The 70,855-nt window shown below is 48.8% G+C and overlaps 4 protein-coding genes across 6 annotated transcripts; 1 reads left to right on the top strand and 3 right to left on the bottom strand.

The window, feature by feature from the left end:
* Positions 1-17,416: 17,416 nt before the first annotated feature.
* Positions 17,417-20,583, bottom strand: LOC147972502 (cysteine-rich receptor-like protein kinase 6). The gene is made up of 7 exons (XM_087521488.1): positions 19,570-20,583; positions 19,168-19,293; positions 18,915-19,057; positions 18,593-18,803; positions 18,235-18,472; positions 18,012-18,159; positions 17,417-17,889 (listed from the first exon to the last, which is right to left on the bottom strand). The coding sequence occupies exons 1-7, from the start codon at positions 20,390-20,392 to the stop codon at positions 17,647-17,649; spliced, it is 1,932 nt and encodes a 643-aa protein (XP_087377614.1). The 5' UTR covers positions 20,393-20,583; the 3' UTR covers positions 17,417-17,646.
* A 402-nt stretch (positions 20,584-20,985) lies between these two features.
* On the top strand, positions 20,986-25,193 carry LOC125531600 (cysteine-rich receptor-like protein kinase 6). Of its 2 annotated transcripts, none has more exons than XM_087521486.1 (7): positions 20,986-21,949; positions 22,343-22,471; positions 22,582-22,700; positions 22,784-22,994; positions 23,078-23,315; positions 23,427-23,568; positions 24,748-25,193. In XM_087521486.1, exons 1-7 carry the CDS (start codon positions 21,103-21,105, stop codon positions 25,048-25,050), a joined length of 1,989 nt encoding a protein of 662 aa, XP_087377612.1. In that variant the 5' UTR covers positions 20,986-21,102; the 3' UTR covers positions 25,051-25,193. The 2 variants fall into 2 exon arrangements, with proteins under 2 accessions (XP_087377612.1, XP_087377611.1); XM_087521485.1 differs by having other exon boundaries at positions 22,561-22,700.
* An 18,472-nt stretch (positions 25,194-43,665) lies between these two features.
* LOC147972501 (uncharacterized) lies at positions 43,666-44,178 on the bottom strand. The gene has a single exon (XM_087524361.1). It carries the CDS (start codon positions 44,176-44,178, stop codon positions 43,666-43,668), a length of 513 nt encoding a protein of 170 aa, XP_087380487.1.
* A 7,436-nt stretch (positions 44,179-51,614) lies between these two features.
* LOC147972500 (protein ACCELERATED CELL DEATH 6-like) lies at positions 51,615-54,925 on the bottom strand. Of its 2 annotated transcripts, XM_087521484.1 has the most exons (4): positions 54,518-54,925; positions 54,221-54,234; positions 53,067-53,560; positions 51,615-52,955 (listed from the first exon to the last, which is right to left on the bottom strand). In XM_087521484.1, the coding sequence occupies exons 1-4, from the start codon at positions 54,686-54,688 to the stop codon at positions 51,673-51,675; spliced, it is 1,962 nt and encodes a 653-aa protein (XP_087377610.1). In that variant the 5' UTR covers positions 54,689-54,925; the 3' UTR covers positions 51,615-51,672. The 2 variants fall into 2 exon arrangements, with proteins under 2 accessions (XP_087377610.1, XP_087377609.1); XM_087521483.1 differs by lacking the exon at positions 54,221-54,234 and having other exon boundaries at positions 53,067-53,552; positions 54,523-54,924.
* Positions 54,926-70,855: the final 15,930 nt, after the last annotated feature.

Raw genomic sequence — 70,855 nt, 5'->3', positions numbered from 1 at the left:
TGTCCTGGCAGTAGAACCACGTTTGGTTCCAATCCTTTGGATGACTCGGCAGTTCAATATAAGGGAAAAGGCAGTCTCTCCGTCGCTGAATCGAGATGCCACCAAGTTCTAGACTGGGTCCGTTGGCGCGCTCATTCTGCCGGTTCAAATAGAACAACTCCCTGAACAAAAATAGGCTGGGTTGTTCTCCAAGGTATACCTCACAGAAAACTTGGAAGTTGCAGATATTTGACACGGAATTGGGCCCGATGTCTTGAGGTCTTAAGTCAAAGAAATGCAGAACGTCTCTAAAGAATTTTGAACCGGGAGGAGCAAATCCCCGGCTCATGTGATCGGTAAAAATGATCACCTCCCCTTCTTTGGGTTGAGGTTTCTCTTCAGACGGTTCAAGAGCACGATAAGACATGACATCCTTCTTGGGCAGATGGCCAGACTTTACAAACTCGGATAGTTTGTTCTCTGTAACAATGGATGGGACCCAGTTGCAGGTAACCGGAGGTTTAACAGCTTTGGGTGCCATTGGGTAAATTGAAGCCTATAACAAGATAAAGGAAATTTTTCCGGTTTATTATAACCCGGAGAATAAACATTGTTGGGTTATTTAAGATGGCGGCTTAAGAAGGGGCCTAATGACATGCAGGTAACTATGTGATAATGTTTAACAGCTGCAGGTATTAAAGATGATTAAGGTTTTCTTAAGTCGCCAGAGGCAAGCGGTGCTGACAACCGGTATTATCTTAAACCGGCTACGTGGACTACTATGGCTGAAACAGAGTCAACAGACGCAGTTTTTTGGCTAAGTGTGGAACAAACAAGTTTCACAAGTTGCAATCATTATTTTGGATCAAACGATGCTCTGGAAAGGAAAATATTTCTAGATCTAAAGCAGTACAGAAAAGTTCATATACTCGCGGAAGGCTTCCAAAACAAGGGAAATGAGATATGTTCTCATACAGGATAAGCACAAACATTTTCCGCAACAGTTCTAAGTTGTTTTTATAATCTAAACTAGGCATTGGAGGTGAGAGCTAATGGAGGTTTGCGTCGGGCGGCGATGAACGACGACGAACTCAAGACGGTTACAATGCAGATCTGAGAAGGGGGAAAAGAGGAACTCACATATGCGGAAGAACTGCGGAGGGTCGCCGTCGTTTTCTGGTCAAGATCAGGGTGATGCAGCGGCCTGAGTCGGTGAAGACGAGGGGGTCGACGGCGGCGGCGGCGGCGGCGGCGGAGCTTGAGCAGCAAAGAAGGAGGTGCGAGGAGGAAGACGACTGAAGGAAATGAAAAAGACCTAGGTCGCATCTATTTATAAGGAGGGGCCGACCAAGACGGCGCGAGAAACGAGGAGATAGAATATCATTTTACAACAACCCCGACGCCTCGATTTTCGGGATGGTCAGTAAAGGCAAAGATCCGTTGGAGGATATGACGGAATAAAATATGAGTTTTATTGAAGATGACGTCACGGAGATTTAACCTGGATCCAGATGATGACGTCACGGCGGGTTAAAGTTTCCGCACAAAACAGAAGACTGAAGGCCAGTTCATAAGGTTTTTAAAGATTGACATGAACCGGTTCAAATCAATCTGGGGCCTAATGTTGGGGATATAACTATTTATGTAGGCCGCCCAGGAGGGGCCGGGTTACGCAAAGAGAAGCCCATCTGAAGCTCAAGACCAAGACGTGAAGATGGCGGTTCAGTAAAGGGTCTAAAGGCCCACAGGCGATTTATGGCCCATGGTGATAAACTGCCATGAGGGCGTGACTTGTATTGTAAGGTAGAAGTAACTAGTCACCGAGCCGGACACTGTTTATGAGTCGGCCAGGACTCTATAAGCCGTAGGGCGTCGACCCGTGTATACAAGGGGACGACCCGCTGGCGGCTTAGGTTAAGAAACAACAAATCGAGAACCGGGCATAGCGTATCTCGCTCCTTGGTCATCGAAACCTCAAGCAATTCCAACCCAACTAGACGTAGGCCTTCCTTCACCGTAAGGGGCTGAACTAGTATAAACCTCGCGTGTCCTTTGTCCCGATTAACCCCTTCAAGCTTCCTAGCTGTGATGGCTCCATGATTAAGTCCTTGCAAGAGGACATCTGCCGTGACAATTCCACGACACATGCAAAAGAAAAATCCCACGTCGCCCGGCCCACCAGTAGAATTCACTCGTCTAATCAGCGCCTGGCTACCGTGCATGTCTTGGCTCTTTCCTTCTCTCACAAAAGCACCATGCATGCCATTTGCTTTCACACAGGAGATTACTAGGAAGTGAACCAGTGGGAGATTAGGAGAAGGAGCATGAGATTAGGAGAAGGACCGTGTGTGTCCGCGTAGAGCGAACGGAAAAAACGAGACGGTTTAGATAAACGAGGAGCATTTAATTGAATTACATCTAACACTTTTGGAATTTTAGGATTCTCTTAGGCGCCCTATGCACCTGGACAGAGGGAGTACTAATAAATAACAAAAATAATTGTGAAAATGTTTTAAATGTGATGATATTGATTCTTTTCTGTTAGTAATCTGTATCCGACATCAAGTTGTGAGGATGCCAACCAAATTAAGCCACATTGCTTGATCAGTTGTCGTATGTTTTATGGAGTAGATCCACAGTTGTATGCTTCGTTGCAATTATGTGTATGTCTATGTGTAGTTTGGTATTCTGGTAATGTTCCTATCTGGCCTCCCTGCATGGTTCATTCATGCTTGTATACACAATTGGATCCATCTTTTATAGGAAAACAGAAAAATCAAGATATAAATGACCAACACATCCTCAAGTCTCCGGTTCAAATAATAATGCTCATTTATGTACTCCTATGTAGATTATATGTTCGTGCCAAATCAACCCAATTTCAATCCAATATTGCCATAAGAATTTCTATGTTTTCGATAATGGGAATCGTCTAGAGAGCATCATATTGTAACATGATTATTCATATTGGCTATAATTCTTATAGGGTTTCCATCATGAATCTATAGGCTGCATTATATTAGCATTGGAATATGGGGGTAAGAATTAATATTTTCAAATCATATGTAACATGTATTTGTCGTTTACAGTTCAAATAAATAGTTAACAACAGTGAAAACAAATGTTTCGCATGTGACCTATCTAATTGAAAATATGATGATCTATCGCTTGCAAAAGTTTTTTATGGTATGAAGGGCAACATTTATAATTTTTCAAGTATAGTTACAAAGATCTAATGTGTGTGATTGGTTTGTGTATGGTTATGTAGATCTAACAGGTGCAATTTGATTGTATTTGTGGTTGGCAGTTGATGCACTACGAGAGAAGTTGTAGTACACGGCGATAGAGAAGAGAAGAGATGTGTAGATCGGTACCATGTGCCTCCACTCGGAGAGGAGGACAGCAGGATCGGGATGACTAGCTCCGAGCGCAATGGGGAAGAGTGTCTCGGGAAGGAGGGCGATGCCCACATAGCAGTACGATGATATTGGGGGGGGAGGGTGGAACGTGCAAGGATACAGAAGGATATCAGGGATGGGAGGTCTCAAGGAACGACTTGGGGTGGTGTGACCATGAGGAGATTGGCTAGGCCAGAAAGGTTGACATCAGGCTTGGGGAAGACGTCAATCAAACCCTAGCTGACAGGCGGCAGATTGACCCGCATGATGGTGTTGGGCTCAGGAAAGACAGTCGTTTGGCGACGGTTGTGGGGAAGAGGGCTCGCATGGGGACAACTATCTTCCAAACCCTTGGCGATGACTGGTTCATGGTAGATAGGTGGATGTCACTAGATTTCATGCGGGGCATTCAGGTTTGCCTAGAGATTTGGGTTCGGTAATTCGGGTTATAAAAGTTTTGGGTTTTCAAAGATGACACCCGAAATTTGGCTGAAATTTTTGATACCCAAAACCCGGGTACGGGTAACCCCGAATTTCCCGAAGAGCAACTAGGAGTCACGATAATGTACACACGTAGAGATGCAAGTGTTACTGCCGGCTGACGGGGTAGAAGAAAGGTACCCGGCGCGGTGTTGCACTACTGCTACTTCCTTCACTTTTCACTCGAACTCTCTAGTGGCGGCCAAGGGATAGGAGGGGCTAGGGAAGCGGTCGACCGACATGACATGTCGGTAATGGCGGTAGGATATAAGGGAGGCGGCCGGCCATCTCAGGCAGTGGTGGTCGCGGCCCGGAGATTCTGCAGGTGGAGATGGCATCGCACTGACGAGCAAGGAGCAGAGGAGACTGTGCCGTGCTGCCTGTGTTGGTGCGTGAATGCGTGTTGTGTTGCAGTGGGGTCCCTACGGCCTTGTACAATGCTAGGTACTTAGAGAGGTGCTTAGAAAAATAAACCTCATTTTTTAAAGTACCAGTGCCTATTTATATAGGAAAGACGTCTAATTAAACATCTACCGGCTCAGCCCATTAGTCCCCGTTCAGTGTAGAACCGGGACCAATGTGGGCATTGGTCCCGGTTCGTGAGCCCAGGGGGCCGGCCGGGCCACGTGGGCCATTGGTCCCGGTTCGTCTGGACCTTTTGGTCCCGGTTGGTGGGACGAACCGGGACCAATGGGCCTCGCTCCTGGCCCACCACCATTGGTCCCGGTTGGTGGCTTGAACCGGGACCAAAGGCTCCCCTTTAGTCCCGGTTCATGCCGCCAACCGGGACCAATGAGGTGCCTATATATACCCCCTCGCGCAAGAGCAGAGCACAGTGCTCTGTTTTTTCTGGCCGAGGGGTAGAGGGCTTTGTGGTGCTCTAGCTCACCTCCTATGCACATGAGGTGTTCGATGGAATGCCCGAGCCACACTACTTAAGCTTTCTCCTCTCGAAGCTCGACCTCCAAGCTCCATTTTCCTCGAGATTTGTACACTTCTATTAATTTGGACACTTTATTATATATAATGCACGCAGATGAACCGGCAATGGATGTACGGTGACAGACACACCCGCGAGTACATTAAGGGCGTGCATGAGTTTCTCGATGCGGCTGAGGCAAACAAGAAGAATGGTTTTATGTGTTGTCCATGCACTGAATGTGGGAATACCAGGTCTTACTCTAACCGGAAAATCCTTCACTCCCACCTGCTTTACAAGGGTTTCATGCCACACTATAATGTTTGGACGAGGCACGGAGAAATAGGGGTTATGATGGAAGACGGCGAAGAAGAAGAGTACGATGACAACTATGTGCCCCCTGAATACGGTGATTCTGCAACGGGGGGAGCTGGTGAAGATCAAGAGGAACCAGACGATGTGCCCAATGATGCTGCCACGGGTGAAGCTGCTGAAGATCAAGAGGAACCAGACGATGTGCCCGATGATGATGATCTCCGCCGAGTCATTGTCGATGCAAGGACGCAATGCATTAGTCAAAAGGAGAAGCTGAAGTTCGATCGCATGTTAGAGGATCACAAAAAAGGGTTATACCCCAATTACGAAGATGGCAACACAAAGCTCGGTACCGTACTGGAATTGCTGCAGTGGAAGGCAGAGAATGCTGTGGCTGACAAAGGATTTGAGAAGCTACTGAAAATATTGAAGAAGAAGCTTCCAAAGGATAACGAATTGCCCGACAGTACATACGCAGCAAAGAAGGTCGTATGCCCTCTAGGATTGGAGGTGGAGAAGATACATGCATGCCCTAATGACTGCATCCTCTACCGCGGTGCATACAAGGATCTGAACGTATGCCCGGTATGCGGTGCGTTGCGGTATAAGATCAGACGAGATGACCCTGGTGATGTTGACGGCGAGCCCCTCAGGAAGAGGGTTCCTGCGAAGGTGATGTGGTATGCTCCTATAATACCATGGTTGAAACGTCTGTTCAGAAACGAAGAGCATGCCAAGTTGATGCGATGGCACAGTGAGAACCGAAAGAAAGATGGGAAGTTGAGAGCACCCGCTGACGGGTCGCAGTGGAGAAAAATCGAGAGAAAGTACCGGGATGAGTTTGCAAAGGACCCAAGGAATGTATGGTTTGCTTTAAGCGCGGATGGCATTAATCCTTTCGGGGAGCAGAGCAGCAATCACAGCACCTGGCCCGTGACTCTATGTATGTATAACCTTCCTCCTTGGATGTGCATGAAGCGGAAGTTCATTATGATGCCAGTTCTCATCCAAGGCCCTAAGCAACCCGGCAACGAAATTGATGTGTACCTAAGGCCATTAGTTGAAGAACTTTTACAGCTGTGGAATGGAAACGGTGTACGTATGTGGGATGAGCACAGACAGGAGGAATTTAACCTTAAGGCATTGCTGTTCGTGACCATCAACGATTGGCCCGCTCTCAGTAACCTTTCAGGATAGACAAACAAAGGATACCACGCATGCACGCACTGTTTAGATGACACTGAAAGTATATACCTGGACAAATGCAGGAAGAATGTGTACCTGGGCCATCGTCGATTTCTTCCGACCAACCATCAATGTCGAAAGAAAGGCAAGCATTTCAAAGGCGAGGCAGATCACCGGAAGAAGCCCGCCATGCGCACCGGTGATCACGTGCTTGCTATGGTCAATGATTTACACTACGTAATCTTTGGAAAGGGTCCCGGTGGACTAGCTATTCCGAATGACGCTGAGGGACACGCACCCATGTGGAAGAAGAAATCTATATTTTGGGACCTACCCTACTGGAAAGACCTAGAGGTCCGCTCCTCAATCGACGTGATGCACGTGACGAAGAACCTTTGCGTGAACCTGCTAGGCTTCTTGGGTGTGTATGGGAAGACAAAAGATACACCTGAGGCACGAGAGGACCTGCAACGTTTGCACGAAAAAGACGGCATGCCTCCGAAGCAGTATAAAGGTCCTGCCAGCTATACTCTTACGAAAGAAGAGAAAGAAATCTTCTTTGAATGCCTGCTCAGTATGAAGGTCACGACTGGCTTCTCGTCGAATATAAAGGGAATAATAAATATGCCAGAGAAAAAGTTTCAGAACCTAAAGTCTCATGACTGCCACGTGATTATGACACAACTGCTTCCGGTTGCATTGAGGGGGCTTCTACCGGAAAACGTCTGATTAGCCATTGTGAAGCTATGTGCATTCCTCAATGCAATCTCTCAGAAGGTGATCGATCCAGAAATCGTACCAAGGCTAAGGAGTGATGTGGCGCAATGTCTTGTCAGTTTCGAGCTGGTGTTCCCACCATCCTTCTTCAATATCATGACGCACGTCCTAGTTCATCTAGTCGACGAGATTGTCATCCTGGGGCACGTATTTCTACACAATATGTTCCCCTTTGAGAGGTTCATGGGAGTCCTAAAGAAATATCTCCGTAACCGCGCTAGGCCAGAAGGAAGCATCTCCATGGGCCATCAAACAGAGGATGTTATCGGGTTTTGTGTTGACTTCATTCCTGGCCTTAACAAGATAGGTCTCCCTAAATCGCGGTATGAGGGGAGACTGACTGGAAAAGGCACTCTTGGAAGAGACTCAATAATATGCAGGGACGGATATTCTTGGTCTCAAGCACACTACACAGTTCTACAGAACTCTACCTTGGTGACCCCGTATGTCGATGAACACAAGAACAGTCTGCGCTCCAAACACCCGGAGCAGTGCGACGACTGGATTACATGTGAACACATCAGGACTTTCAGCAGTTGGTTGGAAACACGTCTCGGAGGTGACAACACTGTTTGTGATGAGTTGTACTTGTTGTCTAGGGGACCATCCTTGACTGTATTGACTTACAAAGGATACGAGATAAATGGGAATACATTTTACACGATCGCCCAAGATCAAAAGAGCACCAACCAAAACAGCGGTGTCCGCTTTGATGCAGCAACCGAGAGCGGAAAGGACACATATTATGGTTACATAGTGGACATATGGGAACTTGACTACGGACCTGATTTTAAGGTGCCTTTGTTTAAGTGCAAATGGGTCAATCTGTTAGGCGGCGGGGTACAGGTAGACCCACAGTATGGAATGACAACAGTGGATCTGAAAAATCTTGGGTACACTGACGAACCGTTCGTCCTAGCCAATGATGTGGCACAGGTTATCTATGTGAAGGACATGTCTACCAAACCGAGAAAAAGAAAAGATAAGGAAGCGAATACATCATACGATGAGCCAAAGCGCCACATAGTTCTTTCAGGAAAAAGGGACATCCTGGGAGTGGACGGCAAGACAGACATGTCTGAAGATTATGAAAAGTTTCATGAAATTCCTACCTTCAATGTCAAGGCTGACCCAAGCATCCTGATAAATAATGAAGATTATCCATGGTTACGGCGCAATAAGCAAATGACACAAGCGAAGAAAAAGTGAAGACTTTCTCCCGCAATAAGCAAATGCTATGTGGGTGAAATTATGATACCATCCCAACTTTGATGTCTTATGGTTCGAAACTTTGATACTTCGAAAGTGATTGTCCATTTTGTACACGAAGTGCATCAAGTTTTTGTCGTAACCCTCTCTACTTTTTGGAACATGCTATGTGGGTGAAATGATGATACCATGCCAACTTTCAACCTTTTCAGAGTTCAATTTGAAATGCTTTCCAATTTCAGAGTCATTTAGCTCAAAGAATGAATTAATAGCAAACAGAATGAACTACAAAACTTTTATGAAAATAAAAACAATCAATTAAAATATTATGTTATGATCAACTAAAATAAAACTATAATATTCTTCAATAGCAAAAAGAATATATTTTTTGTGACCTAAAATCAAACTATAAGTATTTAATTGTAAGTATAAATAAAAAATAAATAGCAAAGAAGAAAAAAAATTCTATTTTTATAGTAAATTTATTCATAAACTAGTGATTCACACAAATTTTTAAAAATTCAAATTTAAACTATTCAAAATTTAAAACTAATGGCACTAACAGAAAGTTTATAATTTTGTGACCTAAAAGCAAAAAGAAATCACTAAAAAATTGTAAGTATTTAGTTTTAAGTAGAAATAAAAAAAAATAAAAAACCAAAAAATGTAGAAATAAAAAAGAAAAAACCAAAAAAAATGTTATGTTATGATCAACTAAAATAAAACTATAATATTCTCCAATAGCAAAAAGAATATATTTTTTGTGACCTAAAATCAAACTATAAGTATTTAATTGTAAGTATAAATAAAAAATAAATAGCAAAGAAGAAAAAAAAAATCTATTTTTATAGTAAAGTTATTCATAAACTAGTGATTCACAGGCAGTAGAGGCCCGCAGAGGCCCAATAGGCCCACAGGCAGTAGCAAGTTTAGGCCCGAAAGCCTGCATTAGAGAGGAGCTCGAATGGGGAGGCACAGCAGCGCTTATAAACCAGTGCCAGCGCCCTTCAGCTAGCGATGTGGGACTAAACTTTTGGGCGCTGGCAGCACAAGGGCATTGGTCCCGGTTGGTGGCACCAACCGGGACTAAAGGGGGCATTAGTCACGGTTCGTGGCACCAACCGTGACCATTGCACCCCTTTAGTCCCGGTTGGTGCCACCAACCGGGACCAAAGGCCGCCGCTTCCCGCCGTTTGGGCTGCCGAAAATTGGCCTTTGGTCCCGGTTGGTGGCACCGACCGGGACTAAAGGGGTGCATTAGTCCCGGGTCGTAGCACCAACCGGGACCAATGCTTTTGGTATATAAGCTGGACTTGTGAAAATTTTAAAACTTCACCGTCAGTTCGTGCCCGACGCCCCAGCGCTGCTCCTCGTCGCCGTCGCCATCATCGCCCCTTCCTCCGACGCCGTCGCCGCGCCGCCCCTGCCCCCGACGCCGTCGCCGTGCCGCCCCTACCTCCGACGCCGTCGCCGCGCCGCCCCTGCCTCCGGTGCCGTCGTCGCGCCGCCCCTGCCGCCGACCACGTCATCGCCGCGCCGACCCCTGCCCCGCGCCCTAGCCCCTTCCCGCGGCCCGCCCCCGCCCGCCGACGCCGTCGCCATCATCGCCCCTGCCTCCCCCGCCGTCGCCATCGCCAGAGCCCCCACTGTGAGCCGCCGCGCCCATCCGGCTCAAAGCATGTTTTTTATTAGATTAATTTCTTATTAGATTTATTACATTAATGTTTTTGTTCACAGCATGTTTTTGTTCATATATGTATTTTTTTGTTCATTTGTGTATTAATGTTTTTGTTGCATATATGTAATTTTTTTCAATGTATATATGTATGTGGTAGCTATATATGCATGATGAGGGGGGTGGGGGTCGATATACCCCCTCCCCGATAATTTCAACATGAGCGGAGAGGTCGATATAGCCCCTCCCCGACAACATGAGAGAGGGACGAGGGGTCGAGAGAACTAAATAAGATGATGATGTTTATGATGTTTTTTCCTGTTGATGATATGATGATGTTTTTTTCTGTTGATGATATGATGATGTTTTTTTCTGTTGATGATATATATGATGATGTTTTTTTTCATATATGCATTTTTTCATATATATGATGATGTTAGTGGAGAGGAAAAAGTAAAATAAGGAAAAGGAAAATAAGTAGAGAAAGAAGGAGAAGAAGAAGGAGAAGACGAGGAGAGGAAGAAAAGGAAGAGGAGAAGAAGAAAGGAATAGAGGAGAAGAAGAGAAAATTAGAATATATATTCTATTTTCTCTTTTCTCCTCTATTCCTTTCTTCTTCTCTTCTTTTTTTTCTTCTTTTTTTCTTCGACACATGGGGGGGGGTCGAGAACGTCGGACATTCATGAGAGAGGCGAGGAAGAAGGGGAAGAAGAGGGAGAAGAAGAGGAGAGGAAGAAGAGGAAGTCTTCTCCTCTATTCTTTCTTTTCTTCTTTCTTCTTCTTCTTCTTCCTCTTTTTTTATCGGGAACGAGGGTCGTCGAGAGGTCGAGGAGCGGTAGAGGAGAAACCCTAAATAGAAAGTATCGTCGGTGTGAGATACATGTACCGTCGGTGTCGGACACTACACCCACATCCCACAAGTGGCGCGGGCTTCGACGCCCACGTCACTTGTGGGGCGTGGATGTAGTGTCCGACACCGAAGGCCACATGTATCTCACACCCACGATACTTGCTAGCTATTTAGGGTTTCCTCTACCGAAAAGAAGAGGAGAAATAAATAAGAAGAAGAAAAAAGAAGAAAAAGAAGAGGAGAAGAAGAAAGGAATAGTGGAGAAGAAGAGAAAATAGAATATATTCTATTTTCTCTTTTCTCCACTATTCCTTTCTTCTTCTCCTCTTTTTTCTTCTTCTTTTCTTCTTCTTCTTCTTCTTCTTCTTATTAGCCGGAAGTAGAGAGAGGTTTCCTAGTGTCAAAGTATTGAAGAATTCCATGCCTTCATCATTAGCCGGAAGTAACCAGGGCATGTTGGTACGAAGTTCTGCAAAGTTATTCTGGAATGGAGTCCCGGATAGAATAATCTGCCTTTTGGTACGAATTCAGCAAAGGCCTTCCAAATAGCGATTTTCGGAAGGCTCTTGCTGAACTTTGTACCAAAAAGCGAATTATCCTATCTGGGACTCCGTTCCAGAACAACTTTGAAGAGCTTCGTACCATCATGCACATGTTACTTTCGCCTAATGATGAAGACATGGTTTTGTTGAATCCCTTGACACTAGGCAACCTCCCGACCCCTCGGCGATCCTATCGAACATGAGAGGAAGAAGAGGATAAAAAAAGAAGAGGAAGAAGAAAAAAAAAGAGGAGAAGAAAGAATAGAGGAGATCTTCTCCTCTATTCTTTCTTCTCCTCTTATTTTTCTTCTTATTCCTCTTTTTTTTATCGGGAACGAGGGTCGTCGAGGGACATAGATGTAGTGTCGTCATTGTCGATATATACCCCCTCCCGATAGCTTACTATGATTAGGTAGCTAGTTCTACGTTTGGCACTAATATATCCTAATATATCCATCTGTCATGTTTGAATAATAATTGCCATGTTGTAAATATTTGTAGAAACTATGGACACCGCCCTAGACGAAGCAACAAAAGAAGCGTTGTTGAGGGACATAATCGCAGAAGGAAGTGATGCCATCTCGTTGTTTCTTAACGAAACCGATGGTCTGGAAGGAGAGGGTGAACAAGCTGGCTACGGTGACCTAATGCCGGTGCAAGAAGAAGAACATGAGGACGGCTCCGGTGACCCAATGCCGGTGCAAGAAGGAGACCGTGATGACGGCTCCGGTGACCGAACCAAGTCCGGCCAGGTATATATATTAGTTAAGCCTATGCTGACTAGCTGATTGATGCATTCATTGTTTTGGTATGTACACATATTAATTAAGTCTTTGTTCTTTTTTCTAGCCCTCCGAATTGAGCACAACTTCGGTAAAGAGACGAGGCCCGGAGAAAAAGTTGAGCTCGGATGAAAAGTTTGAGATCATAGCAATCGCGCCCGACGGCCAACCTATTGAACCCCTCCGGACAAAGAGCGCATTTGTTGCTCAGTGCGGGGTTCTGGTTAGGGACAAGATCCCGATAAGCATCCAGCAATGGTTTAAGCCGGCTACAGAAGACCCTGAGGTGTCTTATGTCAATGATATGCAGAAAAATGATCTTTGGACTGAGCTGAAGTCAAATTTCACCCTACCGCCTGAGGATAATCCAGAGAACCCAGTTAAAGAGAAATTAATCAAGTCTTTTGCTCTGAAGAGGATGGCAGAACTATTCAGGAGGTGGAAGAAAGAGCTGAATAAGTTTGTCGAAAATAATGAGACACCAGAATTCAAGGGTAGATATGAGAAGATCAGAGATCACTGGCCCGCATTTGTGGCCCACAAGACATCAGAAAAGAGTAAGAAGATGTCGGCGACAAACAAGCAAAATGCTGCGAAGAAGAAGCTTCACCATCGCACGGGGTCAGGTGGCTACCTCGTAGCCCGGCCTAAGTGGTCCAAGACTGAGAATGATCTGGTTCATAAAGGGATCGAACCAGAGACAATTAACTGGCAGACCGTTGCCGGACTTGGTTCTTCGGGGCTGGCGGAACACTGGACCCTGTAACAAGGAAGTGCATTTGGACGAACGATCAAATGGACATACCAGTCAGTAAGCTTAAGCAGTATATCGAAGCAGCGCAGGAAGGGATGTTCTTTCCAGACAGAGAGAACGGCGAGCTCACAATGGCCCTCGGGAATCCTGAGCACCCTGGACGGACACGAGGCACGCCAGGCTCCATTCCGTGGAAGGTTGGGTTTCCGGACGCAGGCGGTTACAAATCCCACGAGAGGAGGAAAAAAGTGCAGCAGACCCAAATACAGGCGCTGCAAGCAAGGGTAGACGCGATAGAGGAACGAGAAGCAAATCGTAGCAAACGTACTGCCGAAGCCTCCCCCGAAGCTACCCCGCCATCTCAGCGCAGAAGCAGCGTGGCTTCCACCGAGCTGCTTCAGCTGAAGCATGCCTTGATGGCTCCTGCCAGCTATCCCGTGGATGCTATAACGGAGTCTCAAAACTGCCACCTTATGACGCAATGGATGAATTTGAAGGTCAAGGCGGCTGTTGGCTCTGTTTATCCTACTGAACCCAGCGCAACTTTTCACTGCCGGCCGATTCCAGAAGGATATGCTAGGGTGATGGTGGATGAGATAACGGAGGGATTTGAGGACCTCCAGCTTGACCACCCTACCGGTGAAGGGGAGACTCGGCTGGGGTCTGCTCTGAAGACTCCATGCCTATGGCGGAAGGAGCTCATCAACCTTCCGAACTGGACACCACCGCCTCCTCCTCCTCCTTCGGCGAGTCAGGGCACTCCGCCTCCACCGCCTCCTCCTCCGGCGAGTGACGATCAGGGCCCTCGGCCGGCTCCTTCTCCGGCGCGTGGCGGCACTCCGCCTCCTTCTCCGCCTGCGCCGACGCGCCCGAGCAGCCAGCCTCCTCCTTCTCCGCCTCGTCAGCAAGGGCGGAAGAGACCTGCTGCCGCTCCAGCTGCTCCGGCGCGTCGTAGTCCTTCTCCTCCGCCGCTTAAGCAAGTAAAGAAGACAACCGCTCCGTCTGCTCGGTCGGCGTCTAGCAGTACAACCAGAGGCGGGAGGACATACAGATTCGGTCCTTCTCTGAAGACTCCAGAGAAGTTACCATATGAGAGGACCCTGGAGGAGAACGCCGAGATCGCGCGAGAAGAAGTGAGGAACTTCTTTGAAGGGGTGAAAGCAAAGAAACATCCACCTCCGGAGGAGAAGGTAGATCGGGTGAAAGTGAAGCGCACTCTGGCTGCCCTGACAAAACCACCGAAGTCTGATCCGCCGAAAGGAAACTATGACCGCATTATTGGAAAGGAATTTGCCGAAGCGGAGTGGTCGGGAAGTACTGTCAATGATCAAAGGCTGAAAGAACGACGAGCTAGGAAACAAATTGCCCAGCTCGGCGAACAAGCGAAGCAATCGTGCCCCCCGCTCAAGGTGCCTAGCCACAACGTCGATAATGATCCGAGGATGGTGCCCGGTTATAGCAATCTTGCAGATTACCTGCCCGACGAAGTACATTATGAACCCATGGAGGTGCAGATACAAAGATACGAGTACGGGAAGTCTCTCGTCAAAGATGAAAGATCTCTATCAACGATGATGCGAAGATTGCATGATTGGTACTTGAAAATCTGCAGAGACTCTGGGGGGAGGAGTACTTTGTATGCGAGAGTTAAACCGGAGCATGACCTCGTTGGAATTGATCTGTTGCCTGTTCCATTTGAGGAGTTCTATCAGTTTTTCAATCAATTGGCCCTCGATAAAACAACGGTCGCCTGCTACTGTCTGTAAGTAGTACTACTTCTGTCATTAAGTTTCTCTATATAGCTTAGCTCTTTCATTGCATGTATTTATAATCATCCTCACTATATTATGCAGATTGAAGATCGCCGAATTGAAGAAAAGACAAGTCTGTGATATTGGGTTCATTAACACATATCTCATAGATGCAACTAAGGTTAAACTTCATGCCGCAGCTACCGAGGCCAACTTGCTACGATCGTTCGTAATAAATCAAAACAAAGATATAATACTCTTTCCTTACAACTTCAGGTGAGTGTTACTGTCTTGTGCGTATTCGGTTTCCCTTATATATTAGTCAAGGTTATAGTAATGTAATTGATGAGTTATGCATGTGTGTGCAGTTACCACTATATTCTCCTAGAGATTAAGCTTGAGCAGGGAGTAGTAACCGTCTTGGACTCTAAACGAAAAGATCCCAAGGAGTATGCGGACATGACTGAAATCCTCAAGAAGTAAGTTAAATCGATCATTATCCACCATATCAACAACTTTGTTCATTTCCTGATATCAAGTAATTGTTTTCTTTGTCCGGCAGGGTTTGGAGAAAATTCACCAAAACAATTCCGGGACTGCCGAAGGAGCTGGAATTTAGACACCCGAAAGTAAGTACTACAGTAGCATGTTCCGCGCATCTCCTAGTGATTCAAGCGCTAGTTTCATCAATACCATTTAGCATTCTTGCTTATCAGTTTGATTGACCTCTATTTCTTGTAAAGTGGTTGTGGCAGGAACAAGGGAATGATTTCTGTGGATACTACATCTGCGAGTCCATCCGCCACACGACCTGTGAGTGGGGCGGGTACTCTAACGAACAATATGAAGTACGTAAATAATAACATTCACAATTTTATTTTATTACCATCATTTGTGTTGAGTTTCATTCATTTATATATATATATATATATATATATATATATATGTATTGACCCCCTTCTTCAAATTAGATGTTTCGGAAGCGGGATGAACTCCTAGCACCAGCTCGCATGCGAGCAATTCAAGAGGAATTGGCGGCATTCTTTCTTGACCACGTGATCCCTGAAGACGGAGAATTCTATGTGGACCCTGAGTCCGTATGATTATATTTGTAAGAGATAATTATTGTATATATGTAGCCGGTAGTGTCAGATAGATATACGAGAACTTGTTGTTCGACCAATCTTTCGGAGAAGGAGAGGTGGTCGATATCACTTCTCTCTGTATATATGCATATATGTTCATGATGATCTTCTGTTTCCTTCGTTTGCTTACTAGCTAGCTAGCGTGTCTAGTCCTCTCTATATACGTATGTATAGTACGTAGCGTCGACCAAGCACGGACATAAAAGAGGACACTTCTCTTTATTAATTATAACTAGCTAACACAATATATGAAACACCTAAATTAACCCCGCAAAACCCCCACCCCCCCCTTTTAAAAAAAAAACAAAAACCCCAGCCACAGAAGTGCTGACGCGTGGATGCCTATTGGTCCCGGTTGGTGCCACCAAACGGGACCAAAGGGCCTCCTGACTAGGCTCTGTGCACTGCCCACGTGGAGGGCCTTTAGTCCCGGTTCTGGATTGAACCGGGACTAAAGGGGGGAGGTATTAGTACCGACACTTTAGTCCCGGTTCCGGAACCGGGACTAAAGACCCTTACGAACCGGGACTATAGACCCTTTTTCTACCAGTCTACAATTAAACATTGATGCTTAGAGAAAGACTGATTTATATATCTAAGCACCTTTCCTAAGCGTCTTGTATTGGACAAGAGGATGGCGATGGCCGATGGGAATGCAGTCTGTAGGCAGTCAAACAGGTACTAGGTCACAAGGGAATACTAGGTTGGGCTGAAGAAGCTACGAATTTTACTGGGCCTTCTCCTAATTTCGGATTATTTGGGTACCGGGACTATAAACCCAATTTTTAGAATAAGTTTTTGGTTTCTAGAGATGCTACCCGAAAATTGTTTGGGTTATTCGGGTTTAGGCTTTGGGTATCTAGTTTTATGCCCAGCGGGAGCTGGACTTAGTGAAAATTTCACCAAAATAATTTCACATACTTGGCAAAGTGATCAGCCGTGGCACTCTACCCAGGGTTGCAAATGCCATACAACTTGGTGAGAATGCTTGATGGGTGACACAAGTGAGATAGAACCTGTTTTTACCACAAGGCAATGACTTCGGCAAGGCGAGCACATCGGGATAAGGCCATGGCATTCCCAGCCCACCAGGGTTCAAGTCCTGGTGCTCCCATTATTTCTGGATTTATTTCAGGATTTTCGGCAACGCGTTTTCAGTCGGAAGAGACGTTCTCGTCGACGACGAGGTACCTACAATGACTTCGTAAATCTCAGGATAAAGCCATGGCATCGGTGGCAAACTTCTTGCACGCTCGAAAGAGGGTGCATGTTGGATTTGGCTTCCGTTAAAAAGAGGAACTCCATGACAGTGGCCCCTGCTAGCGTTGTACCTCTTTTATAAAATGAGCAATTCTAGTAGGGGGCCATCAATCCATACCGAGTAAAGAGATGTATATGTAGCTGTAGGAGCAATAACGGAGACATTATTCACTAGTCATTTTTATATGTAATCACATTAACATTAAAATGTCTATTAAATCACAATTATGACGTAAAAAATATTTGTGCTCTCATTGCAATGTACTCCCTTCGTTTTTATTTAGTCCGCATATTAGCTTTGGTCAAAGTCAAGCTTTGTAAGTTTTGACTAAGTTTATAAACAAAAATATTAATATATATAATAAAAAACCAATACCACTAGATTCATTATTGAATGCACTTTCACATCATATAGATTTGTTATGGTAAATGTTTATATATTTTTCTATAAACTTGGTCAAACTTTACAAAGTTTGACTTCGGTCAAACCTAATATGCAGACTAAATAAAAACAAAGAGAGTAGTTTTTAAAATCATCATGGGTTGGGTCCATGCACGGAATGAATGACGTTGATCCCTTTACATATACTCTATACTAAAACTGAGATGATTGATGAGGATTAATCTAGTCGGCACACGCGTCGTTCCTCCTCGAGCAGAACGGCGGCTTGGAGGGCGCATGGAGAGTAAATGTCTCACTGCCGAGCATTGTGACCACGGTGGACATTGTTGGCCGGTCCATCGGGTTCTCCTGGACGCAAAGGAGCCCTATGTGAACGCACTTGAGAACATCTTTCTCCATGAACCTACCGTTCATGGACGGGTCTACCACCTCGAACACTGTCCCGGTCGTCGAGTGCTCCCACACCTGCATATATTTGTGTACAATTTAATTCAAGACCCCTTCTGATATTTATATACACAGCCAATGCAGAGACCGAGAGCATTGCTCTCCTGTTGGAAAATAAAATAAAATGAGATAATGCATACCGTGGTAAGGAGATCTTCAAACTGCCCGGAGCTGTCGCCATTGTTCCTCCTCCCAGTCACGATCTCAAGGACCATAACCCCGAAGCTGAAAGCGTCCGACTTCACCGAGTAGTTCCCTCGCATCATGTACTCTGGCGCCATATATCCACTGAAACACCATCGCCAATTAGTCATGCTCATGATTCAATAGCTGCTAGGTATAAAAACTTCGAGTTGCACTGACTATGTTCCAACGACACGGCTGGTGACACCTTGCGTCTGGTCTCGCCCGAAGATCTTAGCGAGGCCAAAGTCCGATATCTTAGGGATGTTGTTCATATCGAGTAGGATGTTGCTGGCTTTGAGATCACGGTGAACTACTTTGAGCTGAGAATCTTCATGGAGGTACTGTAGGCCCCGAGCGATTCCATCTATGATCTTGTACCTCTTCGCCCAATCAAGTTGCTCGCACTTTGCACTATCTTTTGTTGTTTCAACATACAAAATAAAAAAGAGAGAAATGGGGAGATCATTAGATCAGATATACCTTGCACAGAAATTGAATGAAAAATAGAAACTACAACTATGAGTATATGTTGTACCGAAAATAATGAGGTCGAGGCTTCGGTTAGGAACGAACTCGTAGACTAGCAGCCTCTCCTGTTGCTCCAGGCAAACACCAATGAGCCAGACAAGGTTCTTGTGCTTGAGCTTTGCAACCAAAGCCAGTTCATTCTTCAGCTCATCCACTCCTTGGGTTGAGCTCTTCGACATCCTCTTCACTGCTATTTGCTCGCCGTCAGGGAGCGTGCCCTGCGAATCGAACGAGAACCTATATAAGCTCCAAATTTCAAAACTATAAAGGCAAATCTGCTTAGTCGCCTAGCAATTTTCCCAAAGAACCTATGTTTGCTCGATTGGTACCTTGTACACCGCACCGAATCCTCCTTCCCCGAGCTTGTTGCTCTCCGCAAAATCGCCAGTCGCAACTTGTAGTGTTAAAATGTCAATCATCATCGAGTTTGCACTCTCAATGTCGTCTTCAGCTTCAGCGGAATAACTGGGATCTGTGTGAATACCAATATGTTAGTTTGACAATAAGCGGATACCTAATCAATACTAGGGATTACTTTTGCAAGTTTTTCACGCTGTGAAGTGCAGAATTTGCAGGACATACATGGCTGCTTTTCTTCGGTCAGTGGCCCCAGCCTCCTCCGTAATAAGAAGCAGGCGATGAGGCTGATGGCTGATAGGATGGGCAACAGAATTATAGGAACCATGATAGGAACACTGTACCTTCTTCCTGTGAATTAATTAGCCAATGCAGAAATGAAAACATAATGTCAGGTCAGAATGCCAGATTAGCGCACAAGCTTGAACCGAATAAATTAGACGATTCAATTCTTTTCTTTTCTCTTTTTCTATTTACAACCAACAGCTTTCCATATTAGTAGGTCTCTCTTATAGTATACGGTTATTAGCTGAAACTGTTCACCTTCATTTTCAATTGTTAGTGACTAAAAAGTATAATTTGTAGTAGGATGTAAGTGTTGAGATGTGAACATACGGTCCGACTCACCTTTTCCAACTGCCGCGACATTAGGCGCCGGGGCCGGCGCCGGCGCTCTGGCTGATGTTGCCGACAGCCGCACGGTGACGGTGCCATTGAAGAAGGGCTGGGTTTCGTACCTGATGCTGCACCTGATCCCGAGAACCCTGGCTCCGATGCCGTCCGTGAAGAACGTCGGCAACTCCCTCATGAGCCGGACGAGGCACCCCCAGCAGCGGTCCGGCGACATGTCCGGCGTGCACTGCGCCCAGCTGTACACCTGCGGCAGCTCCTTGTCAAAGTCGGCCTGCCCGGACGCGTACAGGCGCGTGGAGGAGCTGAAGGCGGCGCTGCTGGCGGTGGCGTTCACGAGCGCCGCCACGAGGCGCTGGAACCCCGCCGGATCCGCCGTGGCGTTGGCAAGGTTGCGGATCGGGTATACCGGGCTGTACTTGGTGTCGTCGGCGGCGCGGAAGTGGATGTTGGAGTAGGTGAGCACGCAGGAGTCGAAGTAGATGGTGGCGTCCTTGTAGTCGCACGAGCTGATGAGGTCCTGGAAGGCCTGGTCGAGGCAGCTGAAGCAGTAGGAGGCGCCGGCGTCCCCGCGGCAGAGCGCGAGGGCCCACGCCTTCTCCGGGGCGGCGCCGGCCTGCGCGGTGGCGAAGAGGCCCGGCGACATGGAGGCGTTTCTGGGCATGGTGGCGGCGAGGAGGCCGAGGCTCGCCTTGTAATCGCTGCCCGCCGGGAAGCCGCCGGCTTGGCCGCAAAGCGGCCACGGGTATCCCGCCGCGCCGGGCGGCGCGAGAAGCGTCACCGCGACGACGGCCACGGACAGGAGGAGACGGCGAGCCATGGCGTACGTGGATGCGGAAGGTTGGAGAGATAGCTCTATGCATCCTGCATCCCTACTCCTTAATTAGATATGGCATTGAAATCGATCAAAAATGTATAATAAGTCGTCGTTGGTCGTTGCCGCTTGATCGTGGATTTTGTTTGTAAAGTTCTTGTGAAGTAGTGTCCCTGAATAAACTATTTCCTTCGTATAAGAGATTAGTCTTTTATATTTCTTTAGGGATGGAGTACTTGTAACGTAGTAGTACTGCTGTATGTGGTTAGAGATAAGAGTTTAGTTGCTCTCGATGATCAGCTCAGGCAGCTGTAGATAAGACTTAAAATGCAAGTTGTAGTTAGTTTTAATCTGTGCCAAACTTTTCTATATATATGTACACTGCACCTGCACTTATAGAAGTATGCAACTGGTACAGTACAATGGCCCCTTGGACGATAAGATAAGATCGATCACATGCTCAGTCTCTAGTCAGCCATATTAATTGCGGTCGTAGGCGGCCCAGATGATAAGCCGACAGTAATCTTTCCGTATGTTAAACGCCAGCCCTCTCGTGGAAATTAAAACTGACAAACGACTCTAAACTAACCCATAAAAGCCTGTAACCCATAATTGCCGTCCACTTTCCTGTGACAAACGAAATGAGTTAGTCGTACGTACATTTGCAAACTGCAGTATCAGACGGCTCAAACACGCGCGCGGACACAGATTGGTCGATGGGCATGGCTCGGCTTGCCGTCCTGCTCGTGGCCATCGCCGCCGTGCTCCTCGCGCGCCGAGCCGCCGCCGAGTACCCATGGCCAGTCTGCGGCAGCACCGGCAGCTTCGCGGCCAACGACACCACGTACCTGGCGAGCATCAGCGCCATGGCCGCCACCCTCCCCAGGAACGCCTCGGCGTCCCCGGGCGGCCTCTACGCCACGGCGCGGGCCGGCCAGGTCCGGGCCCTCGCGCTCTGCCGCGGCGACGCCAACGCCACCGCCTGCTCCGACTGCCTCTACCAGGGGTTCCAGGACCTGCCCAGCGCCTGCGCCTACACCAAGGAGGCCACCATGTACTACGACCCCTGCTTCCTCCACTACTCCGACGCCGACCTGCGCGCCTCCGACGACACCGCGTCGGGCTCGGCGTTCAGCACCGCCTACAGCGCTAACGCCACGGCGGAACCGGCCCGCTTCGACCGCGTCGTGGCCGCGCTCCTCAACGCCACCGCGGACTATGCCGCCTACAACTCCTCCAGGATGAGGTTGTATGCGTCCGGGGTGGTCCCCTTCGACCGGGAGATCCCGGAGGTGTACAGCTGGGCGCAGTGCACGCCGGACCTCACGCCGGCGCGCTGCCGGGATTGCCTCGCCAACATGATCCAGGAGTTGGGGACGCCGCTGTACAGCGTCGGGGCGAGGGCTCTTGGGATCAGGTGCAGCGTCCGGTACGAGAACAGGCCCTTCCTTGATGGCCCGGTCGTGCTGCGCCTACCAGCAACTGGAGCTCCAGCGCCGTCGCCGGCGCCGGCGCTGGATATGGTGCCCAATGTTGTGACGCCGTTGGCTGCGGTCGGAGGAGGTGAGTCGTCAGCGTCTGTTAAATCTTTATCTTTCTATATATAAAAATAAATGAGCTCCCAGCGAAAAGAAAGGGAGTACTATCCATTATAGCCTCCTTGGCCACTTCAAGGAAGGTGTACCTAGATAATTTGCCGAAAGGTGTACCTAGATAATTTGAAAATTGGACAAAGAAATTCAGAAAGACATGTTATCAATCGTGACGACAAGCCATGCGAATGGAGCAAACTAACAGAATAAACTCTATGTTGTCTCAACATATGTTTTGTTCTCTTACTACTCTAAATCCTGTTGCCCTCTGGTTTAGTTAAATACCCTGTACCATCTTGTTCAAGTTAATTGTATCCATCTGATCTGACGTTTGTTTTGTTACATGCATTGATTACAACCACAGGGAGAAAGTACAGTGTTCCTGGCATGGTTCTTATAGTTGTGCTGCCTACTCTAGCAGCCGCAAACCTTCTCGCCGGCTTATTTATCTGGAGGAGGAGGCGGCGATCACCAGCACGAGCCAAGCAACCATGTATGTTGAACATTCAAACTCTCCGAAACTCTCCAATTTGCACTTGAACATTCAAACTGATGATGGAGTTGTTCTTAATTATTCAACAGATTCCAGTTACTCCACTGCAGGTAAGGACACTGAGAGTGTAGATTCAATGCTGATGGACATTTCAACTCTGCGAGCTGCCACCGGGGACTTCGCCGAGAGCAACAAGCTCGGCGAAGGAGGCTTTGGCGCGGTGTACAAGGTGCCGATCTCTACAAAATTGCTAGATGGACTTTTTTTTTTGCAGTTGAGCGGGACTTATCTTTGGCTCAATTTGGTGCGCAGGGTACTCTACCAGATGGCGAAGAGATAGCTGTGAAGAGATTATCCAAGAGCTCGACGCAAGGAGTGGAGGAGCTCAAGAACGAGCTCGCCCTGGTGGTGAAGCTCAAGCACAAGAATCTCGTCAGGCTTGTCGGCGTGTGCCTGGAGCAGCAGGAGCGGCTGCTCGTCTACGAGTTCATCCCCAACCGGAGCCTCGACCAGATCCTATTTGGTAATGTTTTGGTTTGCTACCTATGATCAGAAACTCTAAGTTGCAACTAAGTTGCACTTTCTGAACTTGCAAACGCACGGCAGACACTGAGAAAGGGGAGCAGCTTGACTGGGGAAAGAGGCAGAGGATCATACGTGGGATCGCTCGAGGCCTGCAGTACCTCCATGAAGACTCCCAGCTCAAGGTCGTCCATCGTGATCTCAAAGCCAGCAACGTGCTTCTCGACGCCGACATGAACCCCAAGATCTCCGACTTTGGCCTCGCGAGGCTCTTCGGGCGAGGCCAGACGCAGGGCGTCACCGACCGTGTCATCGGCACATAGTAAGTATTAGTACTAGTACCATTGTAGTCCATGTTTGTTTCTCTTTTGTAGCTAAAATAAGGGCAACGTTCGTTAACCATGTTGGAACATGCTGTGTTGTGCTATTTCAGTGGATACATGGCGCCAGAGTACTTGATGCGCGGGAACTACTCCGTGAAATCGGATGTGTTCAGCTTCGGGGTAATGGCTCTGGAGATCGTTACGGGAAGGAAGAACAGTGACACCTTGCAATCTGAAGATCTCTTGACCATGGTATGCATCATATTGTTGCGCTGAGTAAATTACAACAAACCACTACTTTAAAGGCTGTTTGCAGAAAACACTCCTATACATTTTTTTTCGCAGAAAACACCACGTCTAGCATAATCTTTTTGCAAATAACACTGATCGACGGATTGGAGCGCTTTAAGTATGTTTATGACAGGTGGGTTCAGATTTTGCCGACGTGGCATAACGGCTTGGCCGAGACGGCGTTAGATGATGTCTTTATCTAGATTTACAAACAAGTCCCTGTAATTTGAAGGAACACCCTTAGATGAAAACCCAAAAAGCAATCAGCTCCCTGAGCCTATCCAAGCACGCGAGCAGAACATCAACACAAGGATGGCTCTCGTCAATGGCGAGGGGGCGCGCCATCAAGGTCTGGGAGGCGGCGGCGGCGGCGGCGGTCGTCCGGGTCTGGGAGGCGCCGGCCGCGGTCGTCCGGGTCTGGGAGGCGGCGGCGGCTTCCGAGTCTGGGAGGCGACGGCGGGCGGTCGTCGGGGTGCCAGACCATAGGTGGCCACGCCGGCAAGGCGGGGGCGCGCCATAGGGCACTAGGAGGCGGTGGAGAGCGATTGGCGCGACGTCCTTGGCGCTCGTCGATGGCGGCGGCATCCACGACGCGACGTCCTTGGCGCTCGTCGATGGCGATAGCCGCGCTCATCCACGGCGCGACGTACATGGTCGATCCAGGCGGCCTGTAGGAGTAGAGGAAGGGTTGGGCTCGTCGCCGACACCCTCGCGCGCCCGACCTTCTCCAGCAACTGCGACCACGCCGGAGCAGCAGCAGGACAGGGGCGGATCTCACCGGATCAGGTGTCGGGTGGGGGCAGGTGAGGTAGGTTGTTTTTTTGAGGTGTTTTTGGCAAAAAGAACCCCTCTAACGCCATCTCTGGAAGATGTTATGCCACGTCAGCAAAATACGGGACCCACATGTCATAAACGCGTTCAACCGACCCTAATCTGCCGACTAGTGTTATTTGCAAAAAAATTACGCTAGACATGTTGTTTTCTGCCAAAAAAATGTATAGTAGTGTTTTCTGCTAACCTAGCCTTTAAAGTGGTGATTTCTTTCTTGCAATTTACTCTGTTGCGCTCCATCGCTACTATATCTAGACAGTTGCCACAAATGACTAACTTGTTGCAAAAAATAAAAAATTGTCCGTGCAGATCTGGCAGCATTGGACGTCTGGAACGGTGCTGGAGATGATGGACCCGTGTATGAACAACAGCTTCTCGGAGAGCGACGCGAGGAGGTGCATCCAGGTCGGGCTAATGTGCGTCCAGGAGAACCCGGTGGACAGGCCGGTGATGTCTGCGGTAGGCATGATGCTTGGAAGCGACATGGTGTCCCTCGGTGCCCCGTCAAAGCCAGCGTCAACGTTTTACACTAGGAACGCTGGTGCCGACTCCGGAAATGGGTTCAGTATCTCGACTATTTCACTGAATGATGATCCCAAGGATCATTTCTAGTATGACTTAAATATAGGATTGTGCATCTTTCTTTAGGAGTTTGATCTTTTGGATTAGCTAGTTGGTTCTACATCTAAAATTCAACATATACTATCTTTTGATTGTGAAGCACAAGCACAAGATACCTCAAGTTCAACGCCTAAGGGTGTCTCTAATCCGTAGACAAAGCCTAGATCCGGAAAAGCTAGCCAAAAACTTAAATCCCAATGAATTCTTTGTATTGAAAGGCTAGTCATCGGCAGATAGTAAGTAGTAGTACTATCAGTGTAGTCCATATTTCTCGTTTCGAGCTAAATTAAGGGTGACGTATTAAGAGGCTAGAGACGAGCATCAATCGAGTTGCTCGTGTGTTTGTGAGCTACTCTCTCTGTTCCGATTTACTCATCATGGTTTTAGTTCAAAATTGAACTAAAACCACGATGAGTAAATCAAAACGGAGGGAGTAGCTTTTCACTTATATGCGCTGCATTTGAGGGAATCCATCTAGCATTCTAAACCAATACTCCACCACGGGCTCGCCCAACGTACGGAAGCTCTCGTCAGCTGCGCCTTGGCTGCCCCTGCCTTGATCAATTTCACCAGCCGGAACCATTGATCAGCTTGTGCAGATTGAGGTCACAGCTCGCCGTCTACTTGAGATCCGCCATGCGGACGCGGACAACCCTGCACAGCGCAGTCCACCGCAGCATATGCTGGTGTGGCGTGCCGGTAAGGAAGGCCTACATCGGTTGGTGCTCCAGAGCGACGAGGCCATCTACCTCCTGTCCCGCTTGGTGTTCCCGTGTGCGAGGGATTGTACCCGGGTGAAGCTAAAGACAGTGAACTTGACTTGACTTAGGTGCTTCTAAGTGGCAAGGGTAAACTTGTCATTTCATGTGTCATTTAACACCATTAGATCAAAAAATGGACACGAGTGTTATATTAGGAACAAAATTTTATGTTGGTGTTAGATAGGGAAAAAATATTTTTTCAGTGTCAAATAGAGAAACCAAATATAAAACAGTGTTAAATAAGGAATTCTTTCTTAAATATATTATTGCGCCTCTTTCTTTAGCGGTTCGATTTTTTTAGAACACACAAGAGAACTATGTGCGTATATGGACCGTGATATTTGACACACGTGTGTCACATAAACAAAACTACCACACTACTCCTTCCTTTCATCTAATTAAGTGCATGCATGCATTAGTATGACTCGCTCTCATTCCACGCATTTTTTTCTCTAATTACATGCATGCACTAAAGGACAAAAAAGCTGATCTCATCCTAAGTTCTTCCTAATCCAAAAATTCAAAATGTCTTGTATCTCAAACCGTCGGTCGAATGGAAAAACGGTTTTCACATAAAAGGTTCGTCGCGACGAGATCTTCGAAACTAGATCTCATGTTGATATGTTTTGATGAATTTTTTTCGAGTCAAAAGTTACCATGCCTGGGTCACATAATTTACCACGCCTATAGTATGCAATTATCATGGTATTCTCACATAATTTACTGGGTCATAAAAATAGTTCTCCCACCCACATGCATGTATTCACCAGAGGACACAAATTTGATGTCATCGTATATTCCCCCTATTCTGAAAATTGAAAATGTTATGTAGCTCAAACCATCGGTCAGATGCGAAAACGGTTTTCACATAAAATATCTGCAATGAGATCTTTGAAACTATATCCCATATTGGTATGTTCTGACAATACTTGATTATATAAGTTATCACGTCTATAGTATGCAAGTTATCGTGGTATTTCCACATAAGTTACCAGGGCATAAAAATGGTTCTCCTACCCACATGCATGTATGCACTAAAGGAGAAAAAGTTGATGTCATCTTAGATTCTCCCTATTCTGAAAATTCAAAATATTATGTAGCTTAAACCGTAGGTCGAATGCGAAAATGATTTTCACGTAGAAGATTTGTCGCGACGAGATCTTCAAAACTATGCCATGTTGGCATATACTAACAACTTTTTTTCGAGTCAAAAGTTACCACGCCTTGGTCACATAAATTATCACGTCTATAGTATGCAAGTTATCGTGGTATTTCCACATAAGTTATCGGGATATAAAAATGGTTCTCCCATCCACATGCATGTATGCAATAGAGGATAAAAATCTCACTCATCCTAGACTATCCATATTCTAAAAATTTAAAATATTTTGTAGATCAAACCGTTGGTCGAATGCAAAATCATTTTCACATAAATGATTCGTCGCGTTGTAATCTTTAAAACTAGATCTCATCTTGATATGTTCTGATGACTTTTTGGGCTCAAAAGTCACAACATATTGACTAAGTAAGTTACCACGCATGTTGTACGTAAGTTATCTTGGTATTTTCATATAAGTTGCCGTGGGTATGTTTTTCGACAACTATTTTCTCCTTGCTCGATATTAAATAAGTGTTTGTATCCAAGTTATCAGGTCTATGATTGGTATGTTACCATCCTATTTACACTTAAGTTATTGAAGTTATGTTTTTCAACAACTTTTCCCCCTTGATCAGTGTTACCATGGTGTTTGTATGTAATTTATCAGGTATGCGGATCATATATTATCATGTTATTTTCACATAATTTATCAGGGGTATATTTTTTAACAACTCCCCCACCCCTTGGTCTATGTTACTACAGTGGTTGCACGTAAGTTATCAGGTATGCAGGCGTATATTACCATACCATTTACACATAAGTTGACGAGGGTATATTTTTCAACAATTTTCCTCTCGGTAAAAGTTAGCATGATGTTTGTACGTAAGTTATCGGTTATGCGATGCTTATATTATCGTATTATTTACATAGAAAATATCGGTGATGTTTGAACAACTTTTTTCGCGGGTCAAAAAATTACCATGATGCTTGTAGGTCTACGGTGCTTAAAATATTATGCTATTTAAACAAAAGTTATCGGGGCTTGTTTGAAAAACTTTTACTTAGGAGTAAAAAAGTTATTGTAGGATCGAAAGTATGTCTGGGGGGGGGGGGTGATTAGACTACTTGACCAAATGAAAATATATCCTTTTCCCAATTTTAGTTCTTGGCGAATTTTAGCAACTTTGCACAAGTCAAGTAATCAACCTACACATGCAATTATAAGAGTATAGCAGCAGAAAGTAAAACAATTGCATATGAACGTAAAGGGAGAAGTTTGAGAGAGCAAACGCAATATAGACACGGAGATTTTTGGCGTGGTTCCGATAGGTGGTGCTATCGTACATCCACGTTGATGGAGACTTCAACCCACGAAGGGTAACGGTTGCGCGAGTCCACGGAGGGCTCCACCCATGAAGGGTCCACGAAGAAGCAACCTTGTCTATCCCACCATGACCGTCGCCCACGAAGGACTTGCCTCACTCGGGTAGATCTTCACGAAGTAGGCGATTTCCTTGCCCTTACAAACTCCTTGGTTCAACTCCACAATCTTGACGGAGGCTTCCAAGTAACACCTAACCAATCTAGGAGACACCACTCTCCAAGAGGTAATAAATGGTGTGTTGATGATGAACTCCTTGCTCTTGTGCTTCAAATGATAGTCTCCCCAACAATCAACTCTCTCTCATAGGATTGGATTTGGTGGAAAGAAGATTTGAGTGGAAAGCAAATTGGGGAAGGCTAGAGATCAAGATTTATGTGGTAGGAATGGAATATCTTGACCTCAACACAAGTGTAGGTAGTTCTTTCTCAGAAAACGTATGTTGGAAGTGTAGGCATGTTCTGATGGCTCTCTCCATGAATGAAGAGTGGGTGGAGGGGTATATATAGCCTTCACACAAAATCTAACCATTACACACAATTTTCCAAACTCGGTGGGACCGAATCATGAAACTTGGTCGGACCGATTTAGTTCAAAATATGAACGTTAGGATTTTCGGTGGGACTGACACGTCAACTCGGTGGGACCGATTTTGTTAGGGTTAGGGCATAACGTAATCTCGTTGATATCGATTACACAAACTCGGTGAGACCGATTTTGGTAATAGACTAACCAGAGAGTTGGTCAGGCAATCTCGGTCAGGCTGATTCGCTCTTTCGGTAGGACCGAAACGTTACGAAAGAGAAACAGAGAGTTTGCATTGCAATCTCGGTGGGACCGATCGCTCATCTCGGTTTGACCGAAACGTTACGAAGGGAAATAGAGAGATTACAATCCCATCTCGGTGAGATCGAGATCCTTATCGGTGAGACCGAAAAGACTAGGGTTTCTGGCAGTGGCTATGTCAAGAGAACTCGATGGCGCCAGATAGATAATTTCGGTGGGGCTGAGTTTAACTTTTGGTTTGGGACATATGTGGATATGAGAAAGTAGTTGAAGGCATTGGAGCATATCACTAAGCATTTTGAGCAAGAAACTCATTAAGCAACACCTCACCCCCTCTTGATAGTATTGGCTTTTCCTATGGACTCAATGTGAATTTGGATCATTAAAATGAGAAATGTAGAGTCTTGTGCTTTGAGCTTAAGCCAATCCTTTTGTCCTTAGCATTGTTAGGGGTCAACTTTCTAATCCATGCCATGCCAATCATTGAGCTTTCCTGAAATATTTATCTTGAAATAGCATTAGCTCAATGAGCTATATGTTGTTAGGAATTACCAAAATCACATAGGGATAGTTGCACTTTCAGTTATCATGGTGTTGTAGACGTAAGTTATCAGATCTATGGTGTGTGTCTTCATATGCTATTTACACAAAAATTATAAGAGGTATATTTCAATAAAAATATTCTCAGGTCCAGATTATCATCATGTTTTCACCTAAGTTATCAAGTATGTGGTGCTTATATTACTATTCTATTTGCTAAGAACTAACCGAAGTTCCTTTTTCAACAATTTTTTCCCCATGGTCAAAGTTATCACGATGTTTGTACATAAATTATCAGGTATGTGGTGCATATATTATCATAATATTTACATAAAAGTTATTGGGAAAATCTTTTCAATAATTTTCTTCCCCATGGTCAAACTTACCATGGTGCTTTCATCAAAGTAACCGGGTCTATGGTGCATATATTACCATGCTACTTACACAGAATTTACGATGATTATGTTTTCAACAATTTTTTCTCTTAGGTCCAAAATACCGCATTGTTTGCATCTAAGTTATCAGGTCTGTGATGCATATATTACCGTGTTATTTACACAGTAGCCATCAGTGGTATGTTTTTAACATTTTTTTATCAGACCCAAAGTTACCGTCGTATTTATATGCAAGTTATCCAGTTTATGACGTGTATATCACCAATGCTATTTAGTAGTGAAATTATATGTCAAGCGCGGGCAAGAAAAAGGAACCAAATAAAACAAGGAATGCAGTAGTAGTTTCAATGACGATAGCATCAAGCATTAGTCACTTCGGTTCCATACAAGGTGTATTTCAAAGCAGCAATGACGAGCCTTGCGGTCGCTTCTTAACAAATTAAGCTAGTTATTTCACTTTACAGGCTAAGAATACACAGAAAACCTAGTATTGAATTATAGGAGTCATCTTCTCCGGACAAACGGAAATTTCATCAGCGCTCTTGATAGACACCAAGCTTGTTAGTGACCAATTTGTTCAGTTCAGCCCAGAATACAGTTTGTTTCACCAAATAATTCTTCGACCCATTTTATTCTCTCCTCTCTTCACATATAGCAGAAAAAACTGAACTAGAATACTACTCCCTCCGTTCCATATTAGTTGTCGCTGAAATGAATGTATCTAGATGTATTTTAGTGCTAGATACATTCGTTTGAGCAATAATTAATATGAAACAGATGGAGTAGCAGCACACCTAACCGGGCTGAACCGAATTCACCTGACACTTGCAAGAGCTAGCTAGCTTTGCACAAACCTCTCCGCTCTCTGTTCTTGTTTCTGCCTGCTTTGATGGTCGATGGCAGGAGGCTCTCCGAGCTGCTCCAGTGCAGCAGGAGCGGAAAGGAGCCGTTCCTCCTCCTCTCCCAGAGCTCCTCTCCCAAAGGTTGTTAGTGTTGCTCATAGATTTTTTTGGAAATGGAGGTGTGCTCCCGGCCTCTGCATCATAATGATGCATGCAATTATTTTATTAAAAGTTCATAAAATATCACAAAGTTATCAAAGTATTACAGCTCGCAAGAGGAGCGAAAATAAAAAACAAAGCTCATGCCGACAATCACAACCAGAATGGCAATATATAAGAAGGATAAGCTCTCTAGACTTCTATCCTGTTATGCGACCGACATCTGAACCGGTTGAATAGAGCCCATGCTACCATCTCCCACTGGTTGCACCCAGTAACCAAAGGCTCTCTGGATTCCATAGGAGTGAGTAAGGACCACGTACGGATCCAAGCAGTAGCTCTGAAGATGACCTGCAAGAAAGTTAAATTGTTTTGCCTGTTAAAAATCAAATCACTCCTGCAATTCCATATAGCCCACAAAAGCGCACATATTCCAATCCGAATACGAGACGCCGTAGTATGTTCAACCCCAGTTAACCACGTTCCAAACAACGACGTAATATCAACTGGAGGAGTAATGTTAAAGGCTATATGAATCGTTCTCCAAAGTAATTTGGCGAGTTGGCATTCAAGAAATAAATATTGTATTGTTTCATCATGATCACAAAAGCAACATCGTGGACTACCTACCCATCTCCTCTTGATTAAGTTTTCCTTTGTAAGAATTACTTGTTTGTGGACAAACCACATAAAGATTTTAATGCGTAAAGGAACCTTAATCTTCCAAATATGCAGTGATCTCGAGAGTGGGCCAGAATTAACCAGACCCATATAAAAATATTTTACCGTAAAAACCCCATTCTTAGCTAGTTTCCATTACGTTGAATCCGGTTGGTCGGAGAGTTGAACATCTATCAATCTCCGAACCAAGTGCATACATGCAGTCCAACGCTCACCGACTAACGCCCGTCTGAACTGGACATTCAAAGGGCTCGTATGTAGAACTGTCCCTACGTAAACCTCCTTACGTTGCACTATGTTATACAGGGTGGGATACTGGACGGCCAGGGGCATTTCTCCTAACCATGTATCCTCCCAAAACCTTGTAGACATCCCATTGCCAACTAAGAATTTGACCCTACGAAAAAACAAATCCTTCACCCTCATAATCCCTTTCCAGAATGGCGAGTTGGTTGATCTCATCGTAACCTGGGCAAGTGTTTTGGACTGTAGATACTTATTACGCAAAATATGTGCCCATATGCCTTCCGGCTCTGTCTCTAACCGGTAGAGCCATTTTCTCATAAGGCATTTGTTCTTGATTTCTAAGTTCTCAATACCGAGCCCACCCTGGTCTTTTGGGCGACAAAGAATGTTCCATCGCGCGAAACAGTATTTCCTCTTGGCCTCATCTGACTGCCAGAAGAATCGAGATCTGAAGAAATCAAGTCGTTTCCGTACCCCTTTTGGACTTTCGAAGAACGATAAAAGGAACATCAACGTGCTAGTCTGTACTGAGTTAATCAGCATTAGCCGGCCTCCAAAGACATAAGCTTACCCTTCCAGCAGCTCAACTTTTTTTCTATGCGATCTTCGATACATTTCCATTCTCTATTAGATAACTTACGGTGATGGATTGGTATGCCCAAATAATTAAATGGTAAAGAACCCAATTCACTTCCAAACAATTGTCTATATGTATCTTGTTCGTCTTTGGCCCTCCCAAAGCAGAACAACTCACTTTTGTGAAAGTTTATCTTTAAACCAGACAATTGTTCGAAAAGGCATAATATAAGTTTCATATTACGCGCATTAGCAATGTCGTGCTCCATAAATAAGATAGTGTCGTCAGCATACTGTAGAACGGATACTTCACCATCCACCAGATGTGGGACTAACCCCTCCACTTGCCCATGCTGTTTGGCCCTGCCAATGAGAATGGCTAACATATCGGCCACTATATTAAATAAGAGAGGAGACATGGAATTGCCTTGTCTCAAACCCTTGTGTGTCTGAAAATAATGACCGATATCATCGTTAACCTTAATGCCGACACTACTCTTCTGGACTTGAGAACCCACTTGGTTCCGCCAGACCTCGCTAAAACCTTTCATGCGCATTGCCTGCTGTAGGAATGGCCACTTTACTTTATCATACGCCTTCTCGAAATCCACTTTGAAGATAACCCCATCAAGATTCTTCGAATGGATTTCATGTAACGTTTTATGAAACACGACCACCCCTTCAAGGATATGTCGCCCTGGCATGAACGTTGTTTGGCTCGGTTGTACCACTGAATGCGCGATCTGTGTCAATCTATTGGTCCCCACCTTTGTGAAGATTTTGAAACTTACGTTAAGAAGGCAAATTGGTCTGAACTGTTCAATCCGAATTGCCTCCTCTTTCTTTGGCAATAGCGTAATCATACCAAAGTTAAGATGAAACAACTCTAAATGACCGTTAAAGAAATCATGAAACATAAGCATAAGATCATCTTTAATAATATGCCAACATTTCTTATAAAATTCAGCTGGAAACCCATCTGGTCCCGGTGCCTTATTCGATTTCATTTGTGAGATTGCATCCAAAATCTCCTTCTAAATGAATGGTGCAGCTAAAATATTGTTCTCTTCTACCTGGAGCTGAGGAATATCTCCAATTACAGTCTCGTCTAGGGTCATCGTACTTGCTTCCAGATGGCCAAACAGTTGTTTATAGTAGTTAGAGATATACGCTTTCAGATTCGCATGCCCCAAAATTGTCCCCTCGTCTTGTTCCAGCTGAATGATTTTCTTCTTTCTATGTTTGCCATTCGCAATCATATGGAAAAAATGTGTATTGTCATCCCCTTGGACAACCTTAAGCAATTTGGCACACAGTGCCCATTTGAGCTCTTCTTCTCTAAGAAGAGCTCGTACACCTTGCTCAGCTTTGGACTTGGAACTTTGCTCATTCACCGTAAGCAGGTGAGTTTCAGCTTTGAAATCTAAAGCTTCGATCAAACGAGTAAGTCGTTCTTTTTCTTGTTTGTAAAGGCCACTCTCATTTCTGGCCCAACCTCGCAAAAATTGTCTCAAATGTTGGATCTTATTTTGCCATCTCTCAAGACTAGTGCTGCCACTAACAGGGATTTCCCATTCGCGTGCGATGGTCTCCAAGAAGTTTTCTTTCTCGAACCAACCAAGTTCGAAAGAGAAAGCATTCTTGTTCGCAATATGCGTAGCCTCTCCCGAGTCTACAAGCAAAGGTGTATGGTCCGAGATCGCTCTTTGCATCGCATGAACCGACATCAAAGGATATTTTTATTCCCACTCCACACTAGCAAGAACCCTATCCAACTTCTCATAAGTTGGAGTGGGAAACGAGTTGGCCCAAGTAAACTGTCTACCGGCGAGTCCGATTTCTCTCAAATTAAGACTCTCGATATAATCATATTAAACATCATAGCCCACCGACCATCAAAATTTTCATTGTTCTTTTCATCTCTCCTCCGAATTATATTGAAGTCACCACCGACTAGGATAGGTAGAGTCTCATCTCCACAAATCCGCACCAAGTCAGCTAGGAAATCTGGTTTAAGTTCAGGTTGTGCTGCTCCATACACAGCCACGCGAGACCATCGAAAACCATCCAATTTTGATCTCATCCAAAACTTAACCGTAAAATCTCCCCGAACCACGTTAAGGACCTTAAGTGTTTCACACCGAACCCCTAGTAAGATCCCACCAGATCTTCCTCTAGGAGGTAAGACGTGCCAATCGAAATCAACTCCTCCAGATAAAGTTCCAAGAAATTGTGATGTAAAATTATCCCGTCATGTTTCCAAAAGCGCAATGAAATCTAATTGTTGCTCTACCGTTGTTTCCACCAAGAACCTTCGTTTAGCCAAGTCAGCTAGACCTCTGCTATTCCAAAAGATTCCTTTCATAAGTCATCATGGAATTTTTTCTTCAACTTAACCCTAGCGCTTCTACGGACCACCGAAGTAGGATAGATTTTTCGTTTCCAGGATCGCTTAGGCTTCTCCCCAGCACCCTTTGGAACCGTATGGTCAACAGGACACGATATAGTTCCCTCCGTCACTAGAGGCTCTACATTGTCCACAATCTCGGATGCCTCCTCATCCTCGGCATCCTCACTAGGTAAAAGATTATTGCAAATGTTCTCAAGTGCTACAATTCCTAAGTTGTTCATGTCATCCTCATTCATAGGTTTAAGTGATGCGAGGTTTCAAATTATTTCAGAGCCCCGTTCTGCTTCTAAATCCAAAAGATCATTAACAGATTTCGCTACCTCTTTTTCATTTGAACCCAAGGTTATTCCTAAGTTGTTTACCTTATCAATAATTTCACGCTCAGAGAAATGCATAATTGAATAACTTGTATCAAAAGACATACCTGTAGTTGCCTCGACATCTCGAAGCATGGTCGCCCTCTTGGCGCGCGCTAACTGCAGGTCATCAGCATCAGGTTGTTCCTGGATCCGGTTGCTAACACGCCCGCCAGACGCGACCGGATCCGGGATCCCACCAAAGGTAATAAGCTCCTCCGTAGTCCTCTCTCGAGGTGAGTGCTCCCCACACTGACGCCCTTCCCTAGTTGCCGGTGAAGAAGGGATAGGCGCGGTCGAGCGAGGCACTCCATCCGCAATGGTAGGGGAGACTGACCGTGAAGCCACCTGCTCAATAGTCCTGCTCCCCCCAAACCGCTAACAGAGCGTGGAGACGACGTCGGCGATGAAACATTGCGGGCCTCCTGCCCGCGCACCGAACCAAGCTGCCCAAAGCTGGCCCGCGGTGAGAGAGTGGGGCGGATCTCCAGCCCGCGCCCCTCCCCTAGCTGGCCTGGTACCGTCGCAATTGGGCTAGGAATGGGAGCCTCCTGCCCACCACCCCCCCACTGGCGACCGGGAGATCACAACCCTGTGAGTCCTGAACCTCAGAATCAACCCTGTGTAATACAATCATATTAGGCGAACCATCAGTATGAGGCAACACCGGTGGTAGCTCGAGCTCCTATGGATCATCCGCCTCAACTCGATTACTCCATAACCGACTGGGTGCAGACCGAGCTCCAAAAGACCCAAACCGAAGCATGTTAACCGGTGTCGTGGAAGATGCCGCCTCCTTGGCAGGTGCCGCCTTGTCCGACTACGACTCTGGCCCCTTGGTCAAGTCCCGCGGATCACTATCAGGCCCCTTGTCCTGATTCCCGAGGGCTCCTCCATCTCCCTCAGTCGTATTCATATCCTGAAGGTCATCTCCCTCTTGTGGTACTGGTGTATCCTCAATCTCAACCTCAAGCACATATGTAACCCTGACATGTGTCCACTTGACCACATCCGACACATGCTGCAAGCTAACCACGCTGACAAGTAATCTCGCAGCTCCGTGAGCACGAGTAAAGGGCATGTCAACCTGCTCCGTCTTGCCAATAAGAGACCCCAAGCTCCAAGCAACCAAAAAATGATTAATATATTTGCGTGGTGCCCCAAAGAAACGTACCCATACCTTCTCTAACGCTATACCCTCGGACTCCTTCTCTTTCCACTCATCGAAAGCAATGACAATATTCGAACTCTGAACTCTGCAAAGGCCATACTTAAGAACATGCAACTGGTCCTCCTTAGTGGGAAAGTCAACCTTGTAAGTATGGTTCTCCAGCTTGACAAGGTCCCACTGATAATCACCGGGTACCAGGTCCCGCAACTGTCGCACAATCTGGGCCTCTGTCAAAACCCCATTAGTAACCTTGACAACTACGGGAAAGGAACTCTCCATCACATGTGCCATAGGCGCCACTTCTGGTGACTCAAAAAACATTAACTCTTGACAGCAGACCCCATAAATGTTGACCACCGGTTTGGGCCTGAAAGAAGCGGGCAGTCAGTGGACATATGCTGCGATCTACTGCAATAGTCACACAGCTCAGTGGTGCACTCTGCCACAAAATGTCCTGGTTCATCACATCTGTAACACGGTAACTTCTTCTTCTTAAGTGCCCACTTGGATAGTTTTTCCCGTCCCGTTTGTCCGTGCCCTTACGTTCACCGGCGGCCTTGTCAGAACTCTTATCAGAAGCCAAATCCCGCTGCTTAGCTGCCGTCTGCTTAGCCACTAGCACCTGTACCGTCGCCAATGTTGTAACCGCCTCCATGGCAGCCGCCGGTAGCGCCAGTTTAGTCACCGCCTCCGCAAGTACTGTCTTCGGTGCCTTCTGCACCTCTGTTGTCTGGGCCGGAGGTGGCGGAGGTCTAGGCGGGGGCGGTCGTCTGCCACCTCCCCTCCCTCCCCGGTTGTAGCGATAGTTGCCACGTGGGCGATAGTTTGGACCAGATGGCCCCTCCACGAAACCTCCCGGAGGGCCATAGAAATCGCGGCCGCCACCGCCGTTGTTCTGCCATGCATAGCCCTGGCCTCCTCCCGTTGAAGAAGATCCGCGGTGCTGCCCGTCCCCATAGGCATCATAGCCGTCATCTCCCCACTGCCAACGAGATTGGGCGCGATCATCGTGTCCCGCACCCGCGTATTGGCCCCAGCCAGCACCATTAGGGTTCGCCGCGAACCTCGCATCGCGGACCGGCGGCTTGGGCGGAGGATCACCTTGCGGCAATGGGGGATCGCTTCTTGGCGGCGGTCCGGCCCCCCGACCTGCCATGTTCCCTATGCCGGGCGGTGGTTGCACGGCGGAGTTCGCTGCCGGCGGCGCCACGCGAGTCGCGCGCCCAAGGCCTAGCTTAGGGAAGCCATGCATAGCGATCCCGGGGTAGCACTGTACGTGAGCCAGATCCTCTCGTGATCCCAATTCACGTAGCGCTCGTGCCGATCGACCAGCGTCGGTGGTCTCTTGGGTCGCTTCCTGGGCCACTTGCCCAGTTACAGTTGCGCCCAAGCCCACCTCCTCCACATTCGGCCCAGCTTGGCCCAGCAAAGAGTTCAAACGAGCTGCTCTGGCCACCCGGATCTCACCGAGATCCGAGACCGGCGCCGGCGCTGCCAGTGCCCGGTTCTTCTTCCGGCGATGTTTGACAACCTTCCAAGATCCCAAGAAATCTCCAAGAGTAAGAGATGGGAGACATACCTTAGGTATAGGCCTCTTCCAAGGACGAATCACCGATGGAGCGGTCCGACAATGCACAACCCGCCGGAGAACTTCGATCGTGTCTGCCTTCCCCAGTCCATCCTATGCTCGATCAGTCACCGGAACGCCCCCCTCGATGAGTCCGGCCGCCTCCTCCTTGGAGTAGCTGATCCACAGCGCCTCGCAAATGTGATCACTAGGCGTTGGAGAATAATCCCCCGCCCTGGAGCTATCGCCGTCTTGGACCTCTTCCTCGTCAGAGTCAGAGTCCGAGCCGGCGAAGGCCCAGAACCGGGAGCCACAACATAGAGAGGGCGAGGTTGTCCGGGTCGCCGCCACAGCCCGCCTCCCGCGGTTGTCCCCGCGGCCACCTCCGCGATCGCCTTTGCGGTCGCCCATGGCCTGTCTCTCAGCTACTTCCCCCCTCTGAATACCTAAGGAAGGGGCCTATACCTAAGGTATGTCTCCAAAAGTGTCGTTCCCCGGGTGAGGCCATGTCAACGCCATGATGCCTGAAAACCGCCCAGCCTTCTCGACACGTCCGACGCCGCAGTCACCTTCCTTGTCACCGAGGAGTGGCTCGGCGTGCTCCGCTCCTTCACGCCGCCGTCTGGCGTCCGCCCGCGCGCCGCTGGGATTGAGGAGATCGCGATGCTGCGACAACTAGTGGAGGAACACAGCCTGGGCGGCGGCGAGGTGGTGGCTGGGCGGTGGAAGATTGCGGGAGAAGTGCGGCCATGGTGTTGTCACCGTTTTCCTTCAGGGAAGAAGAGAGTCGAGATGGAGGAAGACCGAGAGGAGAAGGGAGAGAGGTGGTCAGGCGTGGGCGGCAGCGCGATGGGTGGATAGGTGTGCGCAGATTGAGCGGTTACCAGAATCGCCAGCAGCCGTGCGATCAAATATCGAACGGCATCCAGTTCATGTAGCAATTTTGCAAAAATAATTATGGTTGCCACATACATATTTCGTATAACTCTCGGCCACTTTTAGGCAGACCTCAGGCATGTCTCGTTGGTATGGCTAAAATCTGGACGTTTTCTGGCCGAGTGCCACGACCGACAGCCTAAGTAGTCGTTGAATACTTGTAGCTTTCTTAAAAGAAAATCAAAATTTAAGAGTTTACTCTTGAAAAATCCAGATGAATACATGTACTTCATTGCTTTTTAATTGTTTACCGAGTGTTGTATGAAAAACACTCCACAAAGCCCCTACTTGGCCTAGTGTTGTTCCCGATACATTTCGGCAAACTAAAAGGCTTGTTTACCGAGTGACGGACAAAATACACCCGCCAAATAGCCCAACACTCGGCACTACGATCTTTTTCCCGTAGGTCACCCAGCTCTTGAGACTTTGCCAAGGCTTAAGACCATGCTGAGGCCCACAGACAGTACAACATAATTTGCAACCCAGAAGAGAAGCAGGTTGCGCACGAAAGCACTGACGACTGGATATTGCTGCTTGATACGCCTACGGATAGCACCGTGACGTCCTTTGAATCCGCATTGCCGCCACAGGTACTTCCACATTGTGCGGAACGACACGCGAGGGCTGACCAAATGCAGGACCATGCCTAGCATCAGGTAAAGGGCGCTGTATATGATGTACTCGTGCTCGTGACGGCTTCCAGAGCCGCGTAGAATGCCAGGACCATGCTGATCAGCGACACCCACAGGCAGTGCAGCGCCACCGTGAAGGTTTTCCACGACCCGGCGGAGCGTGACGCCTGCCGTAGACGAGCAGGACCACGGCGAGCACGGAGGTTAGGCTGTCCAGGATAAGGAAGCATTTGAAGATTGGAAATTTACTTTGGTACATGGGAGCATATGCTTCTGCCATTGAAAAATATATTTCAATTGCACAATTTTGAAATAATATATTTCACAATTATGAAAAAAATCGTTACAATTTTCTAAATAGTCAGCTTCATAGGTTGACATTTCAGCATCATAATTGTTTTCGCTTCCAGAACATGGATTTCACATTCCACTCGCTTGTTTCATAAAAATCAAATCTATTTGAAATGCACACTTTTGAAATAACATATTTCACTCTTTTAAAATAAACTGTTACACATTTTTAAATAATCAATTTCACAGGTAGACATTTCAGTTTCATATTTTTCACTTCGAAACTTAAATTTCAGTTTCCATTCGCTTGTTTCACAAAAAATCAATTTTTTTTTCAATTGCACAATTTGAAATAAACTGTTACACTGTTACAAATAATTAGTTTTATAGGTTGATATTTCAGTTTCATATTGGTTTTCACTGTCACAACCTACATTTCACGCTCCATTGAGTTGTTTCACAAAAATCACTTCTATTTCAATTGCATGGTTTTGAAATGACATATTTCACTATTTTGAAATAAACTATTATACATTTTCAAATAATCAGTTTCAGAGATTGACATTTCAATTTCATAATGGTTTTCACTTTCCACTGGCTTGTTCACAAAAATCACATATATTCCAATTACACAATTTTGAAATAACATATTTCACTATTTTGAAATAAGTTGTTACACATTATCAGTTTCACACGTTGATATTTCAGTTTTTTATTTAGGTTATTAAATAGGTTTATAGTGAAATAGGTTGGTTTTACGTATTTCTTTTGAAATAGGTTTGTTCCACATATGAAATGTGAAACGTTAGAATTTAAACATTTTTGAAATGTATTCAAGATTGGTTTAGTTCTAAAATGCATTGGTGCCAGGAGTTCAAATATATAAACTATTTCAAAAACGAACTTGACATATATGAACAATTTAATTAGCAAAGTTGTAGTAAAAGGTTCGATTTATTGTATGAGATAACAGAGCGTGGGCTATCAATTTTCTGCCATGCATGCCATGTGAAGGACAATAGTGGGGCCCGATAGATGTATTTCCTCACTTATAATTTTTGTATAGAAGAAAAGTGTGAATAAATAGCTAGTAACCGCAAGCATTTTGATGCCAGGACGGTGTTAACGTCTAAAATGACTTCACACTGACATTACGCCATATCTGACTGACGTAGTGACACTCTTAATATTGGGGTCCTTATTTTTTGAGGTAATATCATTAGGAGTCATGAAACTAGTGTTCGATGTTCTGTTTGATGCTAAACCTTTGAAAATATGAATTTCTGATCACATAACTTGTCCCGACGTGCAAATAAGGTGCTTCCTCTCGTATATAGTTGTGTGGCCTGGCCACGTGGCGCACCAGCCTGGCGGAGGCCCACATGTCACTGGTTGGGAGTGCACAAAGCATTGGGTGACCATAGCATGCCAGTTCTTTTGTAGAAAACACCCTCGCAATTTATTTAGTTATGCAAAAGCCATCAAATATAATGAAAAAAAAAGCTGCAAAAGATGGGGGTTCGAACCTGTGACCTGTTATAATAAAATAGCCCAACGTATGTCCATTTCATTAGTGCCCGTTGACAATGAACATGTAAAAGCTGGAAAAGATGGGGTTTGAACCTGTGACCTGTTAAAACAAATTTTAGTACGACCTCGGATATAGCAAAAATAATACTAAATGGTGAAAGGGTGACAGTGAACGGACAGGAGCAATCCGTGCTTTATTAGTAAATAAGGTAGAGATAAAGATTCATTTAGAAATTTCGGGCGAAAAAAAACTGGAATTGCCGAGATATCTTGGAAGCCAGATTTCCTGGTGCCTTTCGGAAAAAATGCAATAAAAAATTTTGCTCATGAAAAAGTCTATTCGGGATTAAAATTATACATTTTGATGTGGTTTTTAAATTTGAAATTTTTGACGAGAAAAGCCGAGATGATGAACAATGCACCTAAAGCAGTCCTGATCCAGAACAACATCAAAGCTGGCCACATGATGGCCACCAAGGGCACCTGGCACGCATGGAGCACCCAGGCAATGACACACAGGGCAGACCATTTCCTACAACAATCAGAATGATTTTTTTGATATATTAGTAACAAACAGTATAAAATCATACTACAACTGCTTTCAAGAATACTCATAAAATAATTGGATTCAACAACTTCTTAAACTAATCAGACACACAAACAAAGATATAAGCATTTTGGGATAAAAAAGATCAAATCTTATAACTCAACTAAAACTTACCCTACTTCATATAACTACCAATGATTGTACACACACTGTAAACAGAAAAATTAAAGGAATCATCTTTTCATAAAAAAATCCCTTAAAACACATATGCAACAACAATATATAACTAAAAAGGCACTCCAAATCCTAAAAACTGCAGTATCAGTAAAGTTACTAAGCTCTCACGAATTGGAGCACTTAGAGAGATTGCATGTTCAGTTTTGCTTCTTTTCTCCGGTGGTGTGTATTTCTTTTGCGCGCACAACTCGATTTGGCTGGCTATAGTTCGTCAGAGCTGGTCAAAGCTGGGGCGGCCTGGTCCAAGTCCAAGCAGCTACAGTTAGTGGGTAGCTGCCTTTGAAAGAAACCTTGCGGCCGTGCTGCCTCGCAACGCACCGTTTCCTTTTCCTCCGCCGCTGCCTCGCTGCGCTGAGAGAAACAACTAGGATTTCCTCCACTCGGCACGGACGGGCTCGCCGTCGGCTGGAGTGGACGCCGCCGACTCCATCATGCCTCCTTCCTTTCTCCCTCGGTCCCCGTCTCGCATCCCCTCCTCACACCTGCCCCCATCACGGAACTCTGACATCTCCTGTTGTCAGCTGTACGCGTCGACCGTCGGCCTCCCTCCAACATCTCTCTTCTTCAGCTAGGGTTCCGTCCGCCTACCACTCGCCGCCCACCCAGCTCTGGCCACCACCGCGCATCTCCTCCTTGGCTACACCATCTTGCCCGCGGGAGGCCGCCAAGGCCCCCACCGTGCGTCGTGTTGCCGACAAGACGCGCTGTGATGGCGTTGGACAAGGACGACCGCCGTTTGCAGGCTCGGATGCCTTCCTCAAGCCCACCATGGTCCGCATCCCCTCCCCCCACCCCACCTACTCGGACCTCTCTTTTCCCAATCTCTGTCTGATTCGATTGCTTTCTGGCAGGTTAATTTCAGAAAAGTATATCTTAATTCCGAGCAAAATCCTGGGCTATTTGGAGGCCTATACTTATTTGGTTCATTCAAGCTATGGATTGTGTGGCGAGCTCATGGTATCTCTAGATGCTGTTGAAGGAGTTAATCTTCATATATTTTTGTGTCCTCTGGAAGAAGAGGTACTAGATTTCATTTGTATTTATCTTGTCATAGGATTTTCATTCTAAAGAGCATGTGTGGCATGGGGTTCTTCTCGGCTGCCTCGGAGGCTCTGTAACGAACTGGAGAGGAGGGGATCGGAGTAGGTGAGGGAGAGCGAGAGAGAGACTTGGAGAGGAAGAAGGGAGATTGCTTCCAGAGGAAGGATTAGGAAGAGTTGTCAGTCTGTTACATCGCGTGCCCTGCCACAGGCGGCTGGCTGCCCCTTTATCACTCCCTCGCTCTCACTCACGCACTCTTACAGCTGGGCCCGATCCTTGACACGTCACACTGGACAAGTGGCAGCCAGGTGTGACATTCTCCCCCCCCCCCCTTGAGAGCAAGCTCCATCTTCAGTGTTGTCGTCTTCGTCTTCCTAGAGGAGAGCCGTTGGAAAGCGTTGCCGTAGGGTCTAATAGCCCTCTCATGTCGTAGCTGAAGTAGCGCTGGTCCCCCATTGTACCCTGATCTGGATGACCGGGGCATTGCCCTTCTTCATCCTGCGCCGCTCCAGGATGCGCGTGGGTGCCGTGGTCGCCACGGACAGATCAGGCACCCGTGGAAGTTCTGCGTACACCGGCGTGTAATCCGGCGTGAATGGCTTCAACTGCGAGACGTGGAAGACCGGATGCACGCGGCTGGATTCCGGCAGGTCGAGCTTGTAGGCCATGAGCCCGATCCGCTCGACGACGGTGTAGGGCCCGAAGAACTTGTATGCGAGTTTGGCGCAGGGCCGGCTGACGACGGATTGCTGGACGTAGGGTTGCAGTTTCAGGAGTACCTGCTCGCCCACCTGGAACTGGCGGTCGGTGCGACTGCGATCAGCTTGTTTCTTGCAGCGCTTCTGGGCACGCTGCAGCTGGGCGCGTATGTGCGCTGTGTGCGCCGCCCAGTACAGGTCGTCACTGGTGGACGCGTCGCCTGGCCAGGCTGCCATGGCTCCCAGGTTGGCCTCCTTAACGTACAGCGCCTTGAACGGTGTGCAGTTGAGCGACGAATGGAAGGTCGAGTTGTACTAGAACTCCGCCATGGGCAGCCAGCGACGCCACTTGCCCGGGGTGTCGTGCACCGTGCACCGGAGATACATCTCCATGCACTGGTTCACTCGTTCGCTTTGGCCATCGGTCTGTGGGTGGTAGTCGGTGGAGTACAACAGCTTCGTGCCGGCGCCAGCGAGCAGCTCCCGCCAGAGATTGCTGGTGAAAACCTTGTCGCGGTCGGAGACGATCGAGGCGGGCACCCCGTGCAGCTTGACCACGTTGTCCCAAAATGCGCGCGCCACCTGTGCGGCGTGGAAGGGGTGACGGAGTGGAATGAAATGGGCGAACTTGGTGAAGCGGTCCACCACGACCATGATCGTGTCGAAGCCTTCCGATGGCGGCAGCCCCTCCACAAAATCCATGGTGAGGTCTTCCCAGGGCGTTGATGGGATAGGCAGCGGCGCCAAGAGTCCGGCAGGCTTGGTGTGTTCATGCTTGGCCTGCTGGCAAGTCACGCACTGCTGCACGAACTCCTCGGTGTCGCGCTTGAGCCCCCTCCATTCAAAGTGCTTGCGCACGCGCTGGTAGGTTGCTGTGACGCCGGAGTGGCCGCCGACCGCGCTGTTGTGGAGCGCGGCGATGAGCTTGGTGCGAAGCGCAGTGTTGGCGCCAATCCACAGGCGGCCACCGCGACGGATGACGCCGTGGTGCAGTTCGTAGCCGTCGTTGTCGGGGCTGGTGATGGCGAGTTTTTGCAGTCGATCTTGAGCGTCCGGGTCGGTGGAGTAGGAGTTGAGCACCTCCTGAATCCAAGCCGGCTGGCACGCTGAGAGCGCGGCCAGGTCGAGTTGTTTGCCCACCCGAGACAAGGCGTCGGCCGCACCATTGTCGAGTCCGCGCTTGTACTGAAAGCGGAACTGCAGCCCGACAAGTTTCGCCATAGCCTTGCGCTGCAGCTCGGTCTCGAGGTGTTGCTCCCCCAGGTTGCAGAGCGACTTGTGGTCAGTGAGGATGTCGAAGGGGCCGTGCTGCAAGTAGGGACGCCACTTGTCGATCGCCATCATCACTGCCAAGAACTCCTTCTCGTACGTTGAGAGCTTCTGGTTGCGCACGCCGAGCGCCTTGCTGAAGAACGCGACCGGGTGACCTTCCTGCACCAGCACAACCCCGATGCCCGTGTCGCACGCATCGGTCTCGATGGAGAACGACTTGTCAAAGTTGGGCAGGGCGAGCATTGGCGTCGTCGTCATTGCAATCTTGAGCCGTTCGAACGCCGCTTGTGCCTGCTCGCTCCAGGCGAAGCCTTTCTTCGTGAGGAGCTGCGTGAGGGGCTTTGCAATGATGCTGTAGTGCGGCACGAACTTCCTGTAGTAGCCGGTGAGCCCCAGGAATCCACGCAGCTCGGTGGCATTCGTCGGCGTTGGCCACTGTTCCATGGCCAGCGTCTTGTCCTTGTCAGTGGCCACGCCCTCCTTAGAGATGATGTGCCCCAGGTAGTCGATGTGGTCGCAGGCAAAACTGCACTTGCTCTCCTTGACGAACAGTTGGTGCACCCTCAACAGCTCGAAGACAATCCGGAGGTGCTCGATGTGTTCTTCCATTGTTTCACTGAAGACAAGGATGTCATCAAGGAAAATGATCACGAATTTGCACACATACTTACTGAATATGGCGTTCATGAGGCATTGGAAAGTCGTCGGGGCGTTCGTCAGGCCGAACGGCATGACCCTGAACTGAAAATGCCCGTGATGCGTCTTGAACGCGGTCTTGGCCTCGTCCTCCTCGCGCATACGAATTTGGTGATACCCCGCGCGGAGATCCAGCTTGGAGAAGACTGCTGCGCCCGCCAGTTCGTCAAGGAGCTCGTCGACGATCGGGAGCGGGAACTTGTTTTTGATCGTGGCATCATTCAGACGACGGTAGTCGACACAAAACCTCCACGTTCCGTCCTTCTTCTTGACCAACAGGAACGGCGCCGCGCACGGGCTGACGCTGTGTGTGATGATGTCGGCGTCGAGCATTTCCTTGACCTGGCGCTCGATTTCGTCCTTCTGCAGCGGCGAGTAGCGGTACGGGCAAGTGTTTTCGGGGACTGGGCCTTCCACTACTGTGACGGCGTGGTCATACTGGCGATGGGGCGGCAGGCCCTGGGGGGCGGCGAAGACGTCGGCGAATTCCTCCAGGAGATCGGCGAGGGGCGCCTGGCTGGCGCATTTGCGCCGTGGTGGCGGTGCGCGCCCGCACGTGTCCACCATGGCCATGGCCCAGACGTCGTTGCCCACGATCATCTTGCACAGCTCGTCGGGTTTGATCGCCTTAAGGGTGGTGGACGCCTTGGTGGGCGCGCCCCGGAGCGTCACCTCTTCGCCGTCGTGGGTGAACTTGACCCACTTGTCTTGCCAGTGGCATGTCATGGGGCTGTGCTGGGCAAGCCAGTGCATGCCCAAAATGCCATCGTACGCGCCAATGTCCAGCTCGCGCATCAGTGTGGCGAACGTGTGCCCTTGCATCCACCACCTGAGCTCGGGGACGATGCGGTTGCGAGACAGCACGAGAGACGGTCACCGTTGGCGACGCGCACGTCCACCCGCGGTATTTCTTCTGTCGTTAGCCCGAGATGATCGACGAAGGATTTGTTGACGAAGCTATGCGAGCTGCCCGAATCAAGAAGAAGTAGCATGACTTGATTTCCCACCAGTGCGCGCAGGCGGATCGTCGTCGCCGAGTCTGTGCCGTCCAGAGCGTGCGACGAGAGGAGGCAGCACTCGGGAGCATCCCCAGCAGGAGCTGGCGGCTGCGCGACCGGTCTGGGGTCGTCGAGGAGTTGCAGCGCGTGGATGGCGTCGTTGGAGAGCACCTCGCCGTGATCGCCGACACTGATGGTGAGCAGCTGGGCGGGCTGCGCACACCTGTGCTCCCGCGAGTATCGGTCGCCGCACTTGAAACACAAATTATTGGCGCGGCGATAGTCGCGGAGTTGCCGCTCGCGCGCATAGTCGTCCGTGGGGGCGCGGTTGGGCGCGGCCGCCCGGGGTTGTGGTGGAGCCGCCGCCGGTGGGGGTCGCCCCGCTGGAGTGATGCGTGGGCGCACGCGCGTCGTGCCCAGTTCCTCCTCTAGAATACACGCCAACACTGACGCCCTGGTGATGCTTGAGGGCGCCTGCAGACGAACCGGGGCGCGTAGCTCGTCCTTCAGGCCCAGGATGAACTGGGTGACGAAGAACTTGGTGTTGATGGACGGATCGAGCACGAGCAGGTGGTGCATTTGCTCGTCGAACGCCGCACGGTACTCGGCGACCGTGGCGGTCTGCCGGAGTTGAAGTAGCTTGTGCATGACCACCTCGAACTCATCGGCACCGAACTCCTCGAGCACGGCGAACGTGAAGACCTCCCAGGTGATGCCGCGATGTGTTTGACGAAATGCTTGTAGCCAGTGGGCTGCTTGGCCTTCGATATACAGCGCCGCGGTGGCCACCCAGTTGTGTGGTGAGACCTTGTAGAGCTCGAAGTACGCCAGGCAGCGATCTAGCCACAGATATGGAGTGGAGTCGTCGAATCGGGGGAAGTCGTGCTTCGGTGGCTTGTGGTAGTCGTTGCCGTAGTGGCCCGCTGTTGCGGAGGGAGCGGCGGCCGGGGCCGCGAATCCGCCCTGTGGAGGCACGGGAATGAGCGGGGGTCGATGGTCCCCGAGACGCACGTGGGCGGTCGCCGGGCGGCCCTGTTCGGTGACCACGCGCGGCGAGTGTGGAGGCGGCGGGGGCGGTGGTGGGGGTTGTTGCGGAGCGGTGGGTTGGTGCAGCATGGTGGTGACCGACCCCGACGGCGATGCTGAGCCTTCCACCGTCTTGCGAGTTGCGTCGACGTCGGCCTGCGTCAGATCGGTCTGCCTGGAGAGGTCGCGCACGTCCTGCGAGATCTGCGCGTTGAAGGCGGCCTGAATCTCGATTTGCTTGTCGTGGACCACCTTCTGCTCGTCCATCTTGGCGAGGAGGGACGCGAGCATCTTGGTGATGTTGTTGTTTCCCTCGTCCATGGCGGCCACTACCTGACGCGTCGCCGCTGAAGCTTTGGAGGGCGCCGTCGCCGTGCTTGGAAGAGATTGAACCCCGCGACGGATTTCGTGTGAGCTTGCCGAAGCAGCACACACCGGCGCGGTGGATGTTACCGATCTGCAACCAATGCGGGGAGAAAAAAAAATTCGAGGCGATTTTGCTTTGATTACCAACTGTAACGAACCGGAGAGGAGGGGATCGGAGTAGGTGAGGGAGAGCGAGAGAGAGACTTGGAGAGGAAGAAGAGAAATTGCTTTCAGAGGAAGGATTAGGAAGAGTTGTCAGTCTGTTACATTGCATGCCCTGCCACAGGCGGCTGGCTGCCCCTTTATCACTCCTTCGCTCTCACTCACGCACTCTTACAGCTGGGCCCGATCCTTGACACGTCACACTGGACAAGTGACAGCCAGATGTGACAAGCTCGAACTCAACACTTGAGCTCCTGCACCTACGGCGCCATGTACCGATGCATGACCTCAGTGCCACTGGCGGTGGCATCGCAGAGTCTCAGTAATGACTCCTTGACCATCTTCGCCTCCTGCTCTTTGAGTTGTATACTGCATATTGTTTACTGCAGTTCTTCGAGTTGTACTGTACATTGTTTACTGCTACTCTTCAAGTTGTACTGTATATTGTTTACTGCTGCTCTTCGAGTAGTATTGTAGTGGCAAGAAGCCATGAACTGGAAAAATAATGACATCTGTGTATAGAGAAGGGATTAATAATAGTATCCTTTTGTACTAATTTTTTGCAATACTTCTTTGGAGCATTGTGTTCAAAGGTTGCGGCTGTCACATTATGAAAGCCAAGTACTGGAAATTTATGTTCTTTATGTGACACGATAGTTTGTTGTTACATTTTTAACCATTTCTCTTTCAGATATGTATAATTGCAATCCTCAATGTATAGCTATCGGTTAGATCTGGAGTTAGGTGGTAGGACATAGGAGCAGTAAGCAACAATAGGCAACCAACTTGATCTCTTGTATGAAGATGCGCAGGTTTTCTTTAGGTACTGCAGATTACGGAATCAGGTAATCGAGATATTTAATTTCGTGCAGGAAGATCATAAGCATGCGTGACATCATAAGCTTCCTCTACCGTCATTCCCACCACCTGATTTGGAGAGAGGTCTGCATCCAGCTTTAATTTCTTGGAGATTTATTAATGAAGATCCAAACATATTAACATATCTTGATGAGATGTCAGTATGAAATAAATACTAAGGCATAAGATCAAATTTTCTTCATGTTATATATATATATATATATATATATATATATATATATATATATATATTCTGATATATATTCCCAGAGAGTAGATATTTGTTTTACATTTTTCGGTACCAGTTTTGAGAACAACTGTGAAATTGAAACGATGCTTGTTTTAGTCATTGCAACTATAGTACTGAATTCTAGAAAAAATGTGTTACAGAAATATTAGCTCAAGGTTGAGGAGATGAAATTTTATTTTGTCCAATGTTACACTTGAACTTCTTAAGTTTTGACTAGATGGTAGCATTGCTTGCTACTGAGGATTGGTGAAAAGTTCTAGAGTCGTTGTGCAAATATGCTATTTATAGTGAATAATACAGTCCAACTTGCTGCTTCAGTAGGTAACTTGTGGTATTATTACTAAAAATGTTTTGTGTAGGTTTTGGCCTTCGGTATTTATGATGCTGCACTTTAGTTGTAGGACAAGATGTTCCTATTGTGATCTATGGGATTACATGTAGTTCGCTCAATAAATATATATTATATTACTCTAAACTCTGCATTACCTTCTTCACTTTCAAGAACACTTAATTGTACATTTCAAAGTATTTGGGTTCATGGCAAACTAAAGTTCATGGTGTAGCAAGACTCCTACTCACCACCTCAGTATTGCAATTTAATTGAATTCATAGTGGCTTCGCTTATTTGTTATTTTTTGGATGTTTCAGGAAGACACAAATTTGCAAATAGAACATGAAGAAGAACTCCACTGTAATCCACTAATATGACTAAGGCAACGGACAAGGATGGCGTTTCAAGGATTGAAATTAGTTAGGATAGCTTAGATAAACCGATCGGACTCTATTTTTCTTTGCACTGTCAATTTGAATTTGGTATTGGCTTTGATAATGCAACCTTTTATTTATGTCCAGTTCAAAAAATTTTGTCCGAATGTTAGCGTCATTACTGTGTAATGGTTAGAGAAAATGGCGCGGCAAGGCGCGCGTATGCTTCTAGTAGGACCTATAAGTGCATGAATATATATCACAATACCCTCCACATAACATGGGCGGATTGGAACATGAAAGGAAAGGAAGTTCATAAAACCCTAACAATGTAAGGATAACAAAAAGCTACCACCAACACTACACATGCAATCTAAGAAACCCAAGCACAACGCCTCAAAAAATAATTTGGCTATCATTCAGACAAAAGCTCAAAGAAAATAGATCAGACTAACATCCCACAAAGCATTTTATATGAGAACCCAAGTTGGATGGCTATAAATGCTTATTAACATTTTATTCTCATTCTCTACTCCAAGTCGCTTTCCAACTCCGATCCCTTCTCGTCTCTCCTCTCCGACACTCGGTCCACTGCTGGCAGTCGCTGACTGGTGGTCCACGTGGACTCGTGTCCTTGCCTACCCGCCGCTAAAGCCGAAGCACGGGACGCGTCCGGCCAAGCTATAGCTGCTTCTGGAAAAACTGCTGCCTCACATCCGCATGGCGCCCGGCGGCACGATGCCCCCGTGCGCGCCCCACCTCATGTTCCATCGCCCGGACCTCGCCCCGCCTCCTGCCGCCGCTGGTATGTACAAGGAGGGGGAGGAGCGTCGCCTAAAGCTGTCCGACCTGGAGTGGGTGGCCGACCTAGGCGAGGGCGCGAGCGGCGTCGTGACCAAGGTGCACCTCCGTGGCACCGCCGGCCCCGTGTTCGCGCTCAAGGTGGCCCACTACCCTGACGACGCCGACGTAGTGAGGGAGCAAGACGAGGTGCTTATCCAACTTTGGTTCTTATGCTTATCAACATCCCTGAAGGGTTTTAATTTTATAAATGCTTATCAACATTTTATTCTCATTTTTCCGGTCAATGACTATGGGCCATAGGCCATAGCCACGATGGCAATGCCACACAAGCAAGGATATGTCTGAATACGAACGATGTGACCATATTTATATGAGAACCCAAGTTGGATTGCTATAAATCTGCATTTTTAAAGTTTTAGCACCAAACTGAATATTGAGCGCAATTTCTATAACTCTCGGTGATATTACCTCTCATTTTTTTTAGATCTCGACTATTGGACTATGTACGGTTTCGTTTCGTTTCGTTTCAATGAAAATGGGGCCAGGGCCGGGCGACGCCCTGTTGATTGAAAAGATAATATTTAAAATATATACTTACATCAATTGCTTCATCTCTCTTGCCGCACGGTCACCGAGTTTCCAGACTATGACAAAACCAGCAGGCACTAGAACATAATATGCAGCCCTGAACAGAAGTAGGTTGCGCACGAAAGCACCGACGACTGGATACTGCTGTCTGATACGCCTACGGATGACACCTTGACGTCCTTTCAAGCCACATTGGTGCCAAAGGTACTTCCACAGCGTGTGGTAGGACACGCGAGGGCTGACCAAATGCAGGACCATGCCTAGCATCAGGCAAAGGGCGCCGTATATGATGAAGTAGCTGATGTCGTGGACCGCCCTGGTGCTCGTGACGGCTGCCAGAGCCGCATAGAATGCCAGGACCATGCTGATCAGGGACAACCACAGGCAGTGCAGCGCCGCCGTGAAGGTTTTCCACGACCCGGCGGAGCGTGAGGCCTTGCCGTAGACGAGCAGGACGACGGCGAGCACGGAGGTCACCAGGGCCAAGCTGTCCAGGATAATGAAGCATTTGAAGATGGGCTTCTTCTGGAGGACCGCCATCCCTATTTTATTCCCCTCCTGCTCGTACGAGCCGGGTATGTTGTTGGCGGCGGTGAAGGCGACGCCAGCGACGAGAACGGCGATCACCGCGAGGCTGTCCGACGTCTTCTCTATCGCCTTTGTTATGTCGTGGTTGTTCCATTGCTGGACATGGTCCCGCCTTTGAGGACGGGACTGCGCGCCGAATGCGGCCAGTGTCGCCACCAGACTTACCATGGAGAAGAAACTGGTCGATTTCGCGGCGAGATCCAACGGCGTCTGCCCCTCGTTGTTCATGACGTCCGCTCGCACTTTCCCCTTCCACATCAGGGCCTCCGCCACGGCCGGCGCGCGTGCGGCCACCGCCAGGTGGAGAGCCGTGTTGCCGTCTCTGTCCTGCGTGTTCAGGATGCCGTGCAGCGTGGGTCTCTTGATGGCGAGCCGCACGACCTTGGAGTGGCCTCCACTGGCCGCGGCGTGCACGAAGGTTCCGCCGCGGTCGTCCCTCAGCTCGGCGGCGTCGGGGCAGGCTTTCATCAGCGCCTCGGCGACGCGGACGTGGCCCATCCCTGCCGCGACGTGGAGAGCAGAGAGGCCGCCTGAGTCCCGCGCGTGCACCGCGGATGGCGGCACGGCGCTCAGGATGGCACGTACGATAGAGAGGTCACCGTCGGACGAAGCGAAATGCAGCGGAGTACTGCCGGCGCCGTCGGCTTGGCTAGCCAGGGATGGGCCACATGGCTTCCACTCCAGTAGCAGCCTCACCATTTCTGAAAATGTTCACATCGATGGTTGGTAATACATATCAGCCGAGGATTGACAATTATGCATGTGCTTTTAGAATCCACACGGATCAAGGAGGAGCTAGCTGCCAAGCTGACCTGAGCCCTGGAAGACGGCGGCGTGCAGAGCGTTTTGCGAGCTCGGGCCAGCAGCCGACGCATCGCCGCACCTGGTCGTTATAGCTTTGACGGCTCGCACCGACCTGCTCATCACCGCCAAGTACAGCGGCGACACGGACGCGTCGTTAACCTCAGAGGCCAGGTCGGGCACCACGGAGACCATAGCCTCAACTGCCGCGCCATGGCCGAGTCTGGCCGCCAGATGAAGGGCCGTGTCCCCAGCCTCCTTCTTGCACCGTAAGACACCCTCATCCCCGCAGTCCCGCGCGAGCTGGACGAGGAGGGATACGGCCTTGTCATGCCCCGCCCTCGCCGCGAGGTGCAGAGGCGTGTCGAGAGCTGAGTTCTGGCAAGACAGCAAGCTCTTGTCCCCGAAGATGGCGAGCTCTTGGATTAGCTCGACGTGGCCATGCTCTGCGGCTAAATGAAGAACGTTGTTCCTCTCCGCGCTGACTTGGTGTATGCCTGAAACAATTCAAATATATACGTGGGTTTCCCCCCACAATAAAAACATGTGTTCCCATTAAGTTTGAATAAAATTTCAAAAGAAAATAGGAAATCCCAGTTAATTCACTATGCACCAAAATACTTGCTCTGTCCCAAAATATTAATCGTATCAACCAGTAGCGGGCGGAGACGAAAGTAGGTCATGACCCGCCCAACCCAACAACAAAACAATGAAATTGGGTCTTCAAATTGTTTGTAGCAGCCAAAATATATTGGTGACACCTTTTTTTTGCAAACTATCGGTGACTAATGAATTCGAGCTAAACTTAGGTAGAACTTGAAATTTATAATTTTTCTCAAACATTGGTACAATTTCAGCCAAACTCTAGCGAGTTTCAATACTTTAGTTTAGTTGTACAAAAGAGTGAACTTTCATAAATTTTGGTACACGGAGTGGCTAGGTGTAAGTTGACTGAAAAATTAAACTGGGTTAGTTGATTCTTTCCAGCTGTCGAATGCAAAACGGACAGCCGGATCCTTTCTTCAACCTCTCGAACATCTTAAACCTCCCCACGGCTTCCTCCCCAAGTGCCCCCACGGACCACCGGCTGGACCGCCAGTCACCACCGCCCGTGGGCGGCGGCACTCCCGCGCTAGCCTCGCCGCCCCACCCTCTCCTCAACCATCGCTCACCGGCATGCTACTGCTGCCCCGGGTCATCCCTCTAGCCCCGGTGAAGGGCAGTTTTTTTTGGTGAATTTGCACTATCTCCCACACCTTAAGATAGATGATGGAGTCGCCTGCCATCCTAAGACAGACCCAGACACTTCTCCAACGAGCTCCTTCCTTCTCTCTGGCTGTTGGTTCCATCACTCAAAATTCGATTCATCCAAATTATAAATTCAAACAACTTACATCTAGCTATTGTGCACCGATAAGTATGTGTACGTACAGATGACGGGAAATCCAACAGTTTGGTAAACATTACCACTGGGGTGTTGCCGAAGCAGCGCCATGGTTTTCTCCTTCTTCCCCCCGGACACAGCAAGGTACAGTTCGGAGCTCATCGTGCCACCATCGCCGCCGGGCCGCGTTGCGGCAGCCGCCGAGCCAGGACTCGCGCTGAGCTGGATGGCGTGGTGCCGGAGGTCCATGGCCTATTCCGATCGGATCACAGGCGTCGCCTGAACTAGCGAAAGTATGGGGCCCGTGCGTCGCCGATATATATATAGCGACTAGCGGATGACTGTAAAAATCCGGCAGCCTGTTCAGAGAGCGCCATGGATGCATGCCTGGCGAGTCGCCCAAGTTACCTCGTTCGATTTTTCCACAGTCTGAACCTGTACGTAGGTTCCAGCCTTCCAGGAAGCGCGCGTCTGTGGCAGCTAGCGGCTCTGGTCTGGTGTGCGCAGCGCACGACCTGGCAGGTCATTCCTGTGCGTCCGAGGTCAGGAATAAAACTTGAACCTCGGCCGGGAGAATATTGGCCGTGTTGTTTCCTCACTATAGGTTCATACCGCACACACACGGCACTACTATTCGTTTGCACCATACATTTGTCCAACCACAGTAAATGTGGGGCAAGTTTAGACGGGACACGTACAAATTTGACTATTAAACGAACGACTGTTATATCCGATCGAGTCGTCAGCTGGTATGTCGTCATGTCCCATGTGCACAAAAGAAAGGTATGACATCATCTCAACAATTTTTCTTTACTACCTAGCTAAAGACTAAGAGCACGTATATTCAATTTGGCTCTACGGAGCACATGATCCTGCGTGCTAAAAAATGAATTTTACAAATGCCAAAAAAATTGAATTTTTGTTTAGATGTCTTCATTGTCACACTCAAATGGTACATGCAAATTTGCAGGTGAAAAACATAAGCATTTTTGACATGTGCAGAAAAAATCGACCTGCAAATGTTACACTTAAATTTGTTTTTTCACGGATGAAGCACCACTATCCCATATGGCATGAAAATTGTCAAGCACACTTGCCACACTAATATGAACATCTATAAAAAAAAATCAGAATTTTTAAAATTTATGTACTATGTATTTTGATTTTACTAGTTACTATTAGGGAGCATATGCTCCCCAAAGCCAAAAATATGCGCCCCTAAGAGCAATTCTAGATCACATACCCTAGAAATCCAAACATATCTTCTATCCCATTTTTTTATATTTTGTAAGGGATAAATTTTTATTCATTTAGCAGATCGTGAATACTATTGTACCTCTGTTTCAAACTAATTGAAGTCATGTGTTTGTTCAAAGTCTACCTTGTTTAAGTTTGATCACACTACCGGAATCGCCCCCTACGCCGACGGCCAGGGCCGTCGGCATAGGCCTGAGTCCCGTCGGGATAGACCTATGCCGACGGCCCCCGTCGGCATAGGGCCGTCGGCAACATATGCGTCGGCACAGCCAGGGAGGCCGTCGGCATAGAAAAGCCGTCGGCATATATGATACGCCGACGGGGGCCGTACATCTATGCCGACGGCCCCGGTCGTCGGCAACTATCACACCTAACGGCGGCCGCCGTCAAGTCTGCCCAACGACTGGTCGCCACGTGGCACCCCTATGCCGACGGCCTAGCCGTCGGCTTAGTCAAAAACTATGCCGACGGCTCGACCGTCGACATAGGTGTGCCACATGGCCACCAGCCGCTGCTCGTGGACCAGGGCTATGCCGACGGCTGGGCCGTCGGCATAGTTTGAAACTAAGCCGACGGCCAGGCCGTCGGCATAGTCCTTCATACAGAGCTCCCAGTAGGTGACACGTGGGCGCCTATGCCGACGGCCTAGCCGTCGGCACAGTTTTTAAACTAAGCCGACGGCTAGGCCGTCGGCATAGGTGTCACGTGTCAGCTACTGGGAGCTCACGCTAGCCCTATGCCGACGGCCTAGCCGTCAGCATAGTTTGCTTTTGCTTTTTTTTTCTGTTTGTTTTCAAATCAATTCAATTCAAATAACATCACATATCAGCAGATATATATGATGGGATAGACATATAAAACACAACGGGATATCATCCGGCACCATCATAACAATATATGCATAAGCATCATGACACACAAGTCTCTAAATGAACATCATCACAACCAACATAAGCATAAGCATATAGAGAAGCACACAAGTCATCTAAATGATCATCACCACACACAAGTCATCTCAAGCATCATCACCACACACAAGGATCATCGAGCACCGCGGAGGTCGTCACCGCCAAGATGGCCGAAGCCCAGGTCGTCACTGCTAGCGGCAGCGCTACCACCAAGACCGCCTCCGCCTCCACCTCCGCCTCTTCCTCCGTGGATCGGAGTGGTCGGGCTCTGTGTCTCCGGAGTGCTGCGAAGACCACCGCCAACAGTAGATCCACCTGTTCCCTGGATGTTGAAAAGACATATGCACGGGATATATGACTGTGTTGAAAGGCATGACATGCTTTGGGTGAATAGATTGGGGATGAACTAACCGGCGAGGGGCCAGCGTTCTGTGCCACAAACTCCTCAAAGCTCATCAGCACTGGTTGTGCTGGAGGGCATTGTGCTGGAGGGAACTGAGGACACCTGCCGGCCGCCATATCCTGAAAAGCCTGCTGCATCTGGCTATCCCTCTGCACTTGGTGTTCATAAAGCCTCTGATGCCACGCCATGGTCTCCTGGCGTGTGTACTCCAGGTAGGCCTACGGTATGACATGATGGAACTCATAAAACTACTATATGCGGAAAATAAAGTGAGCAATGAAGATAAGAGGGAAAATACTTACAGATTGTTGCTCCTGAAAGAGGGACTGTGTACTGGTCACTGGCTGGCTCGTGCGCTGGCTCAGGCTCGGGTCGATCCGACGAAGCTGTGTGTAGGAGATACTAGGAGTGATCACAGCATCGAGAACCGCCTCCCGACCGTGCTCCTTGGGCCCCATCCTCACCACCACCATGTCGTCCAGAGGCGCCGCAATGGGGTCATGTGTGTTAGGATGTAACTTCAGATACGCTTCAGAGTAGGCCTTCTTCCTCCCTGCGGTCTTCTTGCCGTAGTACTTGGGCTCGCCAGGCTTGGGGTCCTTCCGCGTATGGGCGATCTCCCACGCCTGCATGTGTGAGAGCGGCCGCTTCAGTTTCTCCTCCTGCACCACCAAACAGAGGTTAGTCATACATAAGAAAGTGATGGTAAATAGAAGAAGAAGAATGTTTAATGGGGTTAGTCATACATTAACTGCCTTGTGGAGATAGTGGTTTCGGTTTCCCTGAGCATGTACTCCCTCCATCCCTCGGTTAGCCTTATTTTTGGTTCTCATACCCGCCCAGGCTCCAGCCTCATCACACCAAAGATCCACCAATGCTGCTCAGGACTCGTCTTTTCCATAACACCAATTTGGACACACCTACATAATAAAAGCATAATGGCATGTAGGTGTGTCCAAATTGGTGTTATGGAAGCATAAAGCATAAAGCATAATGTACCACAAGGTAATGAAAGCATAATGAAAGCATAATATATGAAAGCATAATGAAAAATCTTTTATACTTACCGCCAAGAACTCGGGCCTCTCCAAGGTAATGCCCATCCTCCGCGCTTCTTCCTTGGTCATCTTCACACCAAGATAGTCGTGGTAGTATGTGGAGATGGCCACATAGCGCACCTCGTACTGCATCTGGCGGGCCTTCTTCTTGCATTGGCGCAGCACGATCTGGTCCGCTCTAGCCCTGTGCTCCGGAAGAACTCGATAGAATTTCTACAATCATGCATAAAACAAGAATGGAAGAAGCCATGAGTTAAATCATTTTCATGAAACTAGAATGGACTTGTTCTTCTGAAGAGAACTCACCCAGAAAGTAGTGATCACGGCCTTGGCATGGGTATCATGGTCCGCGTGGCGGGCCGCTTCCCAGTGGTCCCAGCTCGTGGCCAAAACCCGACGAGTCGGCTGCCTGACTGGATCCGGACAGTACAACCCCGACCAGTATAACTTCAGCAAGACGGTGATGAGGCCGTTGGGAATACGGACCCCTATACAATATATCCAGTTGCTGCAAAAGAATGAAATATTAGCATGTGACAAGCAAAATAAATAACAACCGGAATAAGCATGTGACAAGCAAAATAATGAACCACTTACTCTTTTTCCGTGGGCTCAATGAGCCACTTCTGCTCCTCAGTAGCCGGAACCTGCTTTGGTAGCTTTGCGTTACCACGCAGCCACCCCTTCTTGTCAACCCCCTTCCCATCAACACCATCATCCCCGCCACCACCCTCCTCGCCTGCCTCCCCCTCCCCAACTTCCTCCCCAACCTCCTCCTCCTCCTCCTCCTCGCCTGCCTCCTCCTCCACCACCACCACCTCCTCCTCCTCCTCCTCCTCCTCCCTAGAGTGTACCTCACTAGAGGAGGGTACCTCACTAGAGGAGGGCCTCGAAGACAACACCCCTAAGTCGGTGAGGGTGCGCTCTTTCTGGCCGCGACCCCCTGTAATGGCTCTCCTCCCAGCACCTCGTCCTCTAGAGGCTCTCCCCCCGCCCCCTCCTCCTCTAGGGGCACCTCTCCCTCGACCTCCCTGTGAGGAGTCATCGTCAAGTAGCCGAGGGGGAGGATTACATGCTCGACCACTCGTTCTCCATCACCAAAAATTATGAAAAAATACCATCGTTCCTATAGCACATGTGCCCACGTCGTGCAAAAAAACTCTTGATTTTATCGCGCTCCGAGTATTTAGTAATATTGACGCCACATCGTTACCGCAGAACGTCTACTACCGTGTCATCGCCGTCCGTGAGGGGGGGGCACGCACCGGAGACGCGTCCCGCCTCTTCGGACATGCCACCACACCACCCCGCATGTATGATGGCCCGGTGCAACGCTCCGGTGGCATTGCTACCACCCCCCAGTGCCCCCGTCCCGCCTAACCCTGTAGCGTTTGACCACGGGATCTAGCCCTTTGACTTTGCACGGACGGGCTTTGACCAGTGGACCTCCCCACCCGGTTGTGTTAGGTCAGCCCATAGGAACACTTTGGAGCAACATCCGGGCCAGACCCACAGCAAGATCCCCTCCGTGTAGACTCCACGCGTCCGTTTCCCCCCTCAAGGTGCCGGCGGCAGCGCCGTCCGTGAGGGGGGGCACACCCCGGACACGCGTGCCGGGCGTTTGCAACGGCCACAACACTTCCAGACTTGTGAGAGGCCGCCTACGCAAGATTTGGCGGCATGCTAGCCCCCGGAGGCCGCCGGCCACAGCCGTAGACGCGCGAAGGGCAATCCGCGTAGAGGGAATTTTTCGGATACTTCTCCATCACCAAAAATTATGTAAAAATACCATCATTCCTATAGCACATGTGCCCACGTCGTGCAAAAAAACTCTTGATTTTATCGCGCTCCGAGTATTTAGTAATATTGACGCCGCATCGTTACCGCAGAACGTCTACTACCGTGTCATCGCCGTCCGTGAGGGGGGGCCACGCACCAGAGACGCGTCCCGCCTCTTCGGACATGCCACCACACCACCCCGCATGTATGAGGGCCCGGTGCGACGCTCCGGTGGCATTGCTACCCCCCCCCCCCCAGTGCCCCCGTCCCGCCTAACCCTGTACCGTTTGACCACGGGATCTAGCCCTTTGAATTTGCACGGACGGGCTTTGACCAGTGGACCTCCCCACACGGTTGTGTTAGGTCAGCCCATAGGAACACTTTGGAGCAACATCCGAGCCAGACCCACAGCAAGATCCCCTCCGTGTAGACCCCGCGTGTCCGTTTCCCCCCTCCAGGTGCCGGCGGCAGCGCCGTCCGTGAGCGGGGGCACACCCCGGACACGCGTGCCGGGCGTTTGCAACCGCCACAACACTTCCAGACTTGTGAGAGGCCGCCTACGCAAGAATTGGCGGCATGCTAGCCCCCGGAGGCCGCCGGCCACAGCCGTAGACGCGCGAAGGGCAATCCGCGTAGAGGGAATATTTTGGATACTTCTCCATCACCAAAAATTATGAAAAAATACCATCGTTCCTATAGCACATGTGCCCACGTCGTGCAAAAAAACTCTTGATTTTATCGCGCTCCGAGTATTTAGTAATATTGACGCCGCATCATTACCGCAGAACGTCTACTACCGTGTCATCGCCGTCCGTGAGGGCGGCCACGCCCCGGAGACGCGTCCCCCCTCTTTGGACATGCCACCACACCACCCCGCATGTATGAGGGCCTGGTGCGACGCTCTGGTGGCATTGCTACCCCCAGTGCCCCCGTCCCGCCTAACCCTGTAGCGTTTGACCACAGGATCTAGCCCTTTGACTTTGCACGGACGGGCTTTGACCAATGAACCTCCCCACCCGGTTGTGTTAGGTCAGCCCATAGGAACACTTTGGAGCAACATCCGGGCCAGACCCACAGCAAGATCCCCTCCATGTAGACCCCACGCGTCCGTTTCGCCCCTCCAGGTGCCGGCGACGGCGCCGTCCGTGAGGGGGGGCACACCCCGGACACGCGTGCCGGGCGTTTGCAACCGCCACAACACTTCCAGACTTGTGAGAGGCCGCCCACGAAAGATTTGGCGGCATGCTAGCCCCTGGAGGCCGCCGGCCACAGCCGTAGACGCGCGAAGGGCAATCCGCGTAGAGGGAATTTTTCGGATACTTCTCCATCACCAACAATTATGAAAAAATACCATCGTTCCTATAGCACATGTGCCCACGTCGTGCAAAAAAACTATTGATTTTATCGCGCTCCGAGTATTTAGTAGTATTGACGCCGCATCGTTACCGCAGAACGTCTACTACCGTGTCATCGCCGTCCGTGAGGGGCGGCCACGCCCCAGAGACGCGTCCCGCCTCTTCGGACATGCCACCACACCACCCCGCATGTATGAGGGCCTGGTGCGACGCTCTGGTGGCATTGCTACCCCCCAGTGCCCCCGTCCCGCCTAACCCTATAGTGTTTGACCACGGGATCTAGCCCTTTGACTTTGCACGGACGGGCTTTGACCAGTGGACCTCCCCACCCGGTTGTGTTAGGTCAGCCCATAGGAACACTTTGGAGCAACATCCGGGCCAGACCCACAGCAAGATCCCCTCCGTGTAGACCCCACGCGTCCGTTTCCCCCCTCCAGGTGCCGGCGGCAGCGCCGTCCGTGAGCGGGGGCACACCCCGGACACGCGTGCCGGGCGTTTGCAACCGCCACAACACTTCCAGACTTGTGAGAGGCCGCCTACACAAGATTTGGCGGCATGCTAGCCCCCGGAGGCCGCCGGCCACAGCCTTAGACGCGCGAAGGGCAATCCGTGTAGAGGGAATATTTCGGATACTTCTCCATCACCAAAAATTATGAAAAAATACCATCGTTCCTATAGCACATGTGCCCACGTCGTGCAAAAAAACTCTTGATTTTATCGTGCTCCGAGTATTTAGTAATATTGACGCCGCATCGTTACCGCAGAACGTCTACTACCGTGTCATCGCCGTCCGTGAGGGAGGGCCACACACCGGAGACGCGTCCCGCCTCTTCGGACATGCCACCACACCACCCCGCATGTATGAGGGCCCGGTGCGACGCACCGGTGGCATTGCTACCCCCAGTGCCCCCGTCCCGCCTAACCCTGTAGCGTTTGACCACGAGATCTAGCCCTTTGACTTTGCACGGACGGGCTTTGACCAGTGGACCTCCCCACCCGGTTGTGTTAGGTCAGCCCATAGGAACACTTTGGAGCAACATCCGGGCCAGACCCACAGCAAGATCCCCTCCGTGTAGACCCCACGTGTCCGTTTCCCCCCTCCAGGTGTCGGCGGCAGCGCCGTCCGTGAGGGGGGGCACACCCCGGACACGCGTGCCAGGCGTTTGCAACCACCACAACACTTCCAGACTTGTGAGAGGCTGCCTACGCAAGATTTGGCGGCATGCTAGCCCCTGGAGGCCGCCGGCCACAGCCGTAGACGCGCGAAGGGCAATCCGCGTAGAGGGAATTTTTCGGATACTTCTACATCACCAAAAATTATGAAAAAAATACCATCGTTCCTATAGCACATGTGCCCACATCGTGCAAAAAACCTCTTGATTTTATCGCGCTCTGAGTATTTAGTAATATTGACGCCGCATCGTTACCGCAGAACGTCTACTACCGTGTCATCGCCGTCCGTGAGGGCGGCCACGCCCCGGAGACGCGTCCCGCCTCTTTGGACATGCCACCACACCACCCCGCATGTATGAGGGCCTGGTGCGACGCTCTGGTGGCATTGCTACCCCCCAGTGCCCCAGTCCCGCCTAACCCTGTAGCGTTTGACCACGGGATCTAGCCCTTTGACTTTGCACGGACGGGCTTTGACCAATGAACCTCCCCACCCGGTTGTGTTAGGTCAGCCCATAGGAACACTTTGGAGCAACATCCGGGCCAGACCCACAGCAAGATCCCCTCCGTGTAGACCCCACGCGTCCGTTTCCCCCCTCCAGGTGCCGGCGACGGCGCCGTCCGTGAGGGGGGCACACCCCGGACACGCGTGCCGGGCGTTTGCAACCGCCACAACACTTCCAGACTTGTGAGAGGGCGCCCACGCAAGATTTGGCGGCATGCTAGCCCCCGGAGGCCGCCGGCCATAGCCGTAGACGCGCGAAGGGCAATCCGCGTAGAGGGAATTTTTCGGATACTTCTCCATCACCAAAAATTATGAAAAAATACCATCATTCCTATAGCACATGTGCCCACGTCGTGCAAAAAAACTCTTGATTTTATCGCGCTCCGAGTATTTAGTAGTATTGACGCCGCATCGTTACCGTAGAACGTCTACTACCGTGTCATCGCCGTCCGTGAGGGCCGGCCACGCCCCGGAGACGCGTCTCGCCTCTTCGGACATGCCACCACACCACCCCGCATGTATGAGGGCCTGGTGCGACGCCCTGGTGGCATTGCTACCCCCCAGTGCCCCCGTCCCGCCTAACCCTGTAGCGTTTGACCACGGGATCTAGCCCTTTGACTTTGCACAGACGGGCTTTGACCAGTGGACCTCCCCACCCGGTTGTGTTAGGTCAGCCCATAGGAACACTTTGGAGCAACATCCGGGCCAGACCCACAGCAAGATCCCCTCCGTGTAGACCCCACGCGTCCGTTTCCCCCCTCCAGGTGCCGGCGGCGGCGCCGTCCGTGAGGGGGGGCACACCCCGGACACGCGCGCCGGGCGTTTACAACTGCCACAACACTTCCAGACTTGTGAGAGGCCGCCCATGCAAGATTTGGCGGCATGCTAGCCCCCGGAGGCCGCCGGCCACAGCCGTAGACGCGCGAAGGGCAATCCGCGTAGAGGGAATTTTTCGGATACTTCTCCATCACCAAAAATTATGAAAAAATACCATCGTTCCTATAGCACATGTGCCCACGTCGTGCAAAAAAACTCTTGATTTTATCGCGCTCCGAGTATTTAGTAATATTGACGCCGCATCCTTACCGCAGAACGTCTACTACCATGTCATCGCCGTCCGTGAGGGGGGGGCACGCCCCGTAGACGCATCCCGCCTCTTCGGACATGCCACCACACCACCCCGCATGTATGAGGGCCCGGTGCGACGCTCCGGTGGAATTGCTACCCCCCCAGTGCCCCCGTCCCGCCTAACCCTGTAGCGTTTGACCACGGGATCTAGCCCTTTGACTTTGCACGGACGGGCTTTGACCAGTGGACCTCCCCACCCGGTTGTGTTAGGTCAGCCCATAGGAACACTTTGGAGCAACATCCGGGCCAGACCCACAGCAAGATCCCCTCCGTGTAGACCCCACGCGTCCGTTTCCCCCCTCCAGGTGCTGGCGGCAGCGCCGTCCGTGAGGGGGGGCACACCCCGGACACGCGTGCCGGGCGTTTGCAACGGCCACAACACTTCCAGACTTGTGAGAGGCAGCCTACGCAAGATTTGGCGGCATGCTAGCCCCCGGATGCCGCCGGCCACAGCCGTAGACGCGCGAAGGGCAATCCGCGTAGAGGGAATATTTCGGATACTTCTCCATCACCAAAAATTATGAAAAAATACCATCGTTCCTATAGCACATGTGCCCACGTCGTGCAAAAAAACTCTTGATTTTATCGCGCTCCGAGTATTTAGTAATATTGACGCCGCATCGTTACCGCAGAACGTCTACTACCGTGTCATCGCCGTCCGTGAGGGAGGGCCACACACTGGAGACGCGTCCCGCCTCTTTGGACATGCCACCACACCACCCCGCATGTATGAGGGCCCGGTGCGACGCTCCGGTGGCATTGCTACCCCCCAGTGCCCCCGTCCCGCCTAACCCTGTAGCGTTTGACCACGGGATCTAGCCCTTTGACTTTGCACGAGTGGGCTTTGACCAGTGGACCTCCCCACCCGGTTGTGTTAGGTCAGCCCATAGGAATACTTTGGAGCAACATCCGGGCCAGACCCACAGCAAGATCCCCTCCGTGCAGACCCCACGCGTCCGTTTCGCCCCTCCAGGTGCCGACGGCGGCGCCGTCCGTGAGGGGGGCACACCCCGGACACATGTGCCGGGCGTTTGCAACTGCCAGAACACTTCCAGACTTGTGAGAGGCCGCCTATGCAAGATTTGGCAGCATGCTAGCCCCCGGAGGCCGCCGGCCACAGCCGTAGACGCGCGAAGGGCAATCCGCATAGAGGGAATTTTTCGGATACTTCTCCATCACCAAAAATTATGAAAAATACCATCATTCCTATAGCACATGTGCCCACGTCGTGCAAAAGAACTCTTGATTTTATCGCGCTCCGAGTATTTAGTAATATTGACGCCGCATCGTTACCGCAGAACGTCTACTACCATGTCATCGCCGTCCGTGAGGGGGGGCCACGCACCGGAGCCACGTCCCGCCTCTTCGGACATGCCACCACACCACCCCGCATGTATGAGGGCCCGGTGCGACGCTCCGGTGGCATTGCTACCCCCCAGTACCCCCGTCCCGCCTAACCTTGTAGCGTTTGACCACGGGATCTAGCCCTTTGACTTTGCACAGACGGGCTTTGACCAGTGGACCTCCCCACCCGGTTGTGTTAGGTCAGCCCATAGGAACACTTTGGAGCAACATCCGGGCCAGACCCACAGCAAGATCCCCTCCGTGTAGACCCCACGCGTCCATTTCCCCCCTCCAGGTGCCGGCGGCAGCGCCGTCCGTGAGGGGGGCACACCCCGGAGCCCCAAGACGGGCGTCTACGCATGCATGAACACTTTCACATATGCATTGGGACCCGTGCGATGTTTCGGTGACATAGCTACACCCCGAATCCCCCCACCAACCAGAATTCCTTCCGTGTCGACCCTTTCCCCCCTCCATGACACGGCGATAGCGACGTTCGTAACGGGGGGCAATCGATATACCATCAGGTATGTTTTTTAGATAAGGCATAATTATCTTATGCAAAAGCAAAAACTAAAATAAAGTAAAAATAACAAAACAAAGTAAAAATAAAAAAGTAAAGTAAAATACACGGATCGATGACGAAGGTTGTCCCACGGATTGATGACGTGGCGTGGCACACGGATCGATGACGTGGCAAAGGGGCCTATGCCGACGGCTGTGCCGTATGCATACCTCTGCCACAGATAACCAAAGTAAAAATAAAAAATTAAGTAAACTAAACATAAGCCGACGGCAAGGCCGTCGGCATATCTGTGCACACACAGATCGATGACGTGGCGTGGCACACGGATCGTTGACGTGGCAGAGGGCCCTATGCCGACGGCTATGCCGTAGGCATACCTCTGCCACAGATATGCTGACGGCCGCCGTTACCGCCCATCGGCGTAGGATCAACGCCGTCAAATGGTCAGCGCTGACCGGGCAGGTGGGCCCGGGCTATGCCGACGGCCTGTCCTATGCCGACGGGCCCCGTAGGCGTAGCTCGGGCGGTCCCGACGGCCTCGTCTATGCCGACGGCCCCGTCGGCATAGATGGATGTATGCCGACGGCTATTCTACGCCTACGGCCTATCCTTGGCCGTCGGCATAGGTCCATAGATGCCGACGGGGGCCGTCGGCATAGATTTGGCCGTCGGCAACCCTAGTTTTTCTGGTAGTGTCAACTCCATAGAAAAATATACTAACATCTAGAGCATCAAATTAGTCTCATGGAATTTTTATAAAATATATTTTCGTGCTAGGTTTATTTGGTACGGTGTTGTAAATCTTCAAACTTAGCCAAGTTTGACTCGGGACAAGCCTAGAACTTACTTAATTTGGAATGGAGGGGGTAATTCCCTAAAGTTTATATTTGGTTCACGCAATTCATGAAGCACCTAGGTTGCGCCGGCGAGGATGGCCATGTTGGTGAAACTACACAACAACATTGCTCGGAGAACAACTGCAACTTACAACCAATCTCAAGATTGCTTGGCAAAGACGTCGGTGCCGCCTCCTAGCCTTATCGACTAGCTCCTCCTTGGCCTCCGCGGATTTCCGCTCTTCACCTCCTGTATCGCCAAGATGAAATGAAAAAAAAATGGTGTGCATGGCCCGGGAAACAAAACGAGCAACAACCTCTAAGCCAACAATATAGTCCTTGATATGGTCCTACTGTCGCCGTCCCGGGGCAAAGTGAGCAATGTTGATGGTGATAGCCATGAATTAGTAAATGTAGGGATAATAAGGATGCACTACTAAGGAAAACCTTATACACAGAATCTTAGCAGCAGCGTGGTTTAAAAACAAACGCTACTGCTAATTAGCAGTAGCGAGCTCCAGTAAAGCCGCACTACTAACATCCCGATAGCAGTAGCGCTCTAGGTGAAACAAGCGCTACTACTATAATTGCCACGGCATTGCCTCCAGGCTAGATATAGTAGTAGCGCCCTTCTCCTGGACATGCTACTGCTAAAGTACTCAGTAGCAGCGTTTTTCTTCAAAACTCGCTGCTGCTAAGTATCACCGCAACTAATTAAGTTTAGTCCCATACTGCTAAGAGAACAAGGTGTTTACCACCTTAAATGTGTTACTTCTCAAACTATCTCGAGCACTTGATCTTCATTGAACTATATGTATAGGATTTGTGGCTGCAATATGAATCTTCGCCTGTGCCTATACAGGTATGGTGAAGATTCATGTTTACTATTTAGATTCTACACAAAAAGATCAATGATGACTAATGTATATTTTTGATGTTTTTACATGCTTAGATTTATAGCGTTTTTTCAGGACAAAGCGATACTGATATTAGGATAAACAAAAGAAATAACTGCTTCCTTTAGCAGTAGCGTTTTTTTCTAAAACGCGCTATAGCTAAATTAGCTATAGCGCGTTTCCTTAAGAGCGCTACTGCTAGTTCGACTTAACCACCCGCGCGCGGGCTCAAAATTTTGCTAAGTCCACCTTTCCCCCCTGTTCCCCTACTCCTTTGTCGCCGCCACCCGACCCGAGCCTGCACTCACCGCCACCGCCCGCTGCCGCTCTCGACCTCACCGTCGCCGCCGTCGACCTCACTGCCGCCACCCTCGACCTCACCGCCGCCACCCGAGCCTGCCCAGAACCGCCGCCTCCCGATCCCGAGCCCACCCTCGCCGCCCCTACCTCCGTCGCCGAGCACCTCCCCGCCATCGTCTCTCCCCTCTCTGTAAGCCCCCACCCCTCCCCCACCCCCCCTCTCTCTGCTTAGTTAGTAGATGTTTTTTAGTAGTAGTAGATGTTAATTTAGGGTTCATAGATAATGATTTTTAGTAGTAGTAGATGTTAACTAATAGTAGTGATGGTACTACTTAACTAGGGCAGTATGGTTAATAGTAGATGTTTTTTATTATTGTATAATGTAGTTTTTTTACTGTTTTTAGTAAGTGTTTAAAATAATTAGTAAGTAAATTAATAAACTAGTTGAACTAGTTTAGATTAGTTGAACTAGTTTAGTAAGTAAATTAATAAACTAGTTGAACTAGTTTAGTAAGTAAATTAATAAACTAGTTGAATTAATAGAACTAATGTATTTTTAGTAAGAAAATTAATATAACTAGTTGAACTAGTTTATTTTTAGTTTGTTTCTATTTATAGTAAGTTTATATTTAGTAAGAACTATTTGAATTAATAGAACTAGTTGAACATGTCACATTTATTGATATTTTTTTAGTTTAAGCAATTATTCCCGCATCGATGTCGTTCGCTAGGGTTTTATTTATAGGGTTTTCGTTTTTGCAGAAAAAAAGGAGCCCCTCCATCATCCCCATCGTCGTCCCCGTCACCGACCCCCTCCGACCTCGAGGTGAGACCAGCCAAATCTCCATGTCAATATGAGTCCTATAAGATACGATGTAGATAAAAACATGTATATCTTGTGTTGCTCAAATAGGATATGTGGTTGCCCAAGTGGCCGGTTATGTGCGGAACATGGTAGACAGAACCAACTACACCGATGGCTCTGAGTTAACTTATCAGGAGAAAAACATCTGGTCGCATTTTGTAATGATCTTGAGAATTACAATATCTATAATAAAACTCCTCCACATTATGGTCAATACGTGCCACTAGTGCACGTGTTGAACGTTATGGTAACATCCATGGAGATGCCATGGTAAGATTTTTTACTATTACGACATCCGTGCATCTTTTGCATAAATTCTTTTAAAACTTAACTACATTGCTAACTATGAAGTTATTACTATGTTTTTCAACAGAAAATTCCGGATGATTGTGTGCCTCATCTGATGTATCAGAAAGGTCGCCTTAATGTTTTGAACATATAGCCAGGTCGTCCTACGAATCTCACCTGTCCATATCGGATTTCTAAAAGAGGTGGAGACATGAAAATCACAGAATGGACAAAATGTATGGAAAGTCGTAAGGAGCTACTTGGAAGCAACATTGTGCGAAAGGCAAGAATTGGAGACAGGATAATCTCCATTCTCCATAATGGAGAGTCAGGGGCTATCTTGTTTTATGCTATTTTACCTAAGAGAATATAGTAGGTCCTAAGAGAATGTAGTAGGTCCTATGAGGTACAATATTTATTATGTGGTACAATGTGTTAGAGTTGATGATGAGGAGTAGTTGTGATTATGACTAGTGACCAACTTGCTATGTGATGTCTCATTGATGAAAACGATGATCATGAGGAGGTGTTATATGACAATGATGTATTATGATGATAAGTTGTTAATGATATGATGATGATGATGATATTTATTATATCATTGGGTGAAAGAACCGTGGATTAGTTTCAAGTGGATGTCCATCCACTTGAAACTAGTCCACGGTTCTTTCACCCAGTGATGTAATAATGATGTAAAAACAATCTCTAAATTGCTGTTGTAATAATGATGTAATTACCAGTAGCGCTGTTTGGAGAAAACGCTACTACTAATTAGTCGATATAGCAGTAGCGTGGGTTAACACACGCTACTGCTAACCTTTAGCTGTAGCGTCGTACCAGTAGCGCTCCATCCCGCACTACTAATAGGCCTAAAACCCGCGCTGCTGCTAGGCTTTCCCCTAGTAGTGATGAGAGTTGAGCGCATTGACCCGGAGAGGGATGAGTTCTTGGATGTGCAGCCACCGATGAGAAGGTCGTTATCCATGGACTCCTACAATGACAAGAACTTGTGCCTCGCCGCGCAGAAGGTCCTATGGTAGCACCACTTTGCCGTTCTCAGGGGGACTGCAAAGGGGCGTGCAATACCCTTGTCGTCTCAAAGGGGAGAGCATCATCCTTGTTGCCATAGGGCAGCTCGGATAGGTTGGCGGTGTTCGACGAGAGGCATGAGACACAAGCACGACCTTACGAGACTAGACGACATTGGGCATGACCATAACGCAGATTTCATCATGATTCCGACGCTGATGAGGGAGTCCAAAGGTGCGGAGGGTGTAGGGAGAGGTTTTCTCTTTCTTGATTATTCGGGCGGCGGATGGTCGGTGGCACGGGTTCCTGCGGCAGCAGTGTGGTCACAGGAGTGGACCGTATCATTTATTTTATCCTGAGAGTTGGCCCGCTTGGAGTACAAAATGAGAAATGAGGCAAAGTTTTAAAGGATAGAAGTTATAATTTGAAGGAGTTATGGGTTTAGGGTATATACTTGCTAGGGGTTAATTCTCTAAATGATTTCTTCTTCACTAATTTAACTTGTAAGGGATCTACTATAATGGGGAAAGGAAATGAGAGTTGTGGGAGTTTATTGACTAATTAGACTTAGGAAGTTGATTTACAGTCCCAAACTCGTGTTTGGCATGTTGTTGGCCTTATATAGTATGGAAAATTTGAGAGTAAGTATCATCCCACTTGAATTAACCAGGGTGGGCAGGGGGCAGGGAAGAGATACATGGATATTTACCTCCTTAATTCTCACTCCCTTCCTTTTGAACTAAGCAGGGTTTGGAGAGTAGAAGGTCTA

The sequence above is a fragment of the Triticum urartu genome, chromosome 5A (assembly GCF_056163025.1).
Source record: "Triticum urartu cultivar PI428250 chromosome 5A, HENAU_Tu73, whole genome shotgun sequence".
Classification (NCBI taxonomy): domain Eukaryota; kingdom Viridiplantae; phylum Streptophyta; class Magnoliopsida; order Poales; family Poaceae; genus Triticum; species Triticum urartu.
Note: the sequence above shows the minus strand (reverse complement) of the source record. Positions and strands in the feature narration are given on the sequence as shown.

Coding starts and splice junctions, on each gene's coding strand:
- LOC125531600 (XM_087521485.1), top strand. CDS start 21,103: ATGGGCATGGCTCGGCTTGCCGTCCTGCTCGTGGCCATCGCCGCCGTG. Junction 22,701..22,783: donor GCTTTGGCGCGGTGTACAAG/GTGCCGATCTCT, acceptor TTTGGTGCGCAG/GGTACTCTACCAGATGGCGA. Junction 23,316..23,426: donor GACCGTGTCATCGGCACATA/GTAAGTATTAGT, acceptor GTGCTATTTCAG/TGGATACATGGCGCCAGAGT.
- LOC147972501 (XM_087524361.1), bottom strand. CDS start 44,178: ATGGCAGCCTGGCCAGGCGACGCGTCCACCAGTGACGACCTGTACTGG.
- LOC147972500 (XM_087521484.1), bottom strand. CDS start 54,688: ATGGACCTCCGGCACCACGCCATCCAGCTCAGCGCGAGTCCTGGCTCG. Junction 52,956..53,066: donor CGCCGTCTTCCAGGGCTCAG/GTCAGCTTGGCA, acceptor GAACATTTTCAG/AAATGGTGAGGCTGCTACTG.
- LOC147972502 (XM_087521488.1), bottom strand. CDS start 20,392: ATGGCTCGCCGTCTCCTCCTGTCCGTGGCCGTCGTCGCGGTGACGCTT. Junction 18,804..18,914: donor GATTCGGTGCGGTGTACAAG/GTACCAATCGAG, acceptor TTCGATTCGCAG/GGCACGCTCCCTGACGGCGA. Junction 18,160..18,234: donor AGCCGTGTCGTTGGAACATA/GTCAGTGCAACT, acceptor ATGGTGTTTCAG/TGGATATATGGCGCCAGAGT.